We start from the raw sequence: 60,100 nt of genomic DNA on the forward strand, positions 1-60,100 counted from the left end.
TATTTTTTTGCTTGGTTTCAGTTTATCAGAAGGGCTTAGTTTATATATTGTTAGCTTGTTTTTATTAGGGACAGGCATGATGTCTCAAAAGTAATTAACTACATTTAGTCTGAACAACATTTAAAACATCAAAACATTTTTTAAAGATCCGTGTTTCTTCTCAGACAGACTGGTGTGGACTACAAACATCTGTAGAACACCACTGCGCCTATGTGACTAAAGTGAGTGGAGCAAGATAATGTCTTGCTTTACAGTACAATCAGTTTAGATCTTCTAATTGACAACTAAATTAATATACAACCCGGATAAGTTATGTTAATGTTTAACACTGACTTACTATATAGTGTGAGCAGAATAACTGCTATCAAAGACAGTAAACAATAGTGCAGTTACTGAACAGAATTTATTTCTTAGTTAAGTTATTGAGAGTACAGATTTGTTTAAAACTCTCCATCATCTTCCTCCTCCCCCTCTCCTACACTATCTGTGCCAACCTCCTCATAATCCTTCTCCAGCGCCGCCATGTCCTCTCTGGCCTCAGAGAACTCTCCCTCCTCCATACCCTCACCCACATACCAGTGAACAAAGGCACGCTTGGCGTACATCAGATCAAACTTGTGGTCAAGCCGAGCCCAGGCCTCTGCAATAGCAGTGGTGTTGCTCAGCATGCACACAGCCCTCTGGACCTTGGCCAGGTCTCCACCAGGAACCACAGTGGGCGGCTGGTAGTTGATGCCAACCTTGAAACCAGTGGGGCACCAGTCCACAAACTGGATGGAGCGCTTGGTTTTGATAGTGGCAATTGCAGCATTCACATCTTTGGGCACCACATCACCACGATACAAAAGGCAGCAAGCCATGTATTTGCCGTGGCGAGGGTCACATTTCACCAACTGATTGGCCGGCTCGAAGCAGGCGTTGGTGATTTCTGACACCGTTAACTGCTCATGGTACGCCTTCTCAGCAGAGATGACGGGGGCATAGGTGGCTAGAGGGAAGTGGATACGAGGATATGGCACCAAGTTGGTCTGGAACTCTGTCAGATCAACATTGAGGGCGCCATCAAAACGAAGGGAAGCAGTGATGGAGGAGACAATCTGACTGATCAACCTGTTCAGGTTGGTGTAAGAAGGACGCTCAATATCGAGGTTCCTATGGCAGATATCGTAGATGGCCTCGTTATCTACCATGAATGCACAGTCAGAGTGCTCTAGGGTGGTGTGGGTGGTCAGGATGGCGTTGTAGGGCTCCACCACAGCGGTGGATACCTGGGGAGCTGGGTAGATGGAGAACTCCAGCTTGGACTTCTTGCCGTAGTCGACAGAGAGACGCTCCATCAGCAGGGAGGTGAAACCAGAGCCGGTGCCACCTCCGAAGCTGTGGAAAACCAGGAAGCCCTGAAGGCCGGTGCACCTGTCAGCCTGAGGGCAGAGGGAGAGACACTGATCATATATAGGAGATGCAGTAAAATTGTTTAGCTGGAAATTGATTTATTGCTAATTTTGACACAGAAAGTCAATTTTTTTAAATACCATCATAGGTTTGTGCATTTAAAATTGGCTGTGTGGAGCTTTTACACAAGCTAAAGTGGGTGAAATAGATAATAGTAAGCAGGAGGAAAGCTAGTTAGGTTAGCTATATTGGCTAAATACTGGCACTGACAGCTAACAGTAATGGAGGTTGCATTATGTTACATTATGATGTATTCAGCTCAAAAAAAATGTGTATTTGGCAAAGGTTTATTATAACGCGAGCATGAAGAGTTCAAATGTTATCTTGTAAATTTTAGTTTTTGGCAAGAAACTTCCAGTTGTGTGAAGGAAAAGTTTTCACAGCAATATGTAATAGATATAAGGGTGGGAATTATAGCCCCTTAAACTTTGTAACACTAGCTCAAAGCAGCATATAATACATAACTACTAATGCAAAGATTTATTTTTTAACAAAGCATATACTGAAATAAAACTATAATTATTTATTTCCTTATCATTTGAATTTTGTGTTTCCATGCAAGTAACCACTATAGATGATAATAAAGTAAAAGCATAACATTCTGAACTTTTGTTGGTTTACACTGACTTGAGATGAAGGAACAACAGCCACTAACCATGAGTTCTGCGAGCTGGCTAAACTGGTAAGTTGCTGGTAGTGTATCACTGCTATCAAAAGCAAACGACCTCTTTAGAATATCATGAATACATTTTTTTCCCTCTACCCTGAAGGGTGTCAAGACATGCAGATATAGTTTAATATAATTTATCGAATTTTTGAGATATAGTCTTTTTTTTGCCATCACACCACTAAAAATGGAAGGAAAATTTTAATTTAGGATTGTACTGTAATCTTTGAACCAGTATAAGTCTACTAGGTCACAGTGGTCCGGTCTGATTAGAAAGGAACCTCTCCTGATCTGAATTTACCCACCAATTTGCGGATCCTGTCCAGCACCAGTTCAATGATCTCTTTGCCAACAGTGTAGTGTCCACGGGCGTAGTTGTTGGCAGCATCCTCCTTGCCAGTGATCAGCTGCTCAGGGTGAAACAGCTGGCGGTAGGCCCCAGAGCGCACCTCATCTGAATAGACCGATTCAAATCAGAAATCACTTGAGGGTTTGACTTTATGAGATAAAAGAGGGATCTGTATTTAAGGAGGTTACCAATGACCGTGGGCTCCAAGTCCACAAAGACAGCTCTGGGGACGTGCTTTCCAGCTCCAGTCTCACTGAAGAAGGTGTTGAAGGAATCATCTGTTCCTTCCGAGGTCGTGCCACTGGGCATCCGTCCGTCAGGCTGGAGGCCATGTTCCAGGCAGTAAAGCTCCCAGCAGGCATTGCCAATCTGGACACCAGCCTGACCGACGTGGACCGATATACACTCACGCTGGAGGAAAGCGGGCAATATGTAACATTTAACCATTAAATACTGCTAGACATCTATACGTTTAACCATGTCGAATTGGATGTTTCAGAGTTTCAGATCATCGGATATGTTGAAGACAGCAGAGGTCCAAAGGGAGGAGGAGGGATGAAAGGACTCTTTGTAAAGTACCAGATACAGCAACATCATGACCGAGTCACCTGACACATGCTGCCCTTCTATTTATAGTCTTAAAATGAATCAGTTTATTCAGACGAACAGATAGTTGAATATCCATGAATAAAATCATAATGAGAGAAAACATACACACATCTATATATATATATATATATATATATGAAATTACATAAAATATCTAATTTTCGTAAGCACACAGTTTTCATAGCCAGTAGTAAAACATAAAAAGATTACAGATTAAGTGTCTGATTCATAAATAATATTAGGAAGAACTTTTACATAGGTGGTTAAAAAAAGAAGATAACAATTTAAAGACTAGGAGATATATGAAGTTATAGAACATCGATGTAATACAAAATATCAAGAATATAATGTTACTAAAATATATTGCTACTAAAATATAAAATAAAAACATAGGATACAACACTACACACAGTAGACAAGAAAAAAGAGGAATGTGACAAGACTGGTGTTAATTATATAATGGCTGTGAGCCTGGTTAAATAAAAAAGAAAACGTCCCATTGTCCCACACTCACCATGCTTCCTGAAGATGTGTCTGACGGGGTTGAGATGAGGAAGAAGAGACTGATTATTTAACTCTCACAGCTGCGCTTCAAGGAGTGCTGTGTGAGACGCGAACACCGATTTACACCAGGCGAGGCCATTTATAGTGGCATTACAAGGCAGAATAAACAGCTGAATCCAATTGGTCGAGAGCCACAAGAGCTTCTTTCCTATTGGTTAAGCGAAAGCACCGCTCTTCACCGCAGGTTTTAATGGCCATGACAGTGAGAGTTGTTGTTGAATTCTCAAGTTTATACAAAAAAAAAATAAGAGATGCAGAACATACCAGATAAATAGGAATAACCAATGAAAAAAAAACATGTTAAAAAAAGAAGATAAATATACGAGTCATTCTGAAGATTATATTTACATACAATTAAGAAAATTATAATTATAATAAATTCAAAATTACACTATGCTATGAAAGAAAGTGAGCATTTATTTATATTTAGTCCTACGTTAAAAACGTATCTAAAAGTATCTGTATCAAAACCGACTTAATGTACAAAATGTAAAATTATTCATTATTCAGAATGGCTCATTTCAGAATGAACTTAGAATAATTTATGCATTAACATTACTTCAGTTTGCTTGCGTAACTGAACTCTGTAACGTTTCACCACTTATGTGCTGTTGACTATTTCTGAAGAAAGGGAGCATCAGTTGAACAAGTTTCCAATTAGGACTATTTACTAGAAAGTGTAGTCCAGACTTTCCTTTTATACTTGTTGCCCTTTTAGAAGTGTAAAACAAGTTTTTTTTCTCATTTTGAAGGAAACTTGACATGCTGCACTATTCTGGAATAAATCACACTAAGGATGGAGTCTTGGTTCATAACTTGATATTTCTGTCAGTACCTGTAAGGATTGTGACCTTAAAGAAACATTACCTCGATCGCAGCTATTTAAATGAGTTAGAGGAAGGCTTTCTTAACCAATTCGCATACCATGGCCTCACTCCTAACGGTTAAGACGTAGTGCCAACAACTTATGTTTATATTGCATACTACTATACATCAACATTTTTACACTTAAATTCATGCAACTTGACCAATAAACATGTATCAAGATCAATTCCTTAATAAACCATTGACCACGTTGCTTTGCTTTCAATACGGTTGACTTCAGACCAGCGGAGCCGACTGCACACCGCTGTTGATAGAGAAATGTTATCTTAAAGGCATTGATATAAACCTGTTTTATATCTATGCCCATTTAGTTAACGTTAGGGGCCTATCACCTGTCTAACAAAAACATGGTCTTTGTATTTGCATGTGTGCACTGTTTGAAGTTTGCGTTGCTGAGATGACAGACTTGCCCGTTCATCAGACGGAGTGTCAACTCTGGCTCAGGCAAAAGATTATTTTTGCTTTGACCAAAACATTAACCTAGGAAAAAAAAACAAAAAAACCTTACCATTTGTTGGTGGTAGTGTTGACTATACATCGTCTTTATTACAACCATTTCTAAACCAAAACTTCACCAATTTAAAGCCACAGATTTAATGAATTCAGGGAATAGGAGTCTACTGGCTCCATGATTCAAAAAACCTCACATCATTTTCAGGTCTCACCATGGAAACATCAAAGTGTCCAGTGAGTTGAAGATTGGTACAAAACATAGACTAAGACAGTGTCTTGACACACTCATGTAAGGAACACAGTTTGGGTCTTTCATTCGTTGTAGAGAAATGACAATTGCAACAAAAGTTTTTTTCCCCCATTTTATTTTTTACAAAGTTTCCACTGCTCCAGCGTCACACTTAGAGGTTCCTGTGAAACAGAAGAGGAAAATAATAGTTAGTTGTTGAATTTAAATTGCAAAAGGAATGATTGCCAAAACGTCTGCTGTGAAAAAGGCCGATATATTTCATTATTTTAAAGTCTGTGAACTAGAGTTTGTTTTAATTTACTGTATAGGACTGTTTCAACAATTACAAGATGTATTCTCTGACAGAGAGGAACAACTTCTGCTTTGAGGAACTAGCTTATCAAACATAAATCATGCATGATTATAGTACAGCATCACAGAAAAGCCTGCACCACACTATGGTCACGTCTATAAAAAATAAAAATAAACTGTTATGAACAGTGTAACTCAGCTACATTTAGGACACTTGAGAACAGATTCTTACTTTGCGACAACAGAATCATTCTTTGCCAGCCTCAGGATGGAGTCATCAGACTCACCCTGCAGGAGGAAAAACAATCTGTTCAGACAAAAGCTTTCAGCATTTATAAGAACATTTTATGGCAGAGGAAGGTTTCTGGGTCAAGGTTTCCACTGTAAAAACACATTCTAAAAACCTTCCTCTGTTGTCTAATTCTTTATGAAGGATGAAAAACTACCCCACAAGTTATTATCTACTAGACCACCCACCAACTGAAATTACTAGAATATAAATCCATGTTCAGTGCTTACCACAGGATCTTGTTAGACAGAATATTAATTGACTAATACATTTTAATGTATTAAGTAGTTGAACTGAGCTCCTGTCAGTCTAGGTAATTAATGTGAATGTCCCAGAAGACAAATAAAACCTGTGCTACAGGAGCAACTGACAAAAGGTAAAATAAGAAAAAGAGAAAATATGAGCCGATAGCAAGAACATTGCATTGCACAATGACGGACAAGCAAACTATGTTCAGATGACGGTGGGTAAAGTACAAAGCAACGGAGATTCAACTGAGGCTTACCATTCTGCGGATGGCGCCACAGATAGCGTAGGTCTTGAACTGACCGTTGAAGCGACCAGTCACCTTGTCCACCTGCAGAGGACAGAGAACACTGCATCAGAACATTTAATGTTCTCACCAACAACATTTACAGTGAGAGCTAGATTTATAACAGTATCAATTGCTGAAGAAACAATTCCAGTTGTTTTCCCGTTTCCATGGTATGGACCCTGTTTGATAAATATAATTTTCCATCTTCACGTTATGTTACAGCGCCAGTTTTTCCTCAACCATTGAACCTCACATCCATCATGGCGCGGTTTACTCATGTGGCTGACTTCATGCAAATATTTACCACCGACACAGAGCCTAGTGTTTGAGTTTACTTTGTTTATATTTGTAAACAGACAGTAACAGCCTGTGTCACAAAGCCTGTGGGCTACCTTATTGCAAATAGCAAGCTGTCAAAGAATAACATAAAATTCACAAATAATCTGAACGCATTGGGGTTAAAGCTAGCAAATACCATCTATGTCGACATTTGGCCTCATGCAAGAACCACTCGACAAACATTGGTTCTTTAGTGGCTTTTACATGTGATACAGGAGAACTTGCCATATTCACCAATTGTCTAGTATTTTTAATTTGCTCTTAGGACATTTTTTTTTTTTTTTTTTTTTTTTACAAGTGGTCTAGACCTGTAGCAGGAGTTTACAACCACACTTTTTTAAAAGTGTCATTTTTAAATAGAAACTTGTATGGAGGCAAATGTGGTAAATTTAAAGAATTTTATACCTGTCAATTTTTTATTTGACTTAATTCAGCTTAAGAAAATGGTTTCATTATATTGCAATATAGTACACCAAGATGATTATAAAGGTATTGTTGGGGTCTTGATACCTAGTCTTTGTAATATTATAGGAGTTATTAAACATAACTGATATTAACCATAAACACAGCATGTACATTAGCTGTTCAATCAGGACACACTTATCTAGTTTTATTCTTTCCATTTCATATGAAAGAATAAACTTTAAGACTGAACTTCTCAACTCACCTCAGCAATGTTCATCTGGATGGAGGCGTGGTCCTTTGCTCCAATGATTCTGTTGCTAGCAGAGCTGCAATACAGACATGCAATAGTTTAATTCATTGTTCATCTTATTTACATCTCGCCATCATTCACACCAAAACTTTGCATAACAACACTTTCAGCTTCACCTCAATGAAACAATTTCAGATTTTCTGAACTAAGTATTGACACTACAGGCCAGTCCCCAGAAATATTAAATTCATTGTTAACCTCCAATTACCCTATGACAGAATAACTAGGTACAGTTACTCAAATACAGTTATTACTTACCATACTTGTACTTTTATTTTATTTTATTAATGTTATGCTAGTCTATACTTCTACTCCACTCATTTAATTTAACAGCTTTAGTTATTTTCAGATAATTTTTTATGCATCACTTTCCTGCATTGAAGTTGAATATTTTTCATAACCCGACAGATGAAGTGTTCCTTTGATGGTTTAGAAAATGTTTCTTCTTCTTTAGCTAAACTACTTAAAAAATATATTAATAATAATAAAACATTTTTTTTATCAGTAAAAAAAAGAAAATGCCTGATCACAAAGCTAAACAGGGCTTGTTTCTGTCTGATCTCAGGAAAAGTTGACTTGTGGTTCTTCCTACAAACATGACCATCTTATAAGATATGAGGCATTGATGACAATTAAAACTACTCTAAAAGGAGTTTAAAATTGGCACAACCTTAACCATATGCAAACGCAGCTCACACATGCAATCTAATAGTAATGGGAATATTTATCTGAACAGTCACTATTGTACAATCTAAACATTTTTAAAGACAGGCTTAAGGCTTGGTACTTTGACAATACTCACCATTTACGTGGGACGTAAAGGTCCACAAATTCACCAGCGTCGTTCTGCATGTTTACAGGTTGTTCAGGTGGTCGCCTACAAATCTGAAAGACATTTGACCAAAAAAAACCAAAATCAGACACGACGTTACCGTAACTCTGCTAATACTCGAGGAGACGCTTAATGGCGCAACAGTGGCGTGCTCCCAAAGACACGTGGATAAATACCACCGTATGAAAAAACAAAGCGTGCTTTTCTTTTAATGATTTTTCAGATAAACTATCAACTCCACTTAGCACAGTTAGCACGCTCATCACGGCCGCATGTGGCCACTGACACACTTGCAAACATCTTGACATTTAATCACAATTCCGGCCCTAAACGCCACCCAAAGGCCGCTTACAACTACACCGTCACGTTAACTGTGACATAGATCACAGAAAAGTGCTTTGTAGCGATAGAAAAACGTATTTTTAACCGTTTTTATGATGAGAGCTCGACGGACACCCACCGTATACGATAAATGGCCGACAGGAAAGGAAGAAGTATTAACCCGGAAGAAGAAATATCTCTCAGCAGATGTTTTTGTTGCCACCTGCTGGCTAGATGTTGGTACTACACATCATCGACACCAAATGGCCTGGTATGTAATATAATAATAATAATAACTTTTATTTATATAGCACCTTTTAAAAACAAGGTTTACAAAGTGCTTCGACAGACAAGCCAGCAAAACAGTGCAATAGAAGAAACATTAAGAACGATCGTTAGGATAAAACTAAACAAAGAAACAAAATGAAATAACAAGTGACAATCAAATAAACGAACAAAATAAATAAAATAAATAAAATCAAGTGAAATAGGTAAAATATAGTAAACGAATATAAGATAAAATAATAAAATTAAATGAAAATGAAGCATTAAAACGACGACATCACATAAAAGCCATTCTGTAAAAATGTGTTTTAAGAAGTGATTTAAAAGAGATTACTGATTCGTTATGTAGACACCATGCCTACATACTTTTATTCAGGGTCTGTTTTCTTTACTTGAACAGGGCCGATGTCCGAGACTGCAATAACCTTTCAATGTTCAAATCAGAAATCAAAACTCACCTCTTCAAAACTGCTTTTAATGTCTGACTAATGCTGTGTGTTTTAAGTTTTAAGTTTTTAGTGTGTAGTTTTTATATGCTGTTTTTAAATGTCTGTAAAGCGTCTTTGAGTACTCTGAAAAGCGCTCTATAAAAAAAATGTATTATTATTATTATTAACATTAAAGCAGGAGACAAATTAATTGTTGGATGGAATATCATTTAAATACCTGACAGAAAGTATATTACACAGTATTTGAGAGTTACAAAATATATTTCAGGCAGAGCACATTTCTCAGGTACATGTTTGTTACTTTAATATTATATTATTATAAATATTTAATTCAATGTTTAAAAGCTTGCTTACTCGTCTGGATGGCCGGGATAAAACACCACTTCCATAACCAACATGCAATCGCATATTTTTGATGATGTCTGCTGTAAAAAGGTCGATACCAGCCTCCACTCTTCTGGTTTTAGGCTTTCTGACAGATGTTGAACGTGACTCTAAGGATTTGACCTCATTCAGAGCATTATTGAGGTCAAACACAGATGTTGGGTAATCAGATCTGGCTCACAGTTGATGTTTCAGTTCATCCCAAAGGTGTTGGATGGTGAGGTCAGATCTCTGTGCAGGCCAGTCAAGTTTTTCCACACCAAACTGGGAAGGCCATTTATTTATGGAGCTGGTTTTGTGCATTGAAATATTGAAACGGATGTTGGCCTCCAGAAATGTTTGCCACACAGCTAGGAATACATTATCATCTCATATCATTGTATGCCGTTGCAGGATTTCTCTTCATTAGAAAGAAAGACGCAGATCCCAAACAATGGAAAGCAGCCCCAGTACATGAAGATACGTGAACACATGCTTAGCTACTGTTTATAGTGTACGGTTAGGACAGATGTTCTAGTGTTTCTAAGTGACTGATACAAAAAGTCCACATTTTGCTTATACTTTAATTTCATTATGTTTATTTAGGGTACAGTCACCTCAACAATGGTAACATTATATAATGCACATTATGAAAAATAATTTTCACATTTGTATTGAACACAAATATTGTGAAAGTATCAAGTTGTTGTTATTGCACATTACATGGTACGTAATAAAAGTGTGATAAACGTATGCTGCACACGTACCACGTCTTACAAAAAATGTAGGGTTTTTTATCCACAAAATTGGATTCCCTTAAAAAAGCTACGACACTGCCAAAAATACAGCAATTTATGACATTTAATCTCATACTATTCCAACAATTACTGTTTCAACAATACAATTTGATTCATCGTATCATAAAGGATGGACTTTAATATATTTGTTATACTGTTTTAAATTGTATCCTATGAATAACATTTGCAAAGCTAATACAAAGTCTGTCTGAAAATATCAATGAATACAAATGTACTTTTGAGAGCTTGACCATAATGGACCAATGTGCTGTGAGACTGATGCAATCAAACATTGATAAACCTAACATCTAGGTTGTTGAAAAATAAATTCCAAAGTCACCATACAGTAAAACTTGGTCAAATAATATTCCAAGTACAGCAAATGAAAACATTGCAACTACATCCAGGACTAGGACCTGTCCTGATATCCGGTGGTCATTGTCATTGTTTCTTGACACATGTACACCCAACAGCCAGATCGAAGGGACACCGGCACCAAGCGCGACCGTCGTCTTTGCGTATTATCATCTGGTAGACTGAAACCTGGAGGATGATAGGTTTGGCGATCATGTGCTCCACAGTGCAATCCTTGCACTTAGCATACTGGATATACGCGGGCTCTCTGCCGGGTTTAGCATCAACACTGAAAAAAAGGGGGAAAAGTGTCAATGAAAACGGCATACATGGAAGCAGATTGGCAAACAAGGGTGGAAGTGACAAATTATGGAGAACAGAACAATCAGAAATCATTTAGATAAATAAATAAATAACTCGATAAATGAATTAATATGCCGTTAAATGTACCAAAATTATATTTAAAATAAATGTTGGCATTAATCAATTCATCAAATTTGACATAAATTGATATTTTTGTTTACATTTTTTTCTTTATTAAAAGGAACCCCCTGACACACTTACATACATAAATAAATAAGTTTAGGGAAAATGCAAAGTGTAAATTAAGCATAAATAAATACTTAAATAATACATACATTTAATAATAATTACATTTATCTATTTAAAAAGAAATACATGAATAAATACAAAGAAATGAATAGAAGAGTGGATAAATAGGGTAATTAGTAGAAAGGTAAATAAATAAAAAAGCAAATTCAAACTGAAATATCAATTCATGTCACATTTGATCAATTAATTGATACCTATATTTGTTATTTTCATATATATATTTTTGATGCACAATTCAATTGTTGATGCACTTCGTCCAAATTTTGTTTATCAAGACATTTTCTTATTTTTTCTTTCGGCCAGTTCTGTCGTGCATAGAATTTTTTTTGTTGATACAATGATTTGTTAAGTTAAAGATTCAATGCATTTACAACACTTCATTCAAGTTCCTTCACAGCAAAAAACCCCCAATTTAAATCAAAGTTTTCTTTTTATGGCTGCACAGTTGCATGCATCAATTGATTTGATATGTTGGAGGTAAGCAGGGTTCGAACTTCTCTAGCTCTCTTTTTCCATTCCTGACACAACTATTTCTGCCAATTTTCATGTGAACAGCCAAACGCAACACTATGAATGCCTTTAAGGAATGATGGAGAAGATGTGTGCCCTAATCACTTTCTTAATTTTAATTCAGATGTGGTTTGACGACACTTTCAACTAGACTGATGGTCTTGTTAGAAGCCTAAGATAAAGTTCAGCTCTGCAAAGTAACTCAATTACATTTACTCTTAATATCTTTTAAAAGGGCTAGTATAAATTTAAACATCCCTCATTATACCGTTGATTAGGAAATTATTCTCTCCTCTATCCTGGCCAACAGAAAGGAAACTCACCTTATATTCCAGGGCGCAACTGAAGAGTGCTGGAGCTCCGACACGTGTTTGAAGTCCGGGGTGTGATATTTAGTGGTATATTTACACTGAGGATCACAAGGGCTGCTACACACCATCCCCATCAGTCCCAGTGATAACTGGAAACACAAGTACAATATAGATACATGTTAGAGTCACATTATTAACATCAATTGTGTTTCCTATCTTTCCTAACTATCTTATACCAAATAAGAGCTAAAATGCACAAATAATAACACTTTAATAATCTTATTCATTGTCATATTGTTGGAAAAATATCTTCTCACACCACCTGCTCCTGTGAACTAAATGGTATTTAAAGCTTTGATGAATTTTGCAGTCAGAATTATTCTTGGAAGGTAATGTCTAAAAGTCTTGCACACTATTCTTTTTATGAATCCTGTGGCGCATATTCCTCTAACTATCAGGACCTTTCTTTGGTGGCAGAAGGCAAACAGTCTAATATTACTACACTGCATGTAAAAACATTAAGATTTGAAGTACATACATAAATTAATAACCTTGATTGAACTCTGATTTATCAAACTATTGTGAATTTCTTTGGGGGGTCTTAACTATTACTGTTTTCCCCCAGATCATTGAAAGTACTCACCAAAATAGCAGTGCAGTTCATGTTGACGCTGGATTTCCTTAAGGAAAGAGTTAAACAGAGGCAATCCCTCTCTTGATGTCTACACTCTGGTGTCCTCTTTCACAGAGCTGTTTCTCAGTGCACCTATGATGCTTTTTATGAGACAACAGTGATGACGAAAGAGCATTTGCATCAGGGGGAAATCACCGGAGGCATCATGGACTGTCAAGAGTATGTTGTCAGCTCAACTCAACTCAACTTCATATTCACCTGATTCTTAATTTCATTTTGTATAATTTCTCAGATATTAAACAAAATACACAACTAGCTTCCAGAAAGAAATACAGAGAGTTGTGGTTTCCATTTTTTGATTTTTGCTACCTAGCATTGATAAGTTTAAAATTTTGAGTTCTTACTAACATGAACCATTTTTCTAAATTATTTGTTAGAATCAGAAGAATTTTAAGTTTTGACTTAAAACCCCAACCTGCATAACCTCAAAACAGGACCTGAAACACAGAGTTATAAAATGGCTTAATCCATTTTCCTGTTGGAGATATTTTATATGCTATTAGTAGATATAGCATATAAAATATCAATATATATATTATATGCTCTCAGTAGACCACACATACCAAAAATCTGTGCAATATAAACAATCTGTGCAATACAATAATTACTTTATTCTGTCTGTATATATAATATTTAACTTATTTAACATGTTTTACTGTTTTTACTACTTATTTACTTATTTATAGGAAGCCGGAGAACCCGGAGAGAACCCACGCTGACACGGGGAGAACATGCAAACTCTGGGATCGGCTCCAGCACCCCCGCGACCCTTAACTGGATAAGCGGTAACGGAAGATGGATGGATGGATAATACTTGTTTTGATCTTGTTTTTTACTATGTCTCCTGTTTGCACTATACTCTATGCTGCTGTAATCCTGTAAATGTCCCTGCTGCAGGACTAATAAAGGATTATCTTATTTTTTAAAACACAGACAAAAACACAGTTGTGTCATCTTGCTTCTTCTCCTGATACCAACATTTTAAAACACATTTTTTAAAACACAGACAGTCAGACAAAAACACAGTTGTGTCATCTTGCTTCTTCTCCTGATACCAACATTTTAAAACATATTTTTTAAAACACAGACAATCAGACAAAAACACAGTTGTGTCATCTTGCTTCTTCTCCTGATACCAACATTTTAAAACATATTTTTTAAAACACAGACAATCAGACAAAAACACAGTTGTGTCATCTTGCTTCTTCTCCTGATACCAACATTTTAAAACATATTTTTTAAAACACAGACAATCAGACAAAAACACAGTTGTGTCATCTTGCTTCATCTCCTGATACCAAGAGATCCCCCCCCCAACAACCACAAAAAAAAGTGCAAGGGATACCTCCTGAATCATAGTCTGGGGATCCCACACCTATTTTCAGCGTCACTAAGCCAAGTCTTCCACAGAATTTGCCTAGGAATGCCTACACAAACAGCCACGCAGGAGGCTATCCCTATGCCAACGTCAACAGGCATGTGGTAACAAGTATTTCCTGCCTAAACACAGTCTATCATGCAATCCCTGCTTGCTTCCTTGCTTTCAGTGAACTGTGGAGGTTCAACAGAGACAAAACTACTAAATTAATTAATGGTTATGCATGCAGTGGGAGAGAATAAAATGTAAGCAAGTGCAGAATTTGAAGCCTAACAGTTTTTTTAATTTCACAAGAAAATGCGTTCATAACATTCAATCAAGTCATATTTTTGGTCATCTGAGGAATGTTAATCCAAAAATCGCTCTTATAATTCTGGTTGAGCTGAGAGACAATATCTGGCTGTTAACACTGTCGATGCTTCACTTTCTTCACTAACTAGTTGTTAAGAGTGGGCTGAGACTGAACCATTCATTACATGTACTGTAAAACCAAAACAATGTACTAATGAAGGCTAAAAAGTTAGGGTTAGGGTTAGAAATCTAGCAGTTGCGTTTTATTCTAGATCCACATTAAACAACATTAAATTAACATAGTCAAGTTATCACTTTAATTTTGTATATATATTTTTTTCCAATCAGCATTCTCTTTTTTATAAAGTTTTAATGCTAAATCAGATATTTCAGCATGTATTGTTTATTCTTTGCTGAAAGCAAGTCGGAGTTTTCTGAAATTTACGGACACAAACTGGCCACTATCAGTTGTCATCGTGAGAATCCCAGGGTATTGCTTAACTTACTTAGGGGAGTTAATTTACATAGCATACTTAACTAACATTTATGACTTAAGTTACATAACAAGGAGGGCAGAAAGTTCACTGGTGGCCATTGGCCACTGTCTGGCCATGATGCCCTTAGGCCATAGTGGCCTTGATTCCCCCAGGCCTCAGCTGATTTTGCCGTTTTCTCCTCTCCTTCTTTACTGTCAATAGTTTTTTGAGACACCAGTGTTTTTTGTTGTCTGAATTCTTACTGGGCAAGATCTAATCAAACGCTGTGCACATAAACACAGATTTTGAGCCTGGTATGAACCGCTGCAAAACCAGACTACTTATTTATGCATGTTTGAGGAGCATGCCAGAAACGTCTCTCCACTCTGCTTTGCTAAAAATACATGCATGCTCTTTTTCTGATAGGCCTGGTAGCAAGCATATCTGAAACATCTTCTTTTCCTAAACCTAACCAAGTAGTTTTTTTTCAATTCACAGCATCAACCATGTGTTTAAAATTGCGACAATTTCACAATGCGCAGGTAGATGCAGTTTGACCTATCTGAAGCAATATAATGGTCAGGCTGGTCGGCGTTTGTAGCTATACCAACGAAGAATAATGCAGTGTAATTCCTAGATATACAGCAGAATTATTATCCACTTAATCATGAACAAGTAAGTACAAAGACCGCAAAAAACAAACCCTTTTTGCTGTCTTTTATTCAGACTGTCTGTTGAAGTCAGTTTGCACTGATATGCATTTTAGGCACGCTGCTCTACTTAATGCCATTAGATAGAAAACATTTTCTGGGACCATAGAGAGCTTATATGGGTGAATACATTTTTTTGTAGCCAACATAGGACATACTTCCTGTATTTGCACTGATCGTTTGCATTGGATGTAAATCTTGAGGCGCAGAATTGTCCAATATGGAAGTAATTCTAGGGATACTTGGCTGATCCCCCACGAACATATTTGCATCTTGACCACCAACACATTGACAACCAGGTCAGCTAACAGCAACACAGATTAGTGAGAAATGAACAATGATGAAGTCATGACACATTATGGAGGATACATTTACATACTCCCTCGCATCCCCATTGTATTGCATTGGATTATAACTTGGCCTCACTGAAAGTTGATGACATTTCTCAGTGAGCAGTGAGTCACTCTCATCCAGCTTTCTCTCTTTTCCTCACTTCCCACATGGCAACAAAAATCCTTGGCATTAAGCTCAGGGCGTGCTTTGTTAGTCTGTTCAAACACATTTAGGATAACATGAGTGAATACAGGATATTACCATGAGAATTTCTAGAATTTAAAAACACAAGACAAAGAGTTGAAATCAGGTGTGAGAGGCTGTCATTACTTTGCTCCTATCGCAAAATTCACATGGCAAGTAGCGAACTTACTAGCTAAAATTGTCATTAGGAATCATTGCCTTGGCTTGCAGCTGCGGTGTTACAATAAACTATTTTGTCATAGGATACATCACCAGTCTGTAGGCCAGCATCAGTTTGATGTGTTAGTTAAATGACGGATAAAATAGTGCTGCTGCATTACGGTGACCAGACGTCCCGGTTTCAGGGATGTCCAGAGTCTCTACAAATTTCTGTAAAAAGTGTTCCGATTTTCAACATTCACTACTAAATTGTCCCAGTTTTAACCACAGTTAAATACTGATAATAGCAATACTTGTTTTCACCGCTTACACAGATGAAGTACGGTTTTGCCTCTCAGAAACATATTTCACCACCAAAACATCATTTTTTGGTCTGCTGTGGTGCTTTCTATGGTTTTGAAAGGTGCGCTCTGTAAGTTAGATGTGCTTAGCGCTGCAATAATTGTCCCCCGTCCTGAGAAACTAACTATGCGTGCAAAATAATTTGTGCACCAACATGTGGTACACTTAAGGGTCCCAGTAAACAAACACCAATATCACCTGGCAAAGACTAGCGCGAGGAACCTTCCCACCATGACATAAGACCAAAATGGCCGCTGTGTGCTTATAGTGAATGAAACCGCGCTTTGGCATTTAATGGAAGTATTGTAGTGCTATGTTGTTGTAAGACTCTTTCCAAAACCTTGGATGTTTGTTGATTTTGCTAAATAAAAGCAAACAGGTTGGTGGATGGAGGAAGTACGAGAAAATAGGAGAGCAGGAACAAAAGATGGTCACACGCACAATGGAAACGATATCAAGCATTGTTATTGTGGTTGGTGTTGTTGTGGGGTTAGGTTCTCTAGCCATATACTGGGTAGTATTCCTAATTTTCATGTTTGCATACAGGGACTCCCTCACACTCCCACACACATGGAAAGCAGGCCACTACACTTTATTACTGTTTGGTCTGAGTCACAGGTTGCATGTGGATCTAAACTTTGACTGCAGGATTCCCCTGACTAAAATATAATTTAAATAAAAATAAAGTTGGATGAGATCATGAGATGAGTCATGACAACATCCATAACGACAGAAAGTGAAACACAATGACAGAAGTACATTTTAAAGTTGAATTGACATGGACAAATGTTTTGTCAGGTGAGCAATCGGCATAGACAATCAGATAGTCAAAAATAGTTTTGTCACAAGTAAAGGTCAAACCAAGTTTACTGTAAAGTAAAGAGTGTCAGTTAGGGGAGAAACACTAGTATTTAGATGATTTTTCAGAAAATAAATATGGTAAAAAAATGTTTTTGTTGTTACGTATCCGCAATTAGTGGTAAACTAGATGAATGTTTCCCAATCACTACTCTGATAACCATTCATTTATAACCATTTGCTGTGGCGGATGCTGACTGCTTAAAATAACATGCTGAACCCGCCTTGCTGGTCCAAGCCTCTACATGCTTTGCATCTGCTGACTCACATACAAAAATCTATTGTTGTTAAGCTAACGTTTCGATGGGGGTGGTGTGAATGATTTGTGTTTGTGTGTATTTGTATACTCAAAGAAAACTATTACAGCCAAAGAAGAGGTAGGTTGAGCAGTTGAATGCACAAGTAGAACTGAATATGACAGCTCGAATAAAAAGGAAAAGCTTTGCACTGGCAGCTAGTCTTCTGCATTCAGTGTCTCACTCCTTTCTTTGGTGTGTTATTTCTGACTAGTTTGGGAAGCCTTATTTTTTCTTGAATTCTAGATGATAAGAAATAAGAAAAATAATAATATAACAGTCCACAATCACAATATGCAGTCTAATAACCATGCACTTTTAAATTTGCACATTTGTCAAGTCTCTGTAAGCATTTAAAGTTGCATATTAGGGATGGGAAAAAGATTGTCTATCCATTCACCGCCTTTCAGAAGCCCTTCAGTGTGAAATCTTCGTTCACCTCACACATAAGCAGGAAACATGCAAAGGACTCGGTTGCTTGCTGAGATAGAGGTGAGGATAATGATGATAAAGGTATGCATGATGATGCTGTTGATATGGGAAATGATTTCTTTCTTACCAATTTGGCCCTCTTTTACTTGAGATTGCAAGCAAAGATCCCTCAATCCACATGTGGCATCGTTCATCAGGGACTTTATCGAGTATGACTGGCAGAACAACTGATCCCAGGTGAGATTGTTAATTTATTTTGACTTGAATACTCTCCATAAAGACATCAGGCTGTTCCAGAGTTCAAGTTTATTTAGCTCTTATTCACTGTTACACAGAACACAGGGCAGTGGGAGCGTTTGTCATGTAGTGTTGTCAGTAGTAGAAACACACTGTGTTACTTGCTAATTGCTGCCAGCTAGATACTGTACATATTACAGTACACTTGCAAATCCCACATGGAAACCTGAAGTTTGCGCGGTTTCTGTGCACTCTAACGTGTTTGATATATCTAGGGAATGAGTCGGCAGAGAAACAACATTGTTTGATCCATACTAGTCTACTCTTGTATAGTTGAATGATTATGTGTGGCTCTGTGATGTAGCTTCTAAGCCTGAGCCTGACAGAAAAAAAGTGAAACGGTGCCAGAAAGAACTTGTGACTTAAAATTGGAGGGCCAAAAATGCTTAAGCAGTGGAATTTGGTACGTTATGCTTCCAACAGTTGCGAATGAGACCCCTGTCTGCAAGAGTTAAGCTAGCAAAAAGAATTAAACTTTACACTAGCTGTTCCCTGCCATGTAGCTCAGAAAACACACAAAATGATGTGCTGTTTTAGAAGCTAGGAAGAGAGAAAAGAGTGTCAAAACTTCTCCAAATGGCGCTAACTTTAGTTAGCCAGCGCACCAACACACACACACACACACACACACACACACACATATACACACTGCAACGGCGTCACACATAAACGATTCCAGTTCATTTCCAAACTGATGCCATTATCAAGTAAATGACGCCAGACAATTTATTGTAAAATTTCAAGTTCAAATACTTTATTTTGGTAATATTAGTAACACTAACGTTAGCCTACTAGTGCAGGAAAGTGTCACTCTTAAAGTCATTTAAAGAGGTAATGTTTACTTTAGCGTTAAGTTTACATGAGAAGACTGTGGTTAATTAACGTACAGTTGCAAAATGCCTGACAACAAGGAAGTAAGAATAATAATGAGCTTCGTTACCTTTGCTGTTGCTGAAGTCCAAGAGTGGAATCTGGTCAGAAATTGTGTAGTTCTTGCAACACAATTGTTAATAAGTATAAGTTAGTAATTATAGTCTACTCTCAGCATTTGTGTAATGCAACGGAGGGTATTAAGATGTTGTTTCCCCCTCTGTCTGCGTGAAATCAAAAACTAACATCTGTGTTGGAAATAATGAAAGAAAATTTAAGATGATTATTGATTATAATTCTGAAAGAAAATCCCGTTTAAAATTACCGTATTATGATTCACAGTAAAAATGTATTTACCGTAGGATTCACCCGAGAATGAATTTTGACCATGATGCTTTGCAGATCTACAGCAACATGCTGTATACAGGTTCTACAGTAAGCATTTGCCAAGTATACAGTAAAAATGCTGTAAAAACTACAGAAACTTGTTACAGTGCACATAATCAAAAAACAGAGAAAATTGTTTTTGTCCATTGGTATATATATATATAGTTTCAACTTTTCAAGTTTTCCACTTTTATACATTGATTGTAACCATATCTGCACAATTTTCAAAAGGATACAATATTATTAGAGTGTTATTTTTACGACTTTTACTTAAAGTATTAATGTGTTGTGAAGAAGATGACATTGTGTGGCTAAAAAGACATATTTTGGAAATTAAATATGACAGACTGTTCTCTTACATTTTCCCAGACTCAATGTCACATCAATTTTGAAATAGAACTTGGACATCTAACAAAATTTAAACCTTTATGTTTAAAGCTAACAAATGTAAACTGACATTTATGAAGTTTGAAATAGTGAGTTAAACTTTGAATTGAAATCAAATTGAAACCCCTTTTACAGTTAAGTTGGACTTTTTAAGTTAAAATTGAAGCAAAAATAATTTCAATTACTGAGTATTAAACTAAACTTAATCAAACTTTGAAATGTAACAATCTTATATTACAGTTTAATTTTTAAAATGTTACAAATATGGATTGGTTTTAACAAAAAACATGTACTTGGTGGTGATACTATACCTGCATTTAATTTTGATATATCTAGGCCAACCTGATCTCAAAGAAAGTTTGTAAAATGACAATGACTTCTTATCAGCACATTACATGTCAGCATCACAGAAACAATGCCATTGGAAATTAAAATTGGATCCTTTTTTTCCCTATAAAAATAAAACCCATGATATATTAGCATGCTAATGTCCATTTTAGCATTAACATCAAATATATGCAAAATACACATTATAAAAAGGTTACTTTTCGTATTATTTGTTTAAATACAAGCATTTTGGAAATGACAGCCAATAATCTTGACTTAACAGAAATGTATCTTAATTTATTCTTATTTCATAACTCTCATAACATTTTGACAGAGACTCTGCCAAGACTCATTTAACACATGATGAATTTATTAGAACTGGCATTTCTGGTTCTTTTGTTTCTTATTTGTCACACCTATAGGAATTTTGAAAGGAAGAAAGTTTGGTTGTGCAAGAGAAAGCAGAAACTAAGAGTTTGCAAACCTTGTGATAGTCTGGGGGGCAGGTTTCGATAAATTCTGGTGGGTGGGTGTTATTATATCAAATTGCTGTCTTAAATTATCCAGCACAAGAAAGAGCATGTCAGCGAAACCTGTCAAACAACTTATCTGGTGTCTCCAATTCTACGAAAGGATGTGTCCCAGCATGCCCAGCAGGTGAAAGGTCGTTTTGAAATATATCCAATTCTAAAGACTTTTTTTTCTTATTCTGACCTCATTTAAAGATGTCATGAAATGAACATAAACATTGACAAAGAAGAAAGGTCCTTTGAAAGGGAAGCCTTGCTCAGATGAATCTAGACTAAACGTAGACCCTTTTCCCAACAAAATTAGCAGCTATATGCAGTTTTTTTAGACACAAGAAAACCTGCTTTAAATATGTGATAGATGTCTTTCCCATTACCAGATCGGTAGCCTTTCAAATTTTTTCTTTTTTTTACGAGTCATGTTCAATGCCACAAACATGCCAGAAATAAAGGGTTATTAAACACTGAAAAAGTGTAAAGGTACTTATTTTTTTGTACGTGTTACTTATTCAGTCTCTCCTTCTAAGTGTCAGTCGAGAGTCTGTGATTGTTCGAATGGTGGAAAGACTTACAAAGATGGTTTTGATGAGTTTTATTTTGTTTCTGTTAAGTTTGATTGAAGTGTGTTTTACATAATCAGCACAGTAAAATTACTGTTTTTGTCAATGGGGTTATGTGGCTTTGAGAAGCGCATATAACAGTGGTTTGTTTTCACATCGGAGTCTTTTGTTCCGAGTCTGAATGCCGATTCTAATCTTTCCAACATGACATGAACATTTAGCTCAAACTATGATCAGTATGAGCCCAAAAAAAACCATCCAGTATCCTTCTTGGTGTGGTGTGATGTTCAATAACTGCCTCAATGTTATTGCAAATGTGTCAAGTTGTAACAATTTTAATTCCCTGTCATGAAATTGATCAAGCACAAGAAAAGCTTTTAACAACACAAAGAGAGATACAGAAAAAATTATAATCTGTCACAGAAGGGAGAACAAAACAAACAAAAAAAAACTGACATGACTCATCCCCATGGAACTTTCTCAGGAGAGCAAACTAAAGGGATATAAACTCATAACTGACTGCTTTCTTTTTTTGGCGCATGTTGCAAGTCAAGCTTTCACTTGGGGAAGGGACCAAACTTCATTTCATGGCTTTGAGTTATTTATTTGTCACTTTTGCGGGAGCTTCTGGGATTTTTCACTTATTTTTAACTTTCCATTCTAAAAGTTAATGTAGCCTTCCTGTTTTATGATCTCCTCAGATTTGTTTTGATGTTTAACTTTTGCAGCTGTTTGCTGTTAACACAAACAAAAGTGTGTGTGTAGTTTCAGGGTTTTAACATCAGCAGGAGAAGATTACTGATCTGATACAAGTGTGTGAAAAAAACCCGTTACATTACATTGCTAGCATTATCAGGGAGAAAGTAGGATGCATGATAAATGTTTAACCAAAAGGTGCCTAGCACATTTGCAGTGATGATTGGACAGGATGTACTGAACTAGTAGAGAGTGACATGTGTTTTTGTTGTTCTTGTGTAGCTGAGATAAGCTGATAAATTATATCACGTGAAATCAGATCGTTGTGTGTAGACTTGCGTACTGGCTGATACCCGTTATCTAATACTGAATCGGTACTGGAACAACTCTATTCATTACAAACTAATATATCAAATTATGGTCATTTTGCAACGGTTAATTATTGGTTGTACTTTATTTTGAAATATATTTCAAATATATCTGGGTCTCAAAATGTTGCAGTTAGTCATACATGAATAATGTTGAAGTCCCTGTTCAGTAGTAGGAATCCTTCAACAGGAGGGTGTTCTCATTTTTTGAGTTTCTTGTCAGTTGACAGAATTAGGATTATTTGGATCAAATGTCTTTTACATGTGTCGACTCAACTTTGTTTTATTTATTTTTTTGTCTTTTCTTTTGTAAGTTTTTGGTTTTTATAAGAAATTTTAGAAAAATGTGACACCTTTGAGAGGAGTTTGCACCCAACTGTCTGTGATCTCTGTATTCATCTTATTTGACAGAAGTTAACCTGCACATCCTCTCGCAAGTTAACCACAACATGGTTTTTGGTTGTTCATAGTTGAAAAAAGTTCAACATTTTCCAACAAAACAGAAAGCTTTAGAGATACTCCAGAGTAACTTGTTTTTTCTTCTACAGGCAGAACCTTTAGAAACAACTTTGCACAGAGGGAAGCAGAGAGGTGAAAATGTGACTGACTTTTGAAGGGCTAAGTCAAATCAAAGATACTTTTAAAGGATCGCCCAGACTCTGATGGTCAACAGCTGTGAACGGAACGTTAAAAATGATCACAAATCATTGTAAAACCATAGAGATGATCTGTCCATGATAAGTAATGTGGGAAAAATGCCAGGATGACAAAGCAAAACTTGACACCAAGGATTAAAATGGTCAGAGCCTGTTCATGTTTCACTGTAAATGGAAATTGTCAAAAAAATTGTTAATTATGCGTTATGTATTAAAGGCTCTAAATGGTTTTCTAAAAATAAAAAAAAGCCCGGAGAAACTGTCAAACTCTAAATAGGAACACTGACAAATGACGGTTACCTTTAATAAGATTCATTTTTCTAAGCTACTTGTCCAACTCTGATGGGCTCATAGCCTTTGTACTTCCCACTAAGAACTGCAAAGGAAGCTACACAAGAACTCTTTTATCCATAATGCCACAAGGCAGTTTCACAGTTAGAGTGACACAACAAAATTCCCCAACTAACCTAAAGCAACACACTGTAAACATGTTTTTCAAGACCAACAATAGAAGCCGGTTTGATATCCGGTTATGAAGCCATCCTTGATATCTTTGAGATGTTGTACGTCTTAAATACTGTCTGGAAAACTCTGCTTTTAGCTGCCGGTAGATGTTCCCATGAAATCAACTGTGAAAAGTCGCATTGGTGTTTAGAAGAATATTATGCTCACTGGCTAGGGCTGGGCGATGGACAAATATATCGACTGTCGATTGGCTGAGTGCATCGCCGGTTGTTCCCACGGGAGCACAAACACACCTGTGCACATATATTGGCAATCGATCGTTGAAGGAGCAGAAAGTGGCCTGTTGTTAAATTTTAACATATCGCTCAACCCTATGTCTCTTTAACTAGACCTCCAGTGTCTAAAGAACCTCACAGTTGTATAGTATGTGTATTTATTGTCTGTGTCTGTGTAGTTGTATAGTATGTGTATTTATTGTCTGTGTAGTTGTATAGTATGTGTATTTATTGTCTGTGTCTGTGTAGTTGAGCTGCTGCAACACTTGAATTTCCCCCATGGGGATCAATAAAGGAATATAATAATAATTTACATGCAAAATAGTGAGAGAGGATGAGAACTTACTCTACTTTCTTAAATACTAATACTCTGCCTGAAACAACCTTCCAGGCTGTTACTGTGACTGCACATCATTTATGCTCTTTCCCCGGTAAAATCAGGGTTTAATACAGCTTTAAGCTGGGTTGGCCAAATTTCTGACAGCTTCCCGATTTTAAATGTTCCGAGGCTATTTTAAAAAATAAACTAGAATATGACCTGAGCATATTTCTAGTGAGTTGCGCTGTATGTACAATGCACATACTAGTTTAAACACCAATTGTCAACTCAATTAAGTGAAATTATCTTAGCACAGAAACCAATATTTTACCATATCTGTGTTCCGTTTGTTACATCTTAACATTTACATCGTAACGTTTTAAGGGGGCCCTTAGGTCATGAAGTGAAACCAATTTCTGCCTGTTTTAACTTTACAGATTTACACATGACATCGTTATGTTTTAAGTGGGCACCTAGAACATGCACTGTATTAGAGTTCAAAAGTATTTCATTGATTGATTCATTTTTCTGTATATGGCCCACATTCAGAAAAGTTTGGTTATCCGTGGCTTAAAGATTAGTATAACAGCGTACTTCATTTTTGGATGGCAATATTTTATCTGGAAAAAACAACCTTGGTAAAACTCTAATTGTCATATTTACAAACATTTCATCTGTACAACATGAGAAACAGAAACATTAAATATCAGTATAAACACAATTTTTCCAATGTTAAGATTACACTTGTGACAACAACATATTCCTGGAGTGAGACTGACCGGTCAGCATGTGTGGAGGTGATGGTGTTTTCCTAGTGAGCACTATGAGATGCAGCACATTAAGGACGAAGATAATACAAAGCTGTAATAAAATTATTTCCATTATCCCTGACATAATTAGCCTGGTTTTACATCTGTGTATGAAAGAACAAACAAGGTGATTGATGGAGTTGGTTTTTTGCAGCTTTACAAAAAAATTACAGATTTCATTACTAGAGTTCACACAGTATATTTTTTATAAATACTGTTATCTAGCTGTACGTTTGAGGCGTTTTCTTTCTTTGCACATTCCTCTGAGGTCGTCACAATTGTCCTGTCTGTACGCAACTGCAAGAGGTCTGAGGTCGATGGACTCTATGATGTTAAAGCCCTTTTCGAAAGTGTCAAAAATCACATTTTCACCTTTGAGTTTTCTCCTCTGGGAATTGTCTGACTGTAAAGACAGAGAGCAGTTTAAGCTGTTTGAAGAGGAGGCATGTCTGCGTGTGTTTGGAGAACAGGTGGCAACGTTGGGATTTCCTCTCTCTGCTGGGTGGATGGTGACCCTAATGTGGATTCAGTCTCACCACCACCTGCTCTAGGTAGTCTGTAGGGAAAGTAGGGAAAACACACAGACAGTATTTAACAGAGAGAAAACTAAGCACACCTCATTTTAACTTGTATTTATTTTTTTTCAAAACATTTTTTACTGAAAGGTTGTGACTCCTTGTTTTCCTTCACCTTTGACGACATACTCAAACAATTGTCCTTTATAGTGACCTGAATCCAAACGCCTGTTTTGTATTTTTTATTGTGAGCATGGCAACTTCATGACAGGCTGAAATTTACATAGATGACTCTGACAGTCTCCATTTATTGTCTGGTTGCTATGTCACTATATTTATTGTCATTCCAACTTTCACTGCTATTTTATGGATAGATTTACCGTACTGTGTGGAGATTTAAACTTGCTTATCTCCACATTGACATTTAAAATGTGTTATGAAGTATTAAGAGCAACACACACCAGCGGCATTAAAGCATCTACAATTGAATTGTTATTGTTTTAAAAAAGAAAAACACACACAAACGCACATACAAAATATGTAAAGTTCAGACTGTTTTCAAAAATGATGTCAACAATATACGAAAGCGTTCTACTCTCCACCATAACATAAAACATAAGGAAATTGCCACATTGTATTTTCATTCAATATATGAATGTCATCAATAGTGACATTAAAGTGCCATAAAAGACATTGGGTACTATAATGAGAAGTAGTCTGACCTCTGCACTCTGCCTCTGCATCTTCTGCACGGAGCATGACGCCGGATCCTTCTCGCCCGACCCTTCTCGTTCCGACTCACGCTCCCGCTTTCCTGTGACACTGCCTCTGCTGTGAAGGAGGAGTCCTGAACGTCCGAATAGGCAAGAAGAAAAACGTTATCATTATCTGAAACACTCTACTAGGTGGATGTGTAGGTAAAATGTGATGACTAGTTAGGTGAATCTTCTGTGATCTCCCTCCACTGGAAATAACCTCATCTTGTTGATTAGAGTCGCCCTTGTGTGGTAGCATTCATACAAACTAGATGAGGTAAGCTACGTATCATTTCCATCAAATGCTGGTCCTGAAGACCCTGAAGCACAAGAGACATAGTGGCACCAGACACTTCCGGTTTCCTACCTGGGTGTTGAGGCACAGCAAACTCGTGGTAGACTTGGCTGCTGGTGATGGTTTGGCTGGCTTCTGGCACTGAGTGGTATCCTGAAACAGACACGTCAAACAAACTTTGAACTTGGTGTTTTTTTAGCTGGCTCAAAATTGAGTTTCATAAACTGATACAATAACAATTTTGCGAGCTTTTTTTTTTTTTTTTTTTTTAAATAGCAGGTATATAGTTGATTTTAAAGCAGAAGTCTTAAATGTGCCAGTGTTAGCCAGGAGGCTATTTTCAATGCTTTCAGTGTTGGACATGGGCGTAAATAAAAAATAATTGACACCTCGATAGGCGCGAGCGAGCATCAGCCAAAACAGTTACGTGACATTACAATCATATTTAGAGTATGTTACTATCTGTAATGGTCTTATATTTTATTTGGATTGTTAGCTCCATTAAAGCCAGTTTACTAGCTTGCTGTTTGCAAATACATTTTTATCAGTTATGTTACGAAGCGACAAATGCCAGATCCATGCTCAGCTTAGGTTACAGTTAGATAGTTTGGCGCCGCTGCCTTGCATCGTAGTTATACACCTTTACTTTGTACCATTACACACCGGCGGCCTTTTCTGTTGAAATCAGTATAGGCATCCAAGAAAGTTCAAGTTCCTCAATTTTTATAAATAGATTGTAAAATGCAGCACCTTTAGGTTTGGAACATTTTATCCCATTTTTAAATGGGTTTTTAGGGCTGAGGCACTGAAAAGGCCGAAGTCCCTTTAATCTAAAGTGTTCATTCTCTGGGGAGGATGAATCTCGATGTCAATCTGTCCATTATACATTCTAAAATGTATTTTCAAAATTGTGGTGATACAGTGGGGCAAAAAAGTATTTAGTCAGCCACCAATTGTGCAAGTTCTCCCACTTAAAAAGATGAGAGAGGCCTGTCATTTTGATCATAGGTATACCTAAACTATGAGAGACAAAATGAGAAAAAAAAATCCTGAAAATCACATTGTCTGATTTTTAAAGAATATATTTGCAAATTATGGTGGAAAATAAGTATTTGGTCAATAACAAAAGTTCATCTCAATACTTTGTTGTATACCCTTTGTTGGCAATGACAGAGGTCAAACGTTCACAAGCTTTTCACACACTGTTGCTGGTATTTTGGCCCATTCCTCCATGCAGATCTCCTCTAGAGCAGTGATGTTTTGGGGCTGTCGCTGGGCAACACGGACTTTCAACTCCCTCCACAGATTTTCTATGGGGTTGAGATCTGGAGACTGGCTAGGCCACTCCAGGACCTTGAAATGCTTCTTACGAAGCCACTCCTTCGTTGCCCGGGCGGTGTGTTTGGGATCATTGTCATGCTGAAAGACCCAGCCACGTTTCATCTTCAATGCCCTTGCTGATGGAAGGAGGTTTTCACTCAAAATCTCACGATACATGGCCCCATTCATTCTTTCCTTTACACGGATCAGTCGTCCTGGTCCCCTTGCAGAAAAACAGCCCCAAAGCATGATGTTTCCACCCCCATGCTTCACAGTAGGTATGGTGTTCTTTGGATGCAACTCGGCATTCTTTCTCCTCCAAACACGACGAGTTGAGTTTTTACCAAAAACTTCTATTTTGGTTTCATCTGACCATATGACATTCTCCCAATCCTCTTCTGGATCATCCAAATGCTCTCTAGCAAACTTCAGACGGGCCTGGACATGTACTGGCTTAAGCAGGGGGACACGTCTGGCACTGCAGGATTTGAGTCCCTGGCGGCGTAGTGTGTTACTGATGGTAGCCTTTGTTACTTTGGTCCCAGCTCTCTGCAGGTCATTCACTAGGTCCCCCCGTGTGGTTCTGGGATTTTTGTTCACCGTTCTTGTGATCATTTTGGCCCCACGGGGTGAGATCTTGTGTGGAGCCCCAGATCGAGGGAGATTATCAGTGGTCTTGTATGTCTTCCATTTTCTAATAATTGCTCCCACAGTTGATTTCTTCACACCAAGCTGCTTACCAAGCTGCTTATAGTGGAGTTTGGAGTGTGACTGCTTGAGGTTGTGGACAGGTGTCTTTTATACTGATAACAAGTTCAAACAGGTGCCATTAATACAGGTAACGAGTGGAGGACAGAGGAGCCTCTTAAAGAAGAAGTTACAGGTCTGTGAGAGCCAGAAATCTTGCTTGTTTGTAGGTGACCAAATACTTATTTTACCGAGGAATTTACCAATTAATTCATTAAAAATCCTACAATGTGATTTCCTGGATTCTGGACATGCCCTACCATGCTGTTGCTGTTGCTGTTGCTGAATGCGGCTGCAGTCGTCTGCTGCTAGGCTCCATGGGTTCTTCATTGTGAAAATTGAGTAGGATACTCCCGCTGCCGTTACCCGTTGCAATAGGGCTCCCCGACACTCCAGGCACTTGAAAAAGAATAACACAGATGAACATTTGCGATTGCTTGCCATGAGTGGATTTACCACACCATTTCTATGAGGGCACCAACCATAATGGCAAGGAAATGTGTGACAACCCTTTCATTTTTTAAAATTGACTTACAATGAGAGTTGTTGTTGGTCCCTGGCTGCTGCTCTCCAGGAGAGTAGGCCATCATTCCTCCATTTCCATTCCCATTGGTGGACGGCACTGACGCCAGCAGGCCTGAAAGACCAAAATACATATTTATTTTTCTATCTTGAACATTTTTTAAATGAAAAGGAAAAAATGAAATGAAATCAGCTTTATTGATCATATATACATTGTTACATATATACACAACATTTGCTTTCTTTTAACCCATCCCTGAGGAGACGGTACATAATTCCTCAGAATTCCAGGGGGGTAAAGTCTGTAATTGTTTCCATTTCAGAATAGGAAACAGTTTATATATATTAAGTATGTTTTCACATAAAAGAAAGCTTGGGTGGTGAAGTGATTTGAAAAAACGTGGGTGCCCAAGAAAATGGTGCACACAGACATCCGTCCGCTGACACATCTGAGCAACTCATCGGAAAAAAAAAGCCTAAGGCGTTCAAAATAAGTATCGGTTTACTTTGTAACACTATTAATAGGCTTTGAAGCCTCAAAGGACAGCCGGCATGGCTCTGCAGTTTTGTTAATTCAATGATCTCCTACCTAATCCCCTGTATCGGCTCAGTTGCTGGTAGATCTGCTTCATCCTCTCGATGTTAAGCCGGCTCGCCTCTGCGTGGTGCACCATGGGCTTCGGGTAATGGACGCCAATTATGCACTTGGCAGCCACCTGCACCGACTCCGGAGCGTTCCATGGGTCGTAGATGTACTTAGCAGGGAAACCTCGTAGGATAGGTAAGTATCGTCTGGAAGCACAAGGAGACATTAGATCTGCAGGCTTGTGTCAGCCCGAAGTGAAAGGTTACAGAGTAAATCAGGGGTGATGCAGGACATTATTTCTAAAGGTTAGGAAAAAAGTGTCCAATATCTTACAGTATTTGCAAAAAAATCTTAAGTAGCTACAACTGTGTTTATTTCAAAAGGTATTTAGTTTAATTGTATTTTTCACAATCTCATGAATAATCATGCGTATATCTGAAAATATGCTAATTAAGGTGTTTTACTACTGTCAACATTACAAATGAATCATTGTGTTCATTTTACAGCCTACGTAGGTACTGTGACTGATAAGAGCATGCTTGTCTTGACAAGTATTATGGAAAATAACTACTACATAATGGAAAGCAACAAAAAAACATTAACATTAACATTAACACTGCAAAGTATGGCAAATAGATGAGACTAAAGAGTACAAAGTCCCTCTACAACTGCACTGAAGTTAGTTACCATCACAGTGCACAATGAGGACTACAGTTCACAACGCGGTAGAAAAACGAGGGGCTGTGGTCCCGAACATTTACTATAAATCGGTGTGATGGCAGCCACACCACAGACAAAAAGTGTGATCCTCTAAGAGAGGATCCAATGACACACTCACTGCAACGAGATAGAGAAGTAAACATCTTACAGTACCAACAGTCCAAAAGAAGTAGACAAAACCACTCATGTCCATACTGTTGCACAAAGGACCAATACCTAAGTGTATGTCTTGAATTTCGCCAGCTGATTCCTGAGGGTGTGACAACCTGGTAATAAGCATACCGATGCAGTCCTAAATGGTGAATATTCTACACTTGCACTGTCGTGGATTTGCTCCATGTGACGAACAAAGGCCACCTACCTACTGCACTTGGTCTGACCTTACCGAGTCCGAAGAAGGGTGACGGACAGGACAGAGGAAGGGGGTGGGGGTGGTGGTGGGCCTAGTGGACCAACACACAGGGCAGACTGCCCCGTGGCTAGAGAGATCCCTGTCGATTAGGTCGATGATGCTAGGAGACGTCTTACTGTAACACGCGGTTAGAAAGGAGACTGTATTGAACCCCACCCATCCACATTTAATCTAAAAAGGTCCTGTTCTCAGTTCATGTCAGTCAAGTAAAAAGTGCTAAAAATAATACTGAAAGTTCATGTAAACAAACCCTGTGACAAATATATAGAATTCAGAAAATCTGTAACTTTAGAGCAACCCCTTCTCAAAAACATTACCCTCAACCTATCACCAATATTCATTTTTAAAGCTTCTTTGATACACTGAACCTGTATTAATATTGTATTGTACATGTGCATAGATATGTGTCCGGTTCTTTGTCTAGAAAAGCATTTCTGAGTTTCTTTTTGCTCTCTCAGTGCCAATGGGTTTCCCTGTAAGCATGTAGTCCAGAGAGACAGAGGGAGAAAGGGTGCCATCCAGATGGGAGGTCAGTGGTTGGCACCAAGGGGTGACACCGGGATAGGTACCCACCTAATGAAGTCCCCGTTGGGGTCGGTGCGTCGGCCAAAGCCCACGGGGCAGTAGCAGTGGAAAAACTGCTGGAAGAATGAACTGCAGGAGAGCCACATCCAGCTGCCTGCGTTCACGCTCCAGTCTGCATCTAGAAGCAACTCCTCAAAGACCTGCCACACAAAAAACAAGGGTTTCTCCAGATGTTTGTTTTACACTTGATGCAGAAGTTTCTTTAAGTGTCATGGGTTATAGAGAACTTTCAGGGGACGTAACACAAACTCTGATAGATATATTTGAGGTCAACATTTTTCTGGACTCTGAAGCAACAATGGGAAATGAAGTGTCTTTGCTTTATTTCGGATTTAAAAATGAAACTGACAGGCCTAAATGTGCGACAGCATGTTAGAGCCGTTGTAAGTAAAAAAAATAGATAAGGAGCCTGGGGAGAGTGGCAATATTATAAGTAAAATAAAACAGGATTTACTTGAAAACAACTTAACCATGAGATTGAATTAGTAAATGTTTCTTTTTTTGGGCCGTACATTTGTGGCTTAAATGTCAAAAGAATTATTGAGGTTTTTGCAAATCAGGGCATTGTGCTCTGATTCAAATTGTGCTGACAGGGCAAACTACGTCAAAAGTGCCTGAGGGTGAAGCAGTGGGTTGATGCTGCACTCCTGCAATGACGCGTTCGGTGGGGGGGCATTATCAGATGTAACGTCCCTATGGAAGCAGTGCAGAGAAGCAGCTGAGAGCCAACCAGTGTGGGACAATAAAACATGCACTCACATGCACTAAAACCACTCATGCCCAGCTATGTAAACAAGCAAGGGAAAGCTCTGTTTAAAAAAAAAAAAAAAAAAAAAAAAAACACACAGAGGGAGAAGGACTTCTTCATATCTTTACATATAAAATATTTTTTTGCTGCTATTTTAGCAGAATAGTTCAGAATGTTAAATGCAGCTCTTTTAGACCTACAATGGACCGAATACGCAGTCATATAAATTCGCTGCTAGTGTTTGTTTAGAAACAGGAATTTTCAATAAAATTGAATGAGCCAAAAGTAGGTGATAACAATCATTATGCAGTTTATGTCTAGTCTCAAATGCTCTGTTGATATTCCCCTGTACTGAACATTCTTGCATTCTCACCTTCATCCCTTCCTCCCAACTGATCCACAGGTCCCCCCTGGTGAGGAAGCAAGCCACTGCATGCCTGGCCAGGTGATGGATCCAGCCCTCCTGCCTCAGCTGAGTCATGATGGCGTCGATCCAGGGAAAACCTGTCTTAGCCTCGGCCCACTTGGCAAGTGCTTCAGGATTTTTGTCCCAGGGTATGCGGACGCAGATGGGGTTACCCTCCATCTTGTCAAAACGTGGGTTGTTGGTTGCTGTGGTGTAGAAGAACTCCCGCCACAGCAACTGGCCATACAGGGAGAGTGGAGGGGAGCTGTTCTTTTTCACCTGGGTTAAAATAATCACAGCAACAATAGAGAATATTAGGCCAAAAAGACACTGTGAGAAGTAAAGAATATTAAGGTGGTAAAATAATCTTATAAAACAGGTACATATTTGGGTAACAAGCTTGCTGGCCGAGCTGTAATGAAGCAGCACTTCTTTTAGTAACCACAGCAATATGTTTTAGTCTCTCAATTTTTTATTTAGTCATTTTATAGAAGCCCTGACAGGCAAGTGAGGAAAACAAATTATTGTTATTTGTGTGACACTATGTAGGAAAAAAGTTGTAGCTACTCTTTAGGCAGGTGATTTCTTTCTTTTTTAAGATCAGGATAACTTTTCAAAGTGTTTGTGTTTTAATTTTCAGCCACAAGGAGCTGTAGTGCACCACTAACCCATGTTTTAAATAGGACTAAAATATAGGACTAAAAAGCGTTTTCAACACTGCCATAGGAGCCGATAGAAAACAGCTTCACTCAAAGTGAACTACACTGGAGGAGTTGTAAACTGACCTTGCGGTAGAGGTCAGTGAGCTTGAAGTAGAAAAGGCGACAGGAGAGGCAGCCGAAGCGCAGGTATGGGCTGAGGCCTGTTGGGCTGGCCAGCAGTGAGTTGGCATTCATTCTGGGACGCTCGAAATTAGCCACCCACGCCTGGAAAAAGACATTTTAAAGAATATTATAAAAAATAAATAAAAGCATGTCAATTAGGGTGTCATGATATACCAGTATTGATGATAACCTTCCATCCATTCCATCCACCCATTTTCCGTAACCTGCTTATCCAGTTAAGGGTCGCAGGGGTGCTGGAGCCGATCTCAGCTGTCAATGGGGGAAGGCAGGGTACACCCTGGACAGGTCGCCAGTCTGTCGCAGGGCTGACATATAGAGACAAACAACCATTCACACTCACATCCACACCTACGGGCAATTTAGAGTCTTCAATTAACCTAAGCTGCATGTCTTTGGACTGTGGGAGGAAGCCAGAGAACCCGGAGGGAACCCACGCTGACACGGGGAGAACATGCAAACTCCACACAGAAGGTTGTCCAGCCCGGGAATTGAACCCAGGCCTCTCTTGCTGTGAGGCGACAGTGCCCTTGATGATAACCGTGATATTAAAAAATAATATTGCGTAAATGATATATGAAAGTGTGTTTCTGTCACTTAAAACTATCATAAATATGTTCTCTGATTAACTTTCAAGCATGCAGGAGCCTAAAAACAGAAGGTTGCAGTACTGACTTTTCTCTCCAGATGGCGCTCTATCCTTGTCAAAGCCTCAGTCTCTCCTCCCGGCCACACAGCTGTAGGCAGGCCCTCGGTGTCAAAGCCTGAAAAACAATCATCTGCATCACCTTCCTGGTTGACAACAGTGTTGCACTTGTATATTGGAGGAATCAACAATCCTTCAGTTTTGTCAAGCACACTAAAATAACAACAATGTGTAGTTTCATCCAGGCTATCAGCATGCCTCAAACCAGATAATAACTCCTTAAAAGCATTACCAGCAACGTCAAATTGACTCACGGGGTAATTCAGGAACACTGGGTGCAGGCGTGAGCAGCACATGGCTGCAATACTGTAAGCGTTTGAATGAGAGTTGGCCTTTTGTGAATGGGAACCAGACATCTTGACTGATGGTATTAAGAGAGCTAAATCCCTGAATATCTTATTTAGGGTGAAGGCCACAGATGGCTTAAGTGCAATTAATTGTATGAATGGACCGTTAACCTTTTGTGAATGGAAACATGACATCTGGATAGAAGCGTGAAGGAGGTGATCTTGTCACCTGATTAATGGAGGAGGAGGGTTGAATGAGCATGTTAATCATGGAAGGGATTTTCATTTTGTATAAATCTATCATAGGTCTTTTTAATATTTTGTCCGTTTTTAGGTGTCACCTAATGCATTTACTGTAGTTAAAATTTAATTCTAGTATTTCTAATTTTAGAGTTAATCTTTTATTTTGACAAAGCTCTTCTGAGATTTAACAACTATCACATTAGGAGTTTGGCCTGAATATAAAACAATAATTCTGGAGATTATGTATCAGTACTCCTGTCTGTTTATCTAAACTCTTTAATCTACTGTATGTAATACACTGACTAGAGATCAGTACCTCACACAATCCCACTACAAAAAAGTCGGAACTATCCCTTTAATGATGCAAGGCTAGCAAGCTTCTTCTAATCTGTTTATATCTTTTACAGTTAGTCAGGCCTGATCATTAGGACATCCAGTTTAACTGAACCTCTTTTAATGGGTTTTACCGCCACAGAGAAAATAAAATTCTGAACGAGTAAAAATAAATCTGAAATGCCTTCCACCATCTTTAGTGCATATAACATATGAGGGACCAAATTATCTGTCAGTCTATCTTCAACACTGCCTTGTTCATGGCAAGCCACATGTTTGTTTCTGCAGGGTTGGTTTGAGGGGTTCTCCTCCTGCTGCCTACACCAGGTCTATAACTGTCCAAGTGCAGGTGTGTGCGTTTGTTTTCTTACCCAGCTCCTCCAGGGACGGGACCCCGTACTTGTCTCCGTGGTCCTCAGAGATGGGGGTGACGCAGCGACCCATCATGGTGTCCGACAGTGTCTCCACAGGCATCTCGGGAGGATCCAGGCGACTGATCAGAGTCTGGAAACGCTTGTAGGTGAGAGGAGGCTGTCCGCCATTCAGCTCTATGATCCTTTGGGAGGAAGGGAGACAGGGACTGGTCAAATTTCTTAATCCTAAATCAAATTGAGTATTTAACTAAGTAAAACAAAAACTTTGAGACATGACGCTCACACTGAAACTTAAACATTTCTCTCACAAAAAGTGGTTAATTTAAAAAAGAAAATAATTACATTAACATGCATACAAACATTCATTAGGTACAGCAAAGGAACAAATAGAACTCATTTCAAAAATAACATGCAAGAAGTAAAGTGGACAGTTTATGCACAAGCGTTCTGTTTTGGTGTGTGATTTGAATCAACTTCTTATCATATTAATCTGGTGATTGGTTTATATTCTTAATACAATCCTTACTTTAGGATTTTATTCAAAAAAGAACAGATTTGAACCGAGTTAACATTTTTTAACTCACTAAAACAATCCGACATTGTGTACATATGAAGCTGTTGTATTATGCTTACTTGTCCAGGTCGTAGAGGGTGTGTGATGTCTTGACGATGACCTCCACCCCTGCCTCCATGGCCAGCTTCTTGATGGCAGCATCTCTCTCCTTCCCAAAAGGCTCTGAGTCATACTCAAAGGTTAGGCGAGAGATCTTCCACTCCTGAGACAGAGAGAGATGGATATCAGTCTGACATCTTTAAACGCTGGTTTATCTGACAGACAGTCCAAAACCCAACGGTAGAACATTTGAAATGCTTTAAAAAAATGCTTAAGAAGCTGGAAAGAGTTTGATAAAAGGACTTTGTTCAAATGAGATTATCAGAGCTGGTGGCAATTTTCTGTTGATGCTGACCTTAAAGAGCCGCGGGAACACGTTGGCTGGTTGGCCCCTGATGACAAAAAGGCGAGAGTTGAGCTTCCGAAGGTTGGCGTCCAGATCCTCCAAACACTGGAGGAGAAACCTGAAGAGGGAAGACAGATAGGAGGTGAACAACACATGTATTACTGATCTACTGAGAATATTTTAGAGTCATGAGTCAAACACGTCAAATTTGTCTTTGACTTTTGCTACATCATTATACAGTGTGAATGACCAACTTCTTGGTCCGGCCTTTGTTATACTTTTACTGTTTCTTCTGCAGTTGTGTTTGATATTTTTTGGGGCACAGATGTTTGGCCCAACAAAATAATGTATCAATCTATCAACTGTTTTAAACAACATTGCTTGTGTGATATCGTCACAGTTAGTGTCTTTTTGATGATATCGCAATGAGGTGTAAACAACTAGTTTCCGCTGCCCCAAGTGGCCAAAAGAGTTATTGCAGTAGTTGATTTGACTATTTAAGATTTTATCAAGCTAATAATTACTTATTTCCATCACTATAATTCCTCTGCTTCCACAACCTGCACATTCAGCCTGTTAACAGGCTTCATTACCAGAAGTCAAACCATTGACTACCACCCATCTAGGGTGTGTTGTGTCTGACCCACACTCCCAATCATTAGCAAAATCTGGCAGGCTCACTGACAAAGCAGACGGACGACAAGCATAACAGACAGCCAGGCAGCCACACGATGTTCTGCTGAGTTTTGTTTCCTCCTGTCTGACCCCGTTAGCCTGATCATTAAACCAACGGAAGGCTCGTTCACATGCAAAGCTCCGTTTGCTCCCAATCCGCACACTTAAGGCACGTGCCTGCTTATGAGCTAGAAACAGTTCTGAAGCCTGTGTAGGAGCGTCCCAAACTGACCCTCTGGGTTGGTCTTTTTATAGACCAGCTCATACTGTGGCCCCCCTTTGGGTTTGCTCTGCACATTTCTAATTATTTAGAGAAATAACGTTATGAAACTTATGACATGCACACTCTTGGTCAACAAGACAAACTATCATGAGAATATGACTTCTTTAACCACGTTTAAAAAATGATAGGAGGATTAAGATTTGACAGCTTGAAAATCAAAGATGACATACTTCAGGGTATTTCATATAGAATAGCTTCCATACCAGTATCGGGAATGCTTTAGATGCACCTAGACTGCTCGGTCAGGTATATGTGAGTTCCCGACATTATGCACCGATCTAATATCTCGTTATGGTATCATTTAACAAATAATTTACATTACACATGAACAAAAATCACGTTTGCACAATTTACCCCATTCGTCCATCCTGCCTAATTGGTAACAGCTATGAAAGGTTTTTTGGCATTTGAGAACAACCATATTTTCCGCAATTTTTTTGCAATCTGTGATGAATAAAAATGTTGTTAAAACAATGGCTAAAATACTTTTGCAACATTATTACTACCTGTTGAGGCACATTTAAGTAATTTCATGCGGAGGTATGGAATGAGTTACACTGAGATCAGCTCACCCAAAAAATGTTTGTCTTTAAATACATGGTCAGAAGTCTAAAATTGCACCAGCCAACACATACACACATACAACTTTTAAAATGTTCTGTTAATTTATTTAATTTCTACGCATTACTGAATAAAGAACTCCTAAGGCCATTGAAACACTCAAATTCCCAATAACATTATTTCGGAAAAGTAAAAAGGTGTTCATGGAAACAGTCAAGCTGTTTTACCAAAAGAGTCTTCCAATAACATGGAAACTGTATTCAAACCATGAGCAGGTTTAAAAATGTCCATCTCAGTGGACAAAAAGCATTAAAATATCAAATCATTCTGGGTGACATATTGTCAGATGTTATATATATGTGTGTGTGTGTGTGTGTGTGTGTGTGTGTGTGTGTGTGTGTGTGTGTGTGTGTGTGTGTGTGTGTGTGTGTGTAGTGAATAGACATGTATGCCCACATGCATTCATTGAAACCTTTTGTATGCATGTGTCTTTGCAAATGAGCATGAGCCCAAACATGAATGTCTGTGTGTGCTCATGTGTGAGCATTAATACATGCTTCCACTTATGTGAGCCTTTGATGTTCACCTGTATGTTTCTGTGTGCGTTGCTAGGTAGCAACTTCCTGTTGGTGTTCCTGGCTGCCTGACTAGTTGTGTGTGTGTGTGTGTGTGTGTGTGTGTGTGTGTGTGTGTGTGTGTGTGTGTGTGTGTGTGTGTGTGTGTGTGTGTGTGTGTCATACATCAGTCCTTATATAACTGCTTTGGCCTACATCTGGTAGAACACACACACACACACTCAGCATGGACTGCTACAACATAACACAATCCCAAAGCCGGGTAACCTGATTTCTAGTTGTGGAAGGCACACATTTGTTCTCTTTGCAAAGTATAAATTGAGGAGTAATTATCTAATTTTGCCGTTTCCGTACAGCTTTTTTCTAATGCGATACTTACAAGCGCGCATGAAGATATGTGAACGGAAACACAGATAATGACACTGCTTTAAAAACCGCACATCCTCCAATTAGGCCTCTCTCTAGTGGAACACTCCTATTCTACATCAAACAACAGAGGCCATGTGGTCATTCACACTGTTGAAAGAGCCCATTCACACAGGGATGAGTAAATTAAATCATTTTGTCCTTCGTAACCAATAAAATGGAGCCCCAGGAAGAGAAGCCGTTACCCTGGGAACAACTAATGGGGGTAAAAAAATAAACAATAAATCAAAAATACTGAAGACTTTTAGAATATTCAAGTCAGTTCTCGAGTTGTACACTGCAGAATCGAATAGACAGTTTATCAAGCACCATAATATGTGTAAGACAAGGGTTTGACTTTGTTAAATAAACTAATTTAAAAATCTGATTCATATTGACTTTTTAAACCCATTTATTAGGTTAAGCAGTTGAAGTATGCAATGTAATTAAATTTTACTAAGTTCAAGCCAACCATACTCCTTTCCTTTAAAATGTATAGAAAAATATTTATTGCACACATGTACAGTAGAGTAGTTTTAGGTCTTCAGATTTGTGTTGCAGAAATTTGTGCATAAATAAGGAGTGAAATCTGTTAAGTGTTTGCCAAGCCTGAATTCACTGATGTGCAGAGTAATCATTAAGGTCAAATTTGCATACACTCAACTTTAAAGACAACTAGAACAACTAACGGGTCAAATAGACACATAATTAAGAGATGACGAGAGATTATAACCCTGGGCCTTACTTTTGACGATGCAACAGTATGAAATCCAATTTTTCAAAAGGGTAGTTGGTAACCTTAGTCACCGGTAGAGAAAAAGCTGATGACATGTGTAAACATCCGATCTTGCATCTTTAAGAAGATAATGAATAACGACTTACTTTTCAAGCTAATGTATGTCAGTAACAAGCCACACGAAAAAGCCTCCCTTTAAGTAGGTCACCATCACATAACCACTCACAAGTTTTATGCACTGACACACTGGCCTACATCTCTTGTACAGACCATTCTCAGATTTTCCCCTGGATAGAAAAAAAAAAGATTTTTCAGAGTACTTGTTAGTCTGTTGACTGTTCACTTTGGCCCTGGCTCTTTGTCATTAAAGCGACGTTCAATGGCAGAAGATTTGTGATTAAATAAATAATATGTGCAATGACAAAATGTATTTTAAGTAGAATTTCTGTGGTTAAAACCTTTTTTTTTTAGAAGGCCTTCTGTACTGTTTTCCGTCCCATGGGTTCTTATAACTACATCTATAGATGTTGACTGAACTTTGGTGTTTGTCTGTGAGGACACCAGTTAAGGAGTTATCAATTCAGATCTGACTTTGTTTTGTAGTCACATAAGCATAACATACAGAGCTTTTTCAGCATTTGGCAATCCAACATGGCCCTTAACTTTATTTTTTTTATAATCTCTGACCTTTACATGAGGTCCCTTAGAACATAGAGGAAATGGGCCAACAAGACGATAAACAAGAGAACAAGTACTTAAAAACACGACTTTCATTACTAACAGGCATTTCAGATAACGTGATAAATAGCATGTAGTTTATGACAAACCTACAAAATGATTGCTGTTACATTTTGTAAAGATAAAAACTTGAAATTTCTGGTAGTGGCAGAGGCCTGGTCTCCCAAAAGAATTCAACTTAAATTGTTACAGCATTTGAGCCTTTAGAGGCATTTAAATGGTGAAGTTGTTAACATTAAGTAATGTTTACATTATTTACATCAACTGTGAAATTATTATTGTAATATCTGTCAGCAAGTCCAATAACCAAAAGGATCAGTAAACAACAGTAAAGATATAAGTACTGAGGAATTATCAGCATGTGTAAATAATGAAATACCGCTAACTAACTCCTTGCTGACTGTTAAAGTAAGAAAGATATTGCTAACATTATATCCTACTGTACTTTGGTGTTACAGGAATTCTTTTTTTAATTATTCTCTTCTCTGAACTTTTTAAATCCCGGAACATAAGACCGATGAGACCTTTTAAGTTACAGTTTAAGGTAAAAATAACACTTCTAATTGGATGATGGTCTGCCATAAATAGACCTGCAGGTGTCACGGCAGCTGGACAGCTTTAAGTGTTACTGTCCGAGCCTGTGTTGGCTATAATGGACACCTCAAAACTTGACCTGAGAGCATCCTCTTGAGACCAGTGATGCAGCTTTTTAGCTTTTGTAGATAAAAAGGGTTGTCGTGGCCTTGAGTCATGAAAGCAGTGTGTACGTCAGTGCCTTAACCCAGATAAGTCGGGAACATTCAGCAATTTTCTGCCCCTTTCAATTGATAATAAGTAGCATCAAATGCCTACTTTTCTTTTAAGATGGGAAAATGATCAGACTCAAGAGCTTTCCCAAGATAAACGTCCCAGGACAATGAATATGAAATAAATGAAAATAATGATGCTATTTGCGGCAAATTAAAGGTTGGACAGCTATTTTGGTTCATAGTTTGTAAGCAACATACAATAAGTCCATTCACACTCAATATGAACAAGGCTACATATTTCATTTAAGATTAAAACAGCAACCCTCAGAGAAATAAAACCAGAATAATTTTGAAAGAACCGCTAAAATCCCTAAGACTGTAATAAGACTCAACTTAAGTACATGTGAATGTATTGCTTAATAACTTTTTTTATTTCTTTTTTAAGTTTTTTTGCACGTTCAGCTTCAAACTTAAGTTATCTGTTCGACCCAAAAAAAGCTAGTTTCAAATTCTGCATCCAGGTGATGCATACTACCCACCAGTTAAGGCACAACAGTTAAGGCACAACATTTGTGAAGGCCAGCTGACCTGCCATCAGTTAGATTTATGAAGTTGAAATGTCAATATTAAGAAATAAAAAAAGGAGTGCATTCTGTTCACCAGTTGCCTAAACATGTTTGTTTGGATTGGATGTGCGTCACTGATGTAATTTTCCTGCCCGCGGTCCATTTCCATTTTTAGTACAATGATCAGCTGGATATCATTAGGTCAATGACTTCAATATAGACGACCCCAGTGTGTGAAACACAGCTACCACCTCAGAGAACAAAACGGACCAGCGAGCAATGAATGATGGAGTGGTATAGACTCTTGTTCCCTGTAGAGCACATATGATGGTTTATAAACAGACTCAGCTCCCACGTAAAATCACCATATACCCGGGCTCTATCTCACAACACACACACACACACACACACACACACACACACACACACACACACACACACACACACACACACACACACACACACACACACACACACACACACACACACACACACACACACACACACACACAGTTTACACACACACCCTTTATCCCTGCCACTTGTAACCTGTTCATCCAGTCACCAAATCCTAAGTATACCAGCTGACCTGACCTCTATATGTAATGGGGATTATGTGAGCAGAGACTAAAACAAAAAGGGCACCCTGTGGCTGTGAAGCCAGCTGAGCAGGTGATTCATGGTCAAAGCTGTGAACCCTTATTTATTTTGTCTAAATTCACCTAAATGAATGTGTCTTTTTTTCTTTTGGTCATCTTTGGTGTATTTAAAAATTCAACCAAAAGAAGTCTTAATGATAGATTTCTTGAATCCAAATTCAGACTCATGTAGGAGCAGAAGACAAGATCAGAAATGAAGGCAATGAGCAAACGGCTCCCGTCAACCAGTCAAAATCTTAAAGCCTTAGCTACAACAATTAATGCTACAAAAGCAGAGAAATGCTGACACCAAGTTGTGTGTTGAAGCACTGCAGCTCTGTGGTTCTCTCGCTGGACTCCAGTTTTTCCTCTAAACAAGTCATTATGTGAGTCCCAGTATCCAGCAGTTCCCCTCTAACTGACTGTCATCTTTATATTACAAATGGAATAAAATATGTGAAATTCACATTCCTAATTTGAGACACTGTACACATTATTTACTCCCCTATCCCTTATTGCTTGTGTTTCTTCTTGAAGTTATCAATACATACGGTGTGATGTGGTGTAAGCCAACTATTCTCTAAACCTATTAATAACTGATTTTTTTTCTCCACTTAGGGACAGTGGAAACAAGCACATTGACACAACATCAACTTTTAAGCTGATATGGACATAATTCATAATTATAATTCTGTGTAGCACAAACATCTCTCTACCTATAAGGGTTTTCCTTGTGACCAACAGGTGGGGAACCAAAAACTAAAGACAAAATAAATGCCTTAATGGTACTATAATGTGATCAGATGATACATCAAAAATATCACTACTTAAGGTGCAGACAGCACAAAGCTAAATAGTTGGAATCTTAATTCATAACCCTGACATTGAAATTCAATACGTTTTTTTCTTTGCGGGTGCACTACACTATTGAAAATATATATTTAAATAATTTCCAAAATTCACTACACAAACCTCACACAAAGGGAGGCATGCACTGATGAGGGTCCATTTTTTTAACTTTGTTTTTTAGGTTTTTATATCATTGTGTAGCTTTCCAGTGGGGTTCCTTTTTTTATAAAAAATGCGAACATTCACTTGTGTTTTATAGTCAAAATGCTGTTTTCCCAAGCCCATCTAAAAAAAATGTCCCATCTGTCTTGCCTTTGGTTTCTGCTTGATGACCTTGCTACGTATAAAATATATTTTCAATATCCGCAGCTGCGTGATCTTGCCGTCAGACAGGCCACTAGAATCCATTAAAAAAACCCGGTAATTTCACCTCGCAGAACTAGGGTCTACTTCAAAAAAATTGAAATTTTTCATTATTCATAACCGTATTGATAAGCTCTCTTTGGAAACCAGCATGACTGCTTTTTGATAACGGCTGAGTGGGCAAAGCAGACAAACTTCCCCTTCATTAAAGAAAATACTTAGCTACTCATTTAGTCTGATAAATCAAGTTATTAAAGTTGAGGATTTTATTTATTCGGGTTTTTTTTAAGGTGATGACAGACCTTCAAGGCTTCATTAGAAAACTATATATAGAACCTTTGAATGTAAATAGACAAAAAGACATTCGGTACGGCCATAAAAATGTCCCCAGAATAAGAAATCTTAAAATGGATGAATAATAACAATAGAAAATTTGAATCATCTTACCTCCACCTGTTGACCCCGACGTTGGACGAGCCCGCAAACCAAGGGTCCAGGAAGTAAACACAGCGCACTGTGCCTGCCCCTTTCACCGCCTGCAGTATTGCTGGGTTGTCATGGAGACGGAGGCCCTTCCGGAACCAGTGGATGGAATTTGGAGCCATTTTTTTCTGACAGAAGAAGAAGAAGAAAGAAGAAGAATCACGTCAGATCTGGTCGTAGCAAACGTAGTGAAGAGATGCCTGAATGTGCTCCTTTTCTGGAGCTGAATGTACAGAAAAGAACGTGATGTTGCTTTTTTCAAAGTTCAGTACAAAACTCAATGTGTCCCTGCAGGAGGGATCATTTGAAGCATCCAAGCTGTAACAGTTGCCAACAGTGTGGGATGTGCCAGGAATAGGACAATGTGAACACTATCAGATCACCACAGCCAAATTGTAGGAAGAGACATTTTTAGTCATTTGGAGATTTTTGAAAAAGACCCAATAGGCAAATAAAACTCGCCTTTAACTGAGTCAACACAGGCAGGCAAAGGTAAGAAAAACCATAGAACAAAGACATTTCTTAAGCATTTGTATACATATATACAAAAGTCAATAAGTTTATTTGTGCAATATCAATATTTCCTATGAGCACTAATGTGATTTCACCCGTTCAGTCTGCCTACTTATAATATTTTGCTTTTAAATTTGTATTTATTTATAGTGAAAATTACGCTAGAGACGCCTGTACAAATACCTTAACCCTTAAAGTGATAACCACAAGAAACTCCTGAACCAGAAGCTCCATGCGTATCCCCCCCCCCCCCCATTTTACTGTTTGTCTATTTTTGCAGTGATGATCAGTATAAGCAATATTCTATAAGAATTGCTTTTAACATACTTATATTGAGCACACAGCAGAAAGAATATATGTTGTTAAAGAGAGGAACCATGCAAAGGGGCTGAGTGAGGTGTTTCTCAAAAGACTAATACAGTCTTTACCTGCGAATAATATTTTTTCAGTAACTATGATGAATGACAATTTTGATTGAAATTTGTTCCTGTTCTGTGTGACACAGAGGAAGCATTTAAACGGGACCGCAGTCAAGTTGGGACAAAGCCTGACTACGGGCAGATACTGAGGCATTTAAGCATTAAGGACCTGATACTCTACCAGCCAATGTGACCGCTGACTCTCAGGGATACGGCTGCTGATCACACTACAACTTTTACTGCCAACAGGTATTCATTCAGGTTTAAAGACAAGCCTACTCATGTCTTGTCCGCAAATTTAGAAAGACACAACTCCAAATTACAAATACCCTGAAACACAAACATTACTTTATATAACTGAAATACTCCTGTCATCAGTGTGTGAATGGGTGAATGATATGTAATATACTACTGATTGTAAGTCGCTTTGGATAAAAGCGTCTGCTAAATGACTGTAATGTAATGTAATGTAATGTAATGAAAATATCTGAAGTGGTAAGGAGAAGAGACAGGGGGTGGATGGGACAGGATGGGATGAACTGACTTGAGCCTTACAAGTATTGCACTGTAATAAGGGACAATGGGAAACGTATTGCCAATCCACAATTAATTAGATAAATGATAAACAATTTGGAAATATATACATCTTAATAATAGAAAATCCTTTTTTTTTTAAACCCAATGTGTGTTTACTAAATGAAAATCACGCAGGTAAACTCCACTGTAAACATTACAGCCTGTGTGCAAAAAAGAAAGAAAAAATGATGATTTTTACATCAGTAATTCATTTGGCACTTGGAAAAAAAAAGTACCATACTATTAAAAAAAGAAAAAGAAGAAGCAGGATTGCTTTAACAAGGCATTTTGATGACTCCTACTGACGGACTTGGAAATTAGGTCACACCGTTTATTCTGAATGGAGGCAGCAGACATTACATCCACTTCAGGAACTTCACCCAGAATAAATACCGGAAAAACAAACAAAAAAAACAATAAGCTGCTGATCATGTGGATTTTTTTTAGTTTATACAAACGTTGCAAAATATATACCTAAAGTTGAAGTCTTTAGCACAGAAACAACATCTCTGTAGACCAAAAAGGGGTCACTGGAGCAATTATTATATAAGCGGTTATGTAGCTGGTTTCCCCTAAAACTAAACCCTTTAAAATGCAAAAAGACCCGTCTTACCTCGTGCTGGCTCCCCAAGGGTGATATTTATGTCAAGCCCAAAGAAAGAAACATTTATTCTCCTTCCGTTTTGGTGCACGGGTTAGTGCTGTGTGCCGGTGTCTGTGCTTCACTCTCACTTAACCTGCTGCACTAGTTTGTTTCATAAGAGTAAGGCTCACTGCGCATGCTCCGTACACTGAGCCCTCTCCGATGCTGCCTTCAGGGCACAACGGTTCTTATAAACAATCGATCGCTCACTTGCGGACAGCGTCCACCACGCATGAGAATTGTACAGTATAATTGATGTTATCAGTCGAAAATAACAGCTAACACAATACATAACTACGTGTAGCAGGATATATGATGACAACCATTTTTCTGTGTGAACCATTACGCTTTTATTCACCATAAATATATATGTGCAAAAGCAAAATAAATGCAGTATTTGCATTTCTTTTGCTTTTGCACATATATATTTATGGTAAAGAATCAGAGAATTAAGGGGGATCAAACGGAAGCTAGAATTTTCAGCCATAGAGCCTATATGGATCGTAACATATGTAAGAAAAATGTGATTGTCTTATTTCCTGTAGTGTTAGAACGCAGCAGTAGACCTGTCAAACGTGAACAGCGACGTGCATCCAATCCGATTTTTCCATTGGCCGGTTGGCCTCCACGTGTAGGCGACGATGCCGGGTCACGTTTGAGAGGCATGGGAATCGAGGAAGCTATACAATATTTTTCATATTCCTTGATGGTTATACGGAAGTCCAGCCGCGGCTGTCATTAAACATCCATTATGTTCTGAATAATGGCGCTAATCCAATGTATGCTTATTTGAATGAAGAAGTAGTCTAAACAAATTATAGTGTACTCATGCTCATGCTTCAAAAGCAGGGCTATATTCTCTTCATACCTCCAAATTGAACGCTATCAGACTTTATAAAAGTTTATAATCATAGTGGTTATATTCTGAACAACAAGCACCTTTATTTTGTATTGCAAATATGCTTTAACTGAAATCCTCCTCTGATTTTTTCTTTATCTGATCTCTTTTCTTCTCCTTTATCGTTCCCATAATTGCCACTTTAATGTCATTCAGTATTCCTTTTTGCACACCTAAACATAATAATTTTTTTTAATCAAACCTTTTAAGCAGTTAATTCTACACACACACACACACACACACACACACACACACACACACACACACACACACACACACACACATATATATATACACATATATTAAGACATTTACACATTAGGCCATGTATATGCCTTCCAACTCAGTCATAACAAACTGTCTAGCGTAATCCATGATGCAATTGTGTGTTTGCTTGCGGTACTCGATGGTGGTCAGAGGTAAAGGACAGAAACACTATTCCTCCTTGAGCGACTTCTCGGAGGTGCTGCTGCAGTGCTGACGTCTGTTCTCAAGGCCTTTTGGAGTTTTGATGTTCGTCTTCTGCTAAATCAGCAAATTCTTTAGTTAAAACATCCATGGGAACCTTTTCCTCCACCTGCAGTGATATGATATTATAAAGCTCAAGTAAAACTGATTATTACTTATTATTACAATACTCTTCTATTGACCAGAAAAAGTACTTAAACTTTGAATAGATGTTACATCGTTGGTAAACCTGATACAATTGACTGTTTTTCTCTTTATGCTTATTTTTACATGGCAAAACTAAAAAAATACAAGTGTTTTGGTCGTTTTAGGTTGTGATAAAATCCTGTCAATTATTAATCTTTGGTATTTTAAGATTGTTAATTAAGCATCAGACCACACACAGTTTTTAACTGTTATTTATTCAGGGAGGTTTCACCAGCAGCATTAAGCAAATGTGTAACTGCCGGACCCAAACGGAAAGGTCAAACTAGAGCAACTTGAAAATCTTAAGCCAGAAAATAATAATTTACATTTTTTCTCCTTATTGTTTAATGAGGATAGATGTGATAAAGAGTACGGGGTAAGTCAAACGTATCTTTTATAGCACTTTTAAAGATAAACATATCAGGTAAAGTGTATAGAAATAGCAAGACATAAAAACATAGACAAACTAAAGACTGAAAAATTGCCCATACCAGTAGGTCTTGAGCTGCTTTTAAAGCTCCATGGTGTCCTAAATTGGACTACATTTCAGTGTCTCGGTCCCATGAGCCAAAAGTTGTTCAGAGTCTTATTTTCCGTTGGCCCAACCAGTTTTGCATTACAATCACGGCACAGGACCCTTTTCTGTGGACTTGAAATGAAGCCATCAGCACAAATCTAAATCTGGTGAATCAGTGTTAATGACTGATTGTCTGGCAATAGCAATGTGCTATCCTACGCTGTGACAAGAGTGTGTGGATGGAGCATTAAGTAGTTGTTACATTCTTCTAATTTAGCAACTTGCTAGTTGGTAATTTTAGCATGCTCTCACGCTACTGTCCTGGAACATAAAAATCAACTCATAAACTGCTGGGTTTGATCTATGTTACTTTATCATTTAACCAGACTTTTTAAATTACTGTTCATGATAGCCTTTATCCTTTTTAATTAGCTGATGCTAATCGCTAATACTAATCACTGATACTAATCGCTAATGCCAGTCACTAGCATGCTGATATGCTATATTTTTATGATTATGGTTGTTTATGGAAATTGAAAGGGTAACGTCTCCTCTTCACTAATACCAAAGAATATAGAAGAAAAGAGACAAAAAATGTACTTTTTTGACAACCGCCACTAGATGAAGCGGCGGTAGAGCGACCGTGGCTGTATTAAGAGACATCAGAGTCCAATCAGAGGATAATGAGGTACATGTCTTATGCAGGAGAGTAGCGCTCCCTCTCTTCACTGACCCCCGACCTTACATATTTGTGTCCACTTAAGAGTAATGAGTCCTTTAAAATGACAGAATAGAAACGAATATGATGAGTGGGGCATGATGTCATACTTATTGTGTAATGACAAATGACCACATTGACAAAAAGTCCATCTGTGCAACATCCGGCCAATTGGTTGAGGGTTATCCAGGATTGTAGCATGTGTGGATGACTGAGTCACAGCAGAGAGCTCCTGCCTTCCTCCAACTCACTAATACGAATAGAAGCTTACTCACAGAGGCAGAAAACCCATACGGAAGTGCAAACACAAGATAATTTAAAATTCAATTTCTTCAAACTCACATGCACGTAGGCTGCAAATCAGCAACATTTATTTCTGCTTGTTTGTCAGTGATTGGGGTTGACCTGATTTTGGGCTGTGTCCATTTGTCTGTCAATCCATCTGTCAAACATTTGTCTCCAAAGCAAGGTTTGAACACGACTGACCAGTCATGCAGCTTGTTGTTGATGTTCATGTTCCTATCAGGATAAATCACCCCCTGACTTTATCTTTTAACATCCCGCTCAGGTCAAAATACCATGAGTAGGTTGCAATCTGAAACCTCACCTCTAAACTGCATTAACTGTACGAACCTGACATTAAATGTTAATTGATAAATCCCACTCAGGTTTGAGCCATTGCCTGACGAGCCACTTGAGAACAAACTGTTGCCACCACTAGTTTTCGTATGAGGCCCGATATGAATGGACTGGTTGATTCTGGTTGAATCAACAGAAGATAAGCAACCTGTTCCTTCGCAATATAGCAGTTAGGATGTGTCAGTGTTTGAAAAATTCATCATTGGCGGCATTTTTTGAGAAAGTGTTCTGAATTTACTACAGCTTAAATCTTCCTGTCTGAATGACTTTTTCTCCATAGCAATATTGCTGTGGCTTGTGGTTATTGCGTTATTTAGAGTAGTGTTCTTGATTATTGTAATTTAAGTCCTACTCGTGATTGTTGAAAAAAACCCTTCTGAGAACCATTTTCCCAAGTGAGTGAAAAAAAATAATTTCAAATTAAGAAGGAAAATAAATAAACTGGTCTGTAAAAATGGGTTGTGACACCATCTGCTCTAATTTGTATTTTGCTAACCCTCCTCCATCACTGCCTGCCATTATGAATAACAATAATGTAATGAAGGTCAAATTTCCTAAGCACACGCTTACAAGCACATCACATTTTCATTTTGAAAACCGATGCATTGTCACAAAATAGATCGGTTTTCAAACAACATTAGCTAGCTCACAATGGCAGAAAACTTTTCGATAGTGAGTCGGACTTTTCGGCAATAGTGAGTCGGACTACTGCCTCACGATGTGTCGTAAATAGGTTGGATAGCTACAGCTGATTCGGAACGCCACTGCTCAAGTCCTAACTAAGACCAAGAAAGTGGATCAAATCAATCAAGTTCTGAGGTCTTTACACTGGCTTCCGAATGGTCATACTCTATGCAAACTCTCATTTATTTTAAATCAAGGCAGAAGACTTTTCTGGTTGCCGCTGCCTTTAATTAAATCATTTCTTACACTGCATTATAGCTTTTATTCTTCTACTTTAAAGTTGTCCTATTAACATCCTTTTAACATTTTTTCTATTGTCTTTTCTCTTGTATCTTTAACATTTTTATATTGTATTTAAATTTCTTTTTTGATGTGTTTCTTTTGCACTTTGACTTTTGACTTTTAATATTTTATGTTTTTCCGCTTTAAATGTGCTCTAAACTTGCCTTGCCTTAAAAACAGTGGGGATTTACCCACAAGTCTCTGCTATCACAGGCTCATGTTGACAAATGAAAAGCAGAATGTCAACAGCATGTGTGTGAGCTATTGACGTCCCCATTGCACATGCACATCCATGTGCATTTGTATGACACATACAAACACTAACACAGTAGCACCTTCCCACCATTTGCCTTACACCATATATGCACACACACACACACACACACACACACACACACACACACACACACACACACACACACACACACACACACACACACACACACACACACACACACACACACACACACACACACACACACACACACACACAAACACTGCTCCTTAGCACAGGAACACCACAACTGCGTTCAATAATTCCATACTATTTGTTTTTACTTTTATTGCAAACTGCAGCTGACGTACACATATTTACTGTTGCATGCAGTATGCATTCCATAGGGACACCTTACTTTCTCATATCATGGCACCTTGGACTCTGATTCCATGCTAATATATCTGCTATGCATAGGATTGTGGGTCAGAATAGTCAGAAAAGCTTGTTGGCTTGCATACTGTAAAAATGGAGCAGATGCAGTAGGACATCATGGTATTTTTGGCATATTGTATTTGACTTGCTATGCATTAGGGACACAGTAAATCTTGTTTTCGCATACTAAATAGTATGTTAGTATAGGTATTGGAACGCAACACACACCATGTGTTTCAGCCTAATGGAGGAGGTGACCTGGCGTCTTGCTGAACACGCTCCTCACCTTGTTCTCACACTTTGCCTCTGCTCCGTCTGTTTCTTCATGCCTATCTCTTTTCCTCGTCCTTCCCCCATAGTGGCGATCACTGTGTTTGCTGGGGTAATACGAACTAAAATGAACTTGAATCGAATATTGATCAAATTTTAGATAACTGTGTGTTGATTCAGTTCTTGTTGAACCATTTTAGATCCATGCAGACACACACATGAACAGAAGTATCTGCTCAGCAGCATAACCAATCTCCACCTCCCTACATCGACATCTAGAGTGCCTCCACTCGCAGCCTCCATGTGCTTCTACTGTCCGCTTCTAAAAGCACTTGAGGGTAAAGTGCTTTGCTCAGTTGCGCCCCAAACAACTTGAGGATCTAAACTACTGAGCAGGTCCCGTCTGTATTAGCTTGTCGCTGTGATTCAGCAGCAGCCTGCTGCTCTGTTGCACTCTGAGTCCAGTTGAGGGTTAACGCATTCTTCAGGTCTGGGTTGGAGCGGGTCCAGACTGGACTGAACCGACAATATCTCCTGCACCAATCTCCTGAAACACAACATAAAGTGACTTCTATGAATTCAATGAATCATTGAATTACATTTCACATTGAGGAATCTGTTTATCCAGCCACTTAAATTACATGTGTTTATCTCAGTGACATTTGGGTGAGATACACTGAAAAACATGTCAATTACAATACTTACGAGACATATCAGATCCTTAGAATCCTCTTGTTTCCATGCTGCCATCCACTCACTGAAAATCCCTCTAGATTAAACGAAAGTGTCCCCATAAAGCCAAATCCTAATTTCCTGACTTTCTTTCAGGCTTTCAACAGTTAATTCGTTGCTTTGAAGAAACTGTTGTGAAGCCACTTCCTCGAAAAAGAGGAAATATATTCCATGAGTGTGACATTTACAGAGGCCCTGGCTAAACACCACAGCAAACCAGCCTGATCTCCTAAAAAGCATGTTTCCATACAGAAACTGCACTGTCCATTACTTTTTGAGGGAAACATATTGCTCCTGGGTTATGTCTGCTTTTGACACACATCACGAATATGTTTGTAATCATAGTCCACTGAAGTCCATGAAGGGAGTGGATCAGGGTAGATGGGTTGGTCAAAGCAGGAATTTTACCCAGGAGACGGCTGTTGTTGTCCCGTGTGAAACCAACGTCCGCTCAATTTAGATTCAGGTCCATTACTTAGACAAGGGGTCTTTTTGTGAGGAATTTGCATGTTCTCCCAATGTCAGCAAAGGCTCTCTTCTTCCTTGATTGATTGATTACTCTAAATTGTTAAAGATTAAATTCAACTGCAGCCTAAATCTAGCACTTCTAAAATATAGGACTTCAAACTCATTAAGCATTTGAAGAAGACATATCATGCCACTTTTCAGGCTTTAATAAGTATCTTAAATGTACTCTTTAATCACACTGCATCATCTGAGCTCTGTACTCAGTGTTTTCATCTCTTCTGGAGTTACCTCATAGCCTCCCCGATGTTCTTGTTCTCTTTAACCGAAACCTCCATCCAAGTAACAAACCCGTTGGCCTTACTGAACTCGTCGATGCTGTCTGCGGACACAACCCGCTGAGCTAGGTCACACTGCGGAGAGAAAGAGAGGCAGGACGACATTTTGTTGTTATAGGGTGAGTGGTTTAGAATCTTGCATGACTCGCTGAGGTTGGAGTTACGTGTAGGGTTAGCTCTGGTTTATTAAGAAACATATATGTTCCATTCAGGGTTATTCATCTGATAATTACAGTTGTATTTGTGCTGGCCTTAGGTAAACCAAAATAGAATGGAGGAACTTAGACATTGTTTGATTTTAAATTGATTTGATCGAATTTTCCATTCTAATCTTTCTTTCTTTCTTTCTTTCTTTCTTTCTTTCTTTCTTTCTTTCTTTCTTTCTTTCTTTCTTTCTTTCTTTCTTCTATTCACTAATCTCCTTGTCATGTTTCTCTGGAGAACAATAATAAAAGGTTATGAAATGTATGTCTGATTATAGTTGATTAAGTTAGTTTATAGAAACACTGAGTGACAAAAATATCAGCCTTTAACACCACACTAATCTCACCTCTTGTTTAAAATGTTGTTATAATATAAAACTTATAATGCTAGGATGCTGAAAGCCTAAGGTGTTAATCCATCAAGCAACAGTCTATTGCGCATTTATTATTGCTGAGCCAAAAGGGTGTCATGATACACTATAAATTATTCAAGTGTACTGAATCACCTTGTTGGCCAGCAGGATGCAGGGGATGAAGTCTCCGTTGGGCAGAATGGCTTTGTTGTCAAGGTCCTGTTTCCAATGGCGACAGTTAAGGAAGCTGGCCGAGCTGGTGACGTCAAACATCACAACACAGCCCAGTGCGCCTTTATAATAGATCCTGTTCATTGATATGAAACGTTCCTGGCCTGGAGGGAAGACACAGATTTTCCTTTATCCATCCATCCGTCCATCTGTCCATCCGTCCATCCAACAACCATTTTGTACCTGCGATGTCCCATATTTGCAGTCTGACTTTTTCTTTATCCGACCAGAGCAGCAGCTTCACAGAATAATCCACTAGAGAAATAAAGAAAATACATATTAGAGAAAGAGAAATAGAGGAAGTGAAGGGAAATAAGTGAGAAGTGAGACAACTGAAACAGAAGTGAAGACTTAATTGGACTTGCATATATTGCTCAAAATAGGAAATCAGATAATTATTTTACTTCCGAATTCCAGACTTTCATTCTAAAGGCGTTCACACACAGGGGGCATGACAAATAAGCAACACAAAAATGCTAAATACTTGCACGTGAATATTTCACATTAAAACTATCAATACTGGCAAAATGCTCTGAGCGCATCTGGTAAATGGTTACAGTTTATTTGTCTCAGGTTTTTATTGCAAAAGGTAAGAATGGAAGGAGTGGCTCTAGGATGCCCTGCCTTTATCATGGTTGAAAGGAGAAATAAAGTTTGCCGTCTTGGTTTGGACAATAGAGCCTCCCTGTTGTTGTACACTATAGTGCCCATTTTGAATATGTCCATTCTGCACAACATGAGTGGTTAAAACCTTCAATCGCGCAGTGAAGGCTCCGAAACTTTGACCTTTTCCAGAAAAAATGACGCTGCTTTGTGCCGCACATCAAATGTTTATGTAGGCTATATTATTTGGCAACATGTTTTTGATCTAAATATTATGCCATAAAGCTTCAATGAACCAGGGTTTGATGAAAATTGTAAACCTTACATAAATCTGACAAAGCTTTAAACAATGATTAAATATTCACACACACACACACACACACACACACACACACACGATCCAAACCAAGATTAAGGTACCGTTCAGTCACTTTCTAAAACAGAACATAGAGAAACCAAAGCAGCCGCACCTCCCATTGTCATCTTGTACATGTTGTTGAATTGTCCACTGACGTAGCGATGCACAAAGGAGGATTTGCCAACGGTTCCATCGCCAACAATCAGTATTTTCAGCAGGTGCTCATTCATCGCTCTCCTCTGTCAGACAACATCACGTGCCAACGGTTCAAAGTTCAAACATCATGTGATTTTTACGCAAATTATTGTTCTGTAATCAAACAAATACTCACCCCCACCTGGACTTTGCTTTACCTGAGCCTTTCTCTGCAGTGGTTGACCATAAACATTCTAACTAACTTTCAGTCCTTTTGAACTCAATGTATCACCTGAAAATATAAACTTACATATACATATATATATATATATATATATATATATATATATATATATATATATATATATATATATATATAATAAATGAAGATCCCTTTACTGTGCAAACTCTATACCTAGAATACGTTTTCCTAACCCTAAACAGTCCTGACTGTCCTTTTCTCTGTGTAGTACAGCCCTCAGCTCTACTTGTTTTGCTTTCAGCAAGGAAGTAGCCAGAGGCCGGAAATAGATCACTGTCATAAACCACGCCTTTATGGAACAGGAAACGAACAGTTGAAGTTTCTCTCTCACATTGTTCTCTTGCACATAATTGTTTGAAATATGACATTACGTTATTGGGAATTGGCTCCAACAGTGCAAGCAGCTGTGGATTAGTTGTTGTCTTTTTTTAACATTTTATCCATCACACACAATGGCCTCCGTGCTCTACCCAAGACTTAAGAAGTTTGTATGGAATTTTGCAATGGCCAACTATTATTTTCCTTTTTATGCTACACTGATGGAATATGATCATCAATAAAATCATGGGTTGCTCTAGCATTGCCTCAAAGACACGCCTCTTGGATTTTAGGCTGTAATTCGAACACTGGAACTGGAACCACACATGGTTTATTGCCACAATACCTCTTCCCTTCAGTGTGTAACATTAACAATAGAAAACTCCCTATAGCTCTTCATGCCACTTCCTCTACCTGCACCAGCTTCATTTAGGGAAGGAGGTGGACACAATTAAGTGCAAACATTAACTGGATGTGCACTCCGGATACCCCGGCATAAAAGTCAGACTCGCTACATGCCGATCCAAAACCTTGACCTCCAAATGCTTAATCACATCCCTGCTGCAGAAACGACACGCTACTTCCTGCATCGGCACTGAACGTTGGCTTTTGACGTAAATCGTGTTTAATATGGATGTAGTGCCTAGTGAGCTGACCTACCAGTCCTCATTCTCATCTTTATTCTTTTCTCATATGACGTCTCTTCTTCTGTGTCTTCCTCCATCACACCTATTCATCCTCCTCCACTTCACCATCTCCTCTTCTGTTCCATCCAGCCTCCACTTTACCATTTACATTTCTGTCCTCATTTGCATCTACATTTATGCTCAGACACACACTCACACACTGAGACATGTGGTGTTGACTACATTCTGAGTTTTGCTGGTCTGCCAACTAGGCCACTCTAACTGATGCTTCTTGAGTGGGTTTTTCCTGTTTGTGTGTTGTCGTGTCTTGGTCCTTTGCCCAGTATCAGTTGCAGTACCACTCAAGGTTAAAATATAACTCTTATTGACAGACCCAACACATTGATAATATGCTTACTTTACCATATTCTGAGTTCCATGATACAGAATAAAGTTGTGTTTATGCCTTACCTCTGCAGTGTTCAGGTCCCTCAATTAGTTTTCTGCTTTCAGTCTGTCTCTCACAAATTCATGACTCGTGTTTCGAGTTGCATTAAGTGCGTGTTTGCCTTTTTTCACAACCAGGCTCAAGGAAGAACATAGATGGAAGACCACACAAGTTTCGGTGTCAAACCTTCCAATGAAGAATAGAAACTGCACTTCTAAGTGAAAAATCTTAACAGCACCAAATAAGCCAAATCGGACGCTGCAGCTGATCTGATACATAACCACAGCAGTTTTATATCAAAGTGGACGGACAAACAACAAAACCAACTCAAGTATCACACTCCTAGGTTTTAGATTTGATGTTTTCTGATTCACCATTGGGTTGAAAATAATGGACATGTGTGTTGTGTGGTAGATCTGATCAACATTCATTAGAAAGAGTTTTTCCTACATGATCGGTATCATGAATAATAATGTAGTCAGGGAGAGGAGAAGAGTTGTATGTCCTTCACCTCAACAGTCACATGTGAGGCTGGAAATCCCAATGTGTTGATTAGTTTACCTAAAGTTTAATATGATATATTTATATAATGTCCATTTCCCTAAAACATTTAGGCTTTAAATAACTTGAAACATTAGCCATAATCAGGCCAGCGTGGGTTCTGTCAAGGTTCTCTAGCTTCCTCCCACAGATCAAAAACATGCAATTTGGGTTAATTGATAACTCTAAATTGCCCGTAGGTGTGAAAGTGAGAGTGAATGGTCGTCTGTCTCTTTGTGTCAGCCCGGCGATGGTCAGGGTGAACCCTGCCTTCACCCAATGTCAGCTGTGTTTGGCTATATAATATATAAATATGCATAACATGGTTTAATATTTTGTATTAATAATGTGAATAATATGTAGATGGTTTACCATCAAAGTAAAATCGGATTAATTTATTTCTTAATTTACAAAGTAATAAATGAACTGAAGGCTACGAGAAAGTTACAGAACAGTACAGAATGTTGTTCTGGGTCTCTTGGGTTTCTCTCTGGTATTTGTCTGACACCTGCTGGTCATATTATAAACTGCAACATCATCTGTCTATAGCAGACCTGGGCATTGTACGGCCCGCGGGATGATTCTGACCGGCCCGCGAAAGATTACAATAATAATAGAAAATAAAACATATTTTCTAATTATCTTATGGGTGGACTAAAACCGCATTGCTTTTATTTTGAAGCCCATTTATTCTCACAGTGCACGCAATCGTGCACGTCAACTGTGCACGTGAAATGCGTGTGATTGACAACCTGTCTTCCTTCCTTGTCACCCCTGAAAAATGCGAACATGTGGGCTCATGCCAAAAAGAGGAAAGTGGATGCCGAAAGCAGAACTTTCAAACAAATATGGATTACTAATGTTTCTTTACTGAAGTCCAGGGTAAACCTGTGTGTTTGGTTTGTGGGGAGCATGTCGCCTGTTTAAAGAGTACAATTTTCTTTTTTTTTTTTTTTTTTTTGCACAGTTCTGAAAACATTAAATGTTTAATATAGGCATGTAAAGTCAAAAAGGCTACAAAACTGGGACACTTTTCTTTACACAGTTACACAGTTCAGTGACATGTCTTGTTTATTTTGGCTACAAAGATGATGTGATGTCTTTAGAAAGCTAAGAAAATCCTTGTTTCAATAGTATATGAAACTCAAAATGCCCTTTGTTATTAATGTGACTGAAAATGAGTCAAATGTTTCACATTTTGTTTATCATTTTGGAAATTCTATTTGAATAAATTATATTTTTGAAAGCTAACCTCACCTTTTAATTGCCAAATAATAACATACACTCTTACCAGCGGTCAAAACAATGCCATTTACTGCTTTTTATATAGAAATAAAATGTATATTATGCATAATTGAGTTCGGCATTTTGGCCCGGCCCTCCAAAATATTTTCAGTTGCTCATTTGGCCCCCTGGGAAAAATAATTGCCCAAAGTTAGTAGCTTCTTCCTGTCCTGACCCTCAGTGGAGGAATGAACTCCCCACTGACCTCAGAACACTCGAGTGTCACATCTTTGTTTTTTTGTGTTTGATGGCTTTAAAACCTACTACACTATAAGTAAGCTACATATTAGCTAATCTAAGCACCATTTTTTTATGATGATGCATATTGACATACTACTGATAGCTTCACACCGGATTCATCTTAAAACAAATGTGTCAGCATTTATTGTGGATAACAGGAATCTGTGGAGCACTAGGCAAATGTAGCAGAACTGAGAAGTTCATAAAAGGGCTTTATCACAAAAGAGTGCATCTTTTTACCATAGGGAGTTAGAAGATAGGTCCCAAAAGAGGAACCTTTGGTTTAAACCTAAAAGAGTCTTAATGCCTTACAGTTGGTGAGGGATGTTCTGCTGCTTCTCTGTCTGACTCTGGATGCAGAAAAGCTGGTGCTTTCTCTTTATTCCATTGAGGCCTTGCACAGTCACTAGAACGAACCAGGGAGATTTGGACAGCTCTATGACAGGGGTGGGCAATTATTTTTCCCAGGGGGCCAAATGAGCAACTGAAAATATTTTGGAGGGCCGGGCCAAAATGCCGAACTCAATTATGCATAATATACATTTTATTTCTATATAAAAAGCAGTAAATGGCATTGTTTTGACCGCTGGTAAGAGTGTATGTTATTATTTGGCAATTAAAAGGTGAGGTTAGCTTTCAAAAATATCATTTATTCAAATAGAATTTCCAAAATGATAAACAAAATGTGAAACATTTGACTCATTTTCAGTCACATTAATAACAAAGGGCATTTTGAGTTTCATATACTATTGAAACAAGGATTTTCTTAGCTTTCTAAAGACATCACATCATCTTTGTAGCCAAAATAAACAAGACATGTCACTGAACTGTGTAACTGTGTAAAGAAAAAGTGTCCCAGTTTTGTAGCCTTTTTGACTTTACATGCCTATATTAAACATTTAATGTTTTCAGAACTGTGCAAAAAAAAAAAAGAAAAGAAAATTGTGTCCCATTTCTCTTTAAACAGGCGCCTCCACCCTTCTCGTCACGGTGCGGCGGGACAGCGGGATGTTTTCAAACGCTTCTTTTGTCTCTGGGCATAGCAGTGCTGCAGACTCGACCATGCACTCTTTCACAAACTCCCCTCCGAGAATGGCTTACTGTTCTGGGCGATTTTGTGGGCTATCACAAAGCTGGTTCTGGCATGAGCCGACATTTTCGCATTTTTCAGGGGTGAC

The 60,100-nt window shown here is 38.3% G+C and overlaps 3 protein-coding genes and 1 pseudogene across 8 annotated transcripts; all 4 read right to left on the reverse strand.

Annotated features, from left to right (window-relative positions):
* Window positions 1-354: 354 nt before the first annotated feature.
* Window positions 355-3,696, reverse strand: LOC129099946 (tubulin alpha chain-like). Its single transcript, XM_054609407.1, has 4 exons — window positions 3,592-3,696; window positions 2,657-2,879; window positions 2,425-2,573; window positions 355-1,421 (listed from the first exon to the last, which is right to left on the reverse strand). The coding sequence occupies exons 1-4, from the start codon at window positions 3,592-3,594 to the stop codon at window positions 441-443; spliced, it is 1,356 nt and encodes a 451-aa protein (XP_054465382.1). The 5' UTR covers window positions 3,595-3,696; the 3' UTR covers window positions 355-440.
* A 1,354-nt stretch (window positions 3,697-5,050) lies between these two features.
* On the reverse strand, window positions 5,051-8,761 carry rps21 (ribosomal protein S21). 3 transcript variants are annotated; one of them, XM_054609396.1, is made up of 6 exons: window positions 8,691-8,761; window positions 8,201-8,283; window positions 7,351-7,414; window positions 6,315-6,386; window positions 5,753-5,808; window positions 5,051-5,390 (listed from the first exon to the last, which is right to left on the reverse strand). In XM_054609396.1, the coding sequence occupies exons 2-6, from the start codon at window positions 8,248-8,250 to the stop codon at window positions 5,381-5,383; spliced, it is 252 nt and encodes an 83-aa protein (XP_054465371.1). In that variant the 5' UTR covers window positions 8,251-8,283; window positions 8,691-8,761; the 3' UTR covers window positions 5,051-5,380. The 3 variants fall into 3 exon arrangements, with proteins under 3 accessions (XP_054465371.1, XP_054465372.1, XP_054465373.1); XM_054609397.1 differs by having other exon boundaries at window positions 8,658-8,694; XM_054609398.1 differs by lacking the exon at window positions 5,051-5,390 and having other exon boundaries at window positions 5,749-5,808.
* A 16,140-nt stretch (window positions 8,762-24,901) lies between these two features.
* LOC129100382 (cryptochrome-1-like) lies at window positions 24,902-46,581 on the reverse strand (annotated as a pseudogene).
* A 4,841-nt stretch (window positions 46,582-51,422) lies between these two features.
* LOC129100001 (ras-related protein Rab-7L1-like) lies at window positions 51,423-55,639 on the reverse strand. Of its 4 annotated transcripts, none has more exons than XM_054609489.1 (8): window positions 55,620-55,639; window positions 55,407-55,509; window positions 55,182-55,308; window positions 54,292-54,363; window positions 54,031-54,212; window positions 53,275-53,396; window positions 52,492-52,555; window positions 51,423-52,333 (listed from the first exon to the last, which is right to left on the reverse strand). In XM_054609489.1, exons 3-8 carry the CDS (start codon window positions 55,297-55,299, stop codon window positions 52,271-52,273), a joined length of 621 nt encoding a protein of 206 aa, XP_054465464.1. In that variant the 5' UTR covers window positions 55,300-55,308; window positions 55,407-55,509; window positions 55,620-55,639; the 3' UTR covers window positions 51,423-52,270. The 4 variants fall into 4 exon arrangements, with proteins under 4 accessions (XP_054465464.1, XP_054465462.1, XP_054465465.1 ...); XM_054609487.1 differs by having other exon boundaries at window positions 55,401-55,509; XM_054609490.1 differs by lacking the exon at window positions 52,492-52,555 and having other exon boundaries at window positions 55,401-55,509; window positions 55,620-55,634.
* Window positions 55,640-60,100: the final 4,461 nt, after the last annotated feature.

The sequence above is a fragment of the Anoplopoma fimbria genome, chromosome 12 (genome assembly GCF_027596085.1).
Source record: "Anoplopoma fimbria isolate UVic2021 breed Golden Eagle Sablefish chromosome 12, Afim_UVic_2022, whole genome shotgun sequence".
In the NCBI taxonomy this organism is placed as follows: Eukaryota; Metazoa; Chordata; class Actinopteri; order Perciformes; family Anoplopomatidae; genus Anoplopoma; species Anoplopoma fimbria.

What these genes read in the sequence shown, in the direction of transcription:
- rps21 (XM_054609396.1), bottom strand. Translation starts at nt 8,250, where the DNA reads ATGCAGAACGACGCTGGTGAATTTGTGGACCTTTACGTCCCACGTAAA. An exon ending in CTTTACGTCCCACGTAAATG is followed by an intron (nt 7,415 to 8,200) that starts GTGAGTATTGTC and finishes TCTGTATTGCAG; the next exon opens with CTCTGCTAGCAACAGAATCA. An exon ending in GTGGCGCCATCCGCAGAATG is followed by an intron (nt 5,809 to 6,314) that starts GTAAGCCTCAGT and finishes TTCCTCCTGCAG; the next exon opens with GGTGAGTCTGATGACTCCAT.
- LOC129099946 (XM_054609407.1), bottom strand. An exon ending in CTTGGAGCCCACGGTCATTG is followed by an intron (nt 2,574 to 2,656) that starts GTAACCTCCTTA and finishes CGGTCTATTCAG; the next exon opens with ATGAGGTGCGCTCTGGGGCC. An exon ending in TGGACAGGATCCGCAAATTG is followed by an intron (nt 1,422 to 2,424) that starts GTGGGTAAATTC and finishes CTCTGCCCTCAG; the next exon opens with GCTGACAGGTGCACCGGCCT.
- LOC129100001 (XM_054609489.1), bottom strand. Translation starts at nt 55,299, where the DNA reads ATGAATGAGCACCTGCTGAAAATACTGATTGTTGGCGATGGAACCGTT. An exon ending in GCAAATATGGGACATCGCAG is followed by an intron (nt 54,213 to 54,291) that starts GTACAAAATGGT and finishes TCTTCCCTCCAG; the next exon opens with GCCAGGAACGTTTCATATCA. An exon ending in GCATCCTGCTGGCCAACAAG is followed by an intron (nt 53,397 to 54,030) that starts GTGATTCAGTAC and finishes TTCTCTCCGCAG; the next exon opens with TGTGACCTAGCTCAGCGGGT.